At 51.2% G+C, this 72,089-nt stretch overlaps 1 protein-coding gene across 1 annotated transcript; it reads left to right on the top strand.

Annotated features, from left to right (window-relative positions):
- The first annotated feature begins 36,818 nt into the window (after nucleotides 1-36,818).
- Nucleotides 36,819-55,534, top strand: LOC119967029. The gene is made up of 4 exons (XM_038799031.1): nucleotides 36,819-37,038; nucleotides 45,812-45,941; nucleotides 53,562-53,736; nucleotides 54,717-55,534. Exons 1-4 carry the CDS (start codon nucleotides 36,907-36,909, stop codon nucleotides 54,880-54,882), a joined length of 603 nt encoding a protein of 200 aa, XP_038654959.1. The 5' UTR covers nucleotides 36,819-36,906; the 3' UTR covers nucleotides 54,883-55,534.
- The last annotated feature ends 16,555 nt before the right edge of the window (nucleotides 55,535-72,089 follow it).

Genomic DNA, 72,089 nt, shown 5'->3' with positions numbered 1-72,089 from the left:
CCTGTAACCCCACCTAACCTGCACACATTTGGATTGTGGAAGGAATCCTGAGCACCCAGAGGAAACTCAAACAAACACGGGAAGAAAGTACAAACTCCACACACACAATCACCCAAGGCCAGATTTTTACCCAGGTCTCTGGCGCTGTGCGGCGGCACTGCTAACCGTTATGCCACCGTGCCACCCACCGGTTGCCAGCCAAGCAATCGGACCAAATCCCTCCAAATCTGATTCCAATGATCCAGTCAGTGCTGAGGGGTTTGGCCAAAAACAAAACCTGGGAACACAGTGGCCTGACAAGCAGGCTGCTTCAACTTTGACCCTTCTGCTTAAAGGCACAGTCCGATTCTGGGTCCACAAACCAAAATAATAAAAATAAAGAATTGGGAAAAAGGAAATAAGCAAGAAGGACTCTTACATTAGCAGTCAGCCATTTCTATTTATAAGCTTCAGTTTGGACCTCCCACCTGGTACACATTTGGATTCATGTCAAGTTGGCAAGATGGTGAAATTTGAATTCACAATAAAAAAATCAGCAAATAAAATACTAATGATTGATACAAAAGCCTATCTTGTTCACCAATGTTATTGGAGGAAATCGGCCACCCTGACCTGGTCTGGCCTACGTGTGATTCCAGATCCACAGCAATGTGGTGGACTCTGAAATGACCGCGCTAACCGCTCCACTCAAGGGCAAATAGGCTAGGAAATAAATGCTACACCAGCCAGGGACATGCAACATCTCTTTTATTAATTTAAAAATGGACAGGTAACCAAAGATTAACTCAAGGCCAAAATTGAGATCTCAAGAAACAATACGACTGAAGCTGACTACAGAGATAGGGAGGATTTGAAAATGTTTGTGGGAATATTTAAACGGAAACATTGCTAGACAGGGAGGCAGTGTAGGTCACTGAGCACAGGAGTGACAGTTCATTGGAACATGATATGTGTTAGATCCCAGGCAGCAGAGATTCGGATAACCTCAAATTTATGTACTGTGGAAGATAAAAGAAAGCGGGCACTTCAGGAGTGTCAGGGGATGTGCTGTACTTGTCTGGATAGGTGCAGCTCCAACAACACTCAGGAAGCTCAAATGGCTCCATGACTTTAACATCCAGAAATAAGGCCTGATCTGACAGGTTCCTGGGTCATGAGTTTAAACAGCCATTTCCTACAACAGTGGTAGCTAGTGTGCACAGTTTACAGGACACACCGCAACAAATCACCAATCTGCTTCCTCAGTAGTTCCCAAACCCACAACTACCATTCTCTAGAAGGACAGAGCAATTGGTCCACAGGAGTAGTGCCCAGTGCTCAACAAAGATACAAAATTGGATTGGATTTGTTTATTGTCACGTGTATCGAGGTGCAGTGAAAAGTATTTTTCTGTGAGCAGCTCAACAGATCATTAAGTACATGGGAAGAAAAGGGAATAAAAGAAAATCATAATAGGGCAACACAAGGGATACAATGTAACTACATAAGCATTGGCATCGGATGAAGCATACAGGGTGTAGTGTTAATGAGGTCTGTTTGACCCATAAGAGGGTCATTTTGGAGTCTGGTAACAGCGGGGTAGAAGCTGTTTTTGAGACTGCTCGTGCGTGTTCTCAGACTTCTGTATCTCCTGCCCGATGGAAGAAGTTGGAAGAGTAAGTCAGCCGGGTGAAAGAGGTCTTTGATTATGCTGCCCGCTTTCCCCAGGCAGAGGGAGGTGTAGATGGAGTCAATGGATGGGAGGCAGGTTCGTGTGATGGACTGGGCTGTGTTCACGACTGTCTGAAGTTTCTTGCGGTCCTGGGCCGAAGAGTTGCCATACCAGGCTGTGATGCAGCCAGATAGGATGCTTTCTGTGGTGCCTCTGTAAAAGTTGGTCAGAGTTAATGTGGACATGCCGAATTTCCTCAGTTTCCTGAGGAAGTATATGCGCTGTTGTGCTTTCTTGGTGGTAGCGTCGATGTGGGTGGACCAGTACAGATTTTTGGAGATGTGCATCCCTAGGAATTTGAAACTGCTAACCATCTCCACCTCGGCCCCGTTGATGCTGACAGGGGTGTGTACAGTACTTTGCTTCCTGAAGTCAACGACCAGCTCTTTAGTTTTTCTGGCATTAAGGGAGAGATTGTTGTCGTTACACCACTCCACTAGGTTCCCTATCTCCCTCCTGTATTCTGATTCGTCGTTATTCGAGATCCGGCCCACTATGGTCGTATCGTCGGCAAACTTGTAGATGGAGTTGGAACCAAATGTTGCCATGCAGTCGTGTGTGTACAGGGAGTAGAGTAGGGGGCTAAGTACGCAGCCTTGCGGGGCACCGGTATTGAGGACTATTGTGGCGGAGGTGTTGTTCATTCTTACTGATTGTGGTCTGTTGGTCAGAAAGTCAAGAATCCAGTTGCAGAGTGGGGATCAAGTCCTAGGTTTTGGAGCTTTGACATTAGCTTGGCTGGGATCATGGTGTTGAAGGCGGAGCTGTTGTCAATGAATAAGAGGAGTCTGATGTAGGAGTCCTTGTTTTCGAGATGCTCTAGGGATGAGTGTAGGGCCAGGGAAATGGCGTTGCTGTGGACTGGTTGCGACGGTATGCGAATTGCAGTGGATCAAGGCGTTCTGGGAGTATGGAGGTGATGCGCTTCATGATCAATCTCTCGAAGCACTTCATTAAAACTGACGTCAGGGCCACCGGACGCTAGTCATTGAGGCACGTTGCCTGGTTCTTCTTTGGCACAGGTATGATGGTGGTCTTCTTGAAGTAGGTGGGGACCTCGGAGTGGAGTGGGGACAGGTGAAAGGGATCCCATCCGGGCCCGTCGCCTTCCGAGGGTTCACTTTCTGGAAGACCGATCTGACTTCGGAAACTGTGATGGTGGGTATGGGTGAATTATGGGCTGCTGGGGTACTCGACAACGGCTTGTTGGTTACCTGCTCGAACCGAGCATAGAATGCATTGAGTTCATCGGGGAGGGGTGCGCTGCTGCCAGAGATACTGCTCGGCTTCGCTTTGTAGCCCGTTATGTTGTTTAGCCCTTGCCACAACCGCCGAGAGTCTGTCTGTGATTCTAGCTTGGTTTGATATTGTCTCTTGGCATTTCGGATGGCTTTGCGGAGGTCTCACCTGGATTTCTTGTACAGGTCAGGTCATCTGACTTGAACGCCTCAGACCTGTCCTTCAGGAGGGAATCAACCTCGCGATTGAGCCATGGTTTCCGGTTGGGGAATGCACTTTCTTTGGCACGGAGTCGTCCACACATTTGCTGATGAAGTCTGTGACGGTGGTAGCATACTCATTTAAGTTGGTCACTGAGTTCTTAAATATGGACCAATCCACTGTGTCTAAGCAGTCACGTAAGAGCTCTTCAGTTTCCTTGGGCCAGCACTGCACAACCTTCTTCGCTGTATTTTCCCGCTTAAGTTTCTGCTTGTATGCCGGGAGAACGAGCACCGTCTTATGGTCTGATTTTCCGAAGTGCAGTGGAGGGATGGAATGGTAGGTGCCCTTTATTTTTGAGTAGCAGTGGTCAAGAGTGTTGTCGCCCCTGGTGGGACAGGAGATGTGCTGGTGGAATTTTGGCAGTACACTCTTGAGGTTGGCCTTGTTGAAGTCTCCGGCCACAATGAACAAGGCCTCCGGGTGTTCTGTTTCGTAGTTGTTTATAACTGTGTACAGTTCAGCCAGCGCCTTCTTCACTTCTGCCTGGGGTGGGCTGTGATAATGGCTGAAGTGAACTCACGTGGAAGGTAATATTGGCGGCACTTCATGGTCAGGTATTCCAGGTCTGGGGAGCAGTAGGTCGCCAGGGTCACCAAGTCCAAGCACCAGGAGGAGTTGATGAGGAGGCAAACCCCTCCACCCTTCGCTTTGCCTGATGATGCGGTGCGGTCTGCCCGGTGAATTGAGAAGCCTTCAGGTTGTATGGCACAGTCCGGTGAGGCGGGGGTGAGCCATGTATCTGTGAAACAGAGCACACAGCAGTCTCTTACTTCCCTCTGAGAGGTAAATCTGGCGTTAAGTTCATCCAGCTTCTTTTCAATCACTTGGACGTTTGCCAGGAGTCTGCTGGGGAGTCTCAGTCTCACCTGCAGACCGCCACGTTTCCCTCGCTTCCTCGGTCGGCGGCTGCTACTGGATGGTCCTGGGATTTGATGAGAGAAGTCAGTCCTTGTGGAAGGTTGCGTCTGGCAGGGTCCAGGGTGCAGGCGGGGACCAGGGCTCTGCTTGCGTTTCCGGGGTCATGTCTGGCAGGGTCCCGGGCGCTGGTTGAGTAGAGGGGTTGCTGGGAGGGCACTTTGTCATCCGGATGCGTCCCGGCCTTCTGTGGGCACGGGAATATCTTGCAGCGCATTCGGGTCCTCGCGCGGGGTCTCCGGCATTTTGGGGGTCCTGGGTCGTGGGCAAGGGCTTCCTGAGGCAGGTTGGGCTAGGTCCCGTGGTCTGTTCCTTCCTTGGCTGCTCCTGGGGTCGGGTCTTGAAGTAGGCCCGTTCGGGCCTCCACCTGGACTTTTCTTTCTTCCACCTCCAGGTAGGTCGGGTTGCTGGGCGGGCCTCTCGGGGTCGAGTTGGGCCAGGTCTCGTCGTCGGGGGTCGGGGGCTCCGGGAACTGGGCCGGGTGATCCGGAGGCTGCCGTCGGTTGTCAGGCTGGGTTGGGAGTACCGAGGTCCCGGTCAACGCCAAATCGAGGTCGGGACTTCACTTCTGGTTTGAGCCCGATCCGCTTCCAGGTCGGGTCAGGTCAAAAGGACTCCACGGGACTTGGAGGATGTTCAACCCTACAAGAAAAGATAAAAGAGAGAGGTTAGTAATAATGTTAGTCTTAGAATAACATTTTTAAAGATTAGAATGATTGTAAGTTAAGTAAAAAGTGGATCTGTTGGGGAGAGCTCGCAGAGTCACCTCGCTCTGATGCCATCTTCTGTTCATTTATTCATCTCCACTTTGTCAAATTTCTAGATATCTCCAACTCACTGAGAAGAAAGAACATTACAGTACAGGAACAGGCCCTTCGACCCTCAAAGCCTGCGCCGATCATGTGCCCTATCTAGACCAACCGCCTGTATCCTTCTGTACCCCATCTGTTCGTATGTCTGACCAGATAAGTCTTAAAGGTCATTGACGTATCTGCCTCAACCACCACACATAGCAGTGCTTTCCAGGCCACCGCCACCTTCTGTGTAAAAAATACTTCCCCCGCACATCTCCCGTTCCCCTCCCCCCCCCTCCCCACCCACCTTGAACTTGAGCCCCCTGGGAAAAAGCCTCCAACTATTCACACTATCTATACCCTTCATTATTTTATGAACTTCTATCAGGTCGCCCTTCAGCCTCCGTCTCTCTAGGGAGAACAATCCCAGTTTATTCAATCTCTCTTCATAGCTAATCTCCTCTGTACCAGGCAACATCCTGGTAAACCTTTTCTGTACTCTCTCCAAAGCGGCACGCAAGCTCAGTGCTTAGCACTGTTACTTCACAGCGCCAGAGTCGCAGGTTCGATTCCCGGCTTGGGTCACTGTTTGTGTGGAGTCTGCACATTCTCCCTGTGTCTGCGCGGTTTTCCTCCGAGTGCTCCGGTTTCCTCCCACTGTTCCCGAAAGACGTGCTGTTAGGTAATTTGGAAATTCTGAATTCTTCCTCCGTGACCCGAACAGGCGCCGGAATGTGGCGACCAGGGGATTTTTACAGTAACTTCATTGCAGTGTTAATGTAAGCCACTTGTGATATTAAAGATTATTAATTAATTAAACTTTCACGTTCTTTTGGTAGTGTGGTGACCAGAATTGGCCACAGTGGTCGGGATTCTCCGAAATCCCGGCCAAGTGTTGACACCGGCGTCAAAACCGGCGCGAGCGACGCTGGTGTCAACGGGCCTTCAGGCCCAGTCATTCTCCTCTTCCTCGGGGGGGGGGGGGGGGGGTGGCTAGAATGGCGCCAGAGTGCTGTGCGCTGCTCCGGGGCCGAAATCCGGTCCTACACGGCGGGCACGGGCCCGTGCATGCGCACCACGGCCATCTCCGTGCCGGCCCCCCGAGCAACATGGCGGAGGCCTACAGGGGCCCGGTGCGGAGGAACATAGCCCCCCCCCCCAGAATGAGCGCGCCCACAGATCGGTTGCCCCCTATCACGGGCCTGGCCAACGTGGAGGCCCCCCTGGAGTGCCCACCCCTCCAACCAAGACTGCCCCCACAGCCAGAACGGCGAGATCCCGCTGGGTCGGACCTTATGCGAAAGGCGCCGGCGGGACTCGGTGGAACCTGACCCGTCGAGCACAGAGAATCGCTGCGGGGGCCGCTTTCAACGGAGAATCGGCGGCTTGGTGTCGGAGTGGCGTCGTGGGATTTGCGCGCCCCTCCCCAGCGCGGGCTCGGAGAATCCCACCCAATATTCCAAATGTGGCTGAACCAACGTACTATATAACTAACATAATTTGCGAGCTTTTATACTCAATATCCCGTCCGATGAAGGCAAGCATGCCATCTGCTTTCTTTACCACCATTTGAAATGAATGAATGAAATGAAATGAAATGAAAATCGCTTATTGTCACAAGTAGGCTTCAATGAAGTTACTGTGAAAAGCCCCGAGTCGCCACATTCCGGCGCCTGTTCGGGGAGGCTGGTACGGGAATTGAACCGTGCTGCTGGTCTGCCTTGGGCTGCTTTCAAAACCAGCAATTTAGCCCTGTGCTAAACTGATACTGCCACTTTTAAGGATCTGTGGACCTGCACGCCCAGATCTCTCTGTGTCTCTATGCTCCTGATGGTTCTGCCATTTATTTTATAGCCCCCACCTGAATTGGATCTACCAGAATGCATCACCTCACATTTGTCCGGGTTAAATTCCATCTGCCATTTCTCTACCCAATTTTGCAGCCTATCTGTATCCTATTGTATTCTCTGACAATCTTCATCGCTATTTGCAACTCCTGCAATGTTAGTATCATCCACAAACTTGCTAATCAGACCCACTACGTTTTCTTCCAAGTTATTTATATATATTGCAAACAGCAGAGGTCCCAGTACTGATTCCAGTGGAACATCACTAGTTACAGACCTCCATTCAAAAAAACACCCTTCCACTGTTACCCTCCGTCTTCCATGGCCAAGCCAGTTCTGGATCCATCTAGCTAGTTCACCCCTGACCCCGGGTCATTTAATCTTTTGCACCAGCCTGCTATGAGGGACCTTGGCAAATGCTTTACGAAAGTCCATGTGGACAACATCCACAGCCCTTCCCTCATCAATCATTTTTGTCACCTCCTCAAAAAATTCAATCAAATTAGTGAGACATGGCCTCCCTCGCACAAAACCTTGCTGTCTGTCGCTAATAAGACCACTTCCAAATGTGCATAGATCCTACCCTTCTTAAATAACGGATAATATTGGCTATCCTCCAATACGCTGGGGTTGATGCAAGGTTAACAGAGGTTTATTGAATAGGTCTTCATTGTACAAGGTTTGGTACTAGGCTCCCCAAAGGCCTGCGGAGTAGCCAATGACCTCATGTAAGTCCCCTGACTCCTTTCACAAAGAGACCTTGCCCACAATGACAATAACCAATAACACCTTCATAGTCCAGACTGCAGCAGTTCAACAATGTGACTCACCACCAACTTCACAAGGGCACCGAGGGACGGTGAATTCTATCAATGATATTCACATCTCAAGAAGGAACAAACAAACAATGAGAATACAATCCGTAATAATCCAGCCAAATATGTTCCTGCTTAACATTTACCGCATATTTTGACAAGAAAAAATGATCAATGTAAAAGCCACTCCACCTGTTGCTCTGAAAAGTAGGCCCTGCAAATGTCCCGATGGACGATTGAAATTGTCAAATGGAAATTGTTGAAATGGGCAATTGAACTACCATGGGCAGCATGGTAGCAATGTGGTTAGCACTGTTGCTTCACAGCGCCAGGGTCCCAGGTTCGATTCCCGGCTTGGGTCACTATCGGTGCAGAGTCTGCACGTTCTCCCCAAATCTGTGTGGGTTTCTACCAGGTGCTCCGGTTTCCTCCCACAAGTCCCGAAAGACGTGCTGTTAGGTGAATTGGACATTCTGAATTCTCCCTCAGTGTACCAGAACATTCGCTGGAATGTGGCGACTAGGGGCTTTTCACAGTAACTTAATTGCAGTGTTAATATAAGCCTACTTTTGACAATAAAGCTTATTATTATTATTATGAGGTTTCAGGCCTGCCTTTGGAGGCAGCTTTGCTTCAGTGGCCATTGGGTGGTCCAGATCTCACCGACATTCCCAATGACGTTGTTTTTGAGTGAGGCACTCAGCTGATTTGATTACTTTGCATTGACAAAGCCCCAAGGCATCTCCTGGCCTGTCTTCACAGTGACATTTACATGGTGCTTTGCATCTTTTGATGCTGAACTTACGGGAGTTGAAGAAAAACATTGTCACAAGATCAAAGTGACTTCATCTGCACCTGGACAAACCAAGTTCCTGGGGCTTCTCCACTCCGACGGCAGTGTGTCAGCGGCCATTCCGGGACCCCATTCTGCGGCGTACAAGGGGGCCAGCAGGGGCATGGCAGGAATCACGGGGGCACGGCCTCGGAGCAGCGTCGGAGATGCGGCGCCACGCAATCGACGCAGCACCGCGTCGCACATAAGGCGACGTGAACGCACAGGCTGCCGATAGAGTAACATGACGCCACGCCGAGCAGCGCCCCAGTTCACCGACCATGACCTGGAGATGCTCCTGGACGCCCTCGAGGAGAGGAGAGGGTGTCTGTACCCTGGACCCGGCCAGAGGGTCCCACCCAACATGGCCCGGCATCTGTAGAGGGAGGTGGGCGCGGTCGTCAGTGCCACCGCGGTGACCCCCAGGACTGGCGAGCTGTGCCGCAAAAAGCTCCACGACCTACTGAGGACACCCAGGGTGAGTACCCCTACCCCCCTCATGTGTAACACCCACCCCCTCCCCAGGGGGACGGTAAAACCACAGCCATGACCCGTGTCATGTTAATCACCCTGGGGTAACACAGACTGCAACTGGATGCAGTTGTACTTGAAAGTAGAATCCAAACATTGATGTTAGTTCAATACGCTTTATTGAACTTGTTAAGCAGTGCACACAATTCGCTGTGGGTTTGACACTCTACTAACCTAAGCGTGCTTACTATAACTAACTACACCAGACTAGCTCTGAGCCAAGTGTAGAAGGTGCTAACTGATATATACACCCTGACTGTCACTACAGTTGTCACCAGCGGAAAGAGGCAGAGTGCTGATGCTCATCTGTTTTATAGTGGGAGACCACCCTCTAGTGTTCTGCCTGGTAATTGATTGTGTTCTGTCCTGTATGTTGATTGGCTGTACTGGGTGTCTGTCACTGCCTCATTATGTGCATGAGTGCATATCATGACATCCCCCTTTTTAAAAAAAAATGTTGGTTGCTTGGAGCATATGCGACTGTATTTACATGTATAACTATTTACATTAAATGGCGAGTGGATGAATATATACATGAGAGGTACAGTAAGAAGTCTTACAACACCAGGTTAAAGTCCAACAGGTTTGTTTCAAACACAAGCTTTCGGAGCACTGCTCCTTCCTCAGGTGAATGGAGAGGTATGTTCCAGAAACATTTATATAGGCAAAGTCAGAGACCCTGTTGGACTTTAACCTGGTGTTGTAAGACTTCTTACTGTGCTCACCCCAGTCCAAAGCTGGCATCTCCACGTACATGTCTAGCGTGCAGATACAGAACAAAATTTACAAGATAAATGTCGATAAGTCCAATCTTTGGGGCTTGCTTCGGATCCTTGTCGATCGCCTGAGAGGTGGGGGTGGGGACGACGGCGCCTTGACAGGCGGGATTGCTGCCAGATTGGTGGCCTCGTGGTGCGAGGTATCCGGAGGAGGCATAACAACATCTGGAAAAGTCGGATCTGGTGGTGGGCAGGCAACTTTGCGCAGTGCCCTTCTGTTGCTCCTGACAATGGAACCATCAGCCATACGAACTACAAACGATCTGGGAGCAGCCTGTCAAACAACAACAGCTGGAGCTGACCAGCCTCCATCAGGTAGCTGGATCCGAACAGCATCTTCCGGAGATAGCAGAGGCAAATCGGTAGCAGAGCATCGTACGTCAGCTTTTGCGTGTTCCTGAGTTGCTGCACCTTTTGCAGCACTGGGAGGTGATCCAGGTCTGGTAAGTGTATGGCTGGAACAGTCGTCCGCAGGTCTCTATTCATAAGGTGTTGTGCCGGAGACATACCGGTCGACAGAGGGGTCCTGTAGGCCAACAGCGCAAGGTTGAAGTCAGAATCAGAGTCCACAGTCTTGCAGAGCAGTTGCTTCACTATATGGACCCCTTTCTCGACCTTCCAATTGGACTGCGGGTAGTGTGGGCTTGAGGTAATGTGGTTGAACTGGTACGACGGTGAAATTGGACCACTCTTGGCTGTGGAAGCAGGGACCATTGTCATTCATGACAGTGAGTGGAATACCATGCCTGGCAAATGTCTCCTTGCAGGCCTTGATGTGGAGATGCCGGCGCTGGACTGGGGTGAGCACAGTAAGAAGTCTTACAACACCAGGTTAAAGTCCAACAGGTTTGTTTCAAACACGAGCTTTCGGAGCACTGCTCCTTCAGGCTTCACCTGAGGAAGGAGCAGTGCTCCGAAAGCTCGTGTTTGAAACAGAAGTGCAGGCAGGGCCGGCTCAAGGCACCGGCAACTCGGGCAGTCGCCCGGGGCGCCATGTGCTAGGGGGCGCCAGACTCGGGTCCCACGCATGCGCAGTTGGGCCGGTGCCAACCAGCGCATGCGTGGTGGCCGCCCTCCCCCAGGGCGGCCCCGCCCCCCCGCTCGGTCCGCTCCCCCCGCCCCCCCCCTCGGTCGCCCCCCGCACCCTCCTCGGGTCCGCCCCCCCCTCGGGTCCGCCCCCCGCCCCGCCCTCGGGTCCGCCCCCCCCTCGGGTCTGCACCCCCCGCCCCCCCCTCGGGTCCGCCCCCCCCCGCCCCCCCTCGGGTCCGCCCCCCCTCAGGTCCGCCCCCCCCGCCCCCCCCTCGGGTCCGCCCCCCCGCCCCCCCGGGTCCGCCCCCCGCCCCGCCCCCCCCTCGGCCCCCCCCGTCCCTCCTCGGCCCCGCCCCCCCCCTCGGCCCCCCCCGTCCCTCCTCGGCCCCTCCCCCCGCCCCCCCCTCGGCCCCGCCCCTCCTCGGCCCCCCCCCCCCCCTCGGCCCCCCCCCCAAGGGCGCCGAAGTTCAGCTTGCCCGGGGCGCCAGCAACCCTAGGGCCGGCGCTGAGTGCAGGCCTTGATGACTGTCCTTGATGTGAGATCTGACAGCTTCACAACTTCCGGGTAATTTGAGAAGTAATCTATGATGAGCACATAGTCACGCCCATTGGCGTGAAAAAGGTCGATTCCCACCTTGGACCATGGAGAGGTCACGATCTCGTGTTGCTGGAGTGTTTCTTTTGTTTGAGCAGACTGGAAACGCTGGCAGGTCGCACAATTAAGGACCATGTTGGATATGTCCTGGCTGATTCCAGGCCAATAGACAGCCTGCTGGGCCCTGCACCTACACTTTTCGACACCTAGGTGTCCCTCGTGAATTTTTTTGAGCACTAAGCTCTGCAGACTGTGAGGAATAACAATACGATCTAACTTGAGGAGAACCCCTCAACGACTGTCAGGTCGTCCTTCACATTAAAGAACTGAGGGCATTGCCCTTTTTGCCAGCCATTTGCGAGGTGGTGCATTACACGCTGCAGAAGAGTGTGTTTGGCAGTCTCTTCACGAATGCTGATCACTCATCTGAGTTGCTGGCACACAGCTGCACCTGTGCCTCAATCTGGCAGATGAAGTCAACCTGTTCGCAGGGCGAGGTGATGGAGCAGGACAGGGTATCCGCAATTATCAGCTCCTTGCCTGGTGTGTATACTAACTCAAAATCGTACCTTCGGAGTCGAAGCAGAATGAGCTGAAGCCTGGGCGTCATGTCATTCAAGTCCTCATGAATGATATGGACCATGGGTCTGTGGTTAGTCTCCACTGTGAAGGTTGGTAGACCGTAGACGTAGTCATGAAACTTTACAATGCTGGTTAGGAGGCCCTGGCACTCTTATTCTATTTGGGCTTACCTCTGTTCAGTAGGAGTCATGGACCTTGATGCATAAGCAACTGGAGCCCAGGACGAGGAGTCATCCCTCTGGAGGAGCACCGCACAAATGCCGTCCTGGCTGGCGTACGTGGAGATTATTGTTTCCCTGTCCGGGTCAAAAAACGCAAGTACCGGAGCAGTGGTGAGCTTTGCTTTGAGTTCGAGCCACTCTGCTTGATGTGTGGGCAGCCACTGGAATGCAGTGGACTTCTTCACCAGATGCCTGAGAGCCGTGGTGTACGAGGCCAAGTTGGGAATGAATTTTCTCCAGAAGTTCACCATTCCGACGATGCGTAGTACTGCCTTTTTGGCTTCCGGGGTCTTCATGACGTTAATGGCCTTGACCTTGTCTGAATCTGGTTGCATACCCTGCTGGGATATCTGGTCGCCCAGGAACCTGATGGATGACAGGCCAAAGGAGCACTTGGCCTTGTTCAGCTTGAGGCCGTTTGCATGGACACGTCGAAAGACTTGTTTGAGACGAGATATGTGTTCCTCGGGGGTCGTGGACCATATGATTACATCATCTACGTAGACATGCACACCCTCAATGCCCTCCATCATCTGCTCCATGATCCTGTGAAAGATTTCAGAGGCTGAGACGATGCCGAACGGCATACGGTTATAACAGTACCTGCCAAATGGTGTGTTGAACGTGCAGAGCTTCCTGCTGGACTCGTCCAGTTGTATCTGGCAGAAACCACACGATGCATCTAGCTTCGTGAAGAATTTGGCATGTGCCATCTCACTGGTCATTTCCTCCCTCTTCGGGATCGGGTAGTGTTCCCGCAATATGTTCTGGTTAAGATCTTTGGGATCTATGCATATCCACAACTCTCCTGAGGGCTTCTTCACACAGACCATCGAGCTGACCCAGTCAGTCGGTTCCATCACTTTGGAGATGATGCCCTGGTCTTGGAGCTCCTGTAGCTGTGCCTTTAAATGTTCCTTCAGAGGAGCCGGCATCTGGCATGGTGCATGGATTACAGGCATGGCATCAGGCCTGAGTAGGATCTTGTAGCAGTATGGCAGAGTACCCATTCCATCAAACACATCCGGATACTGAGCAAGGATGTCATCAATGTCAGCCTGAAGATCCACATTGGAAGAAGACATGGCATGGACTCTCTGTACGAGGTTGAGTAGCCTGCATGCATGGGCACTGAGCAGCGATGCCTTATCAGGCTTGACGATTTCGAATCACAGTGTTGCATTTATGGTCTTGTTGGAGACAAATAGATGACAAGATCCTCGTGCAGTTATGGCATTGCCATTATAATCGAGGAGCTCGCAGACTGGCGGAAGAATTTTGGGTTGCTTTTTAATGCGGTCAAAATCAGCTTGAGAGATGGGATTGGCAGAAGCACCAGTGTCCAGCTTGAACTGGATGCTGCATTGATTTATGTGTTTGACAGCACGGCATTCGTCCGCGGAATCCACATTGAGGATAGATAGGCGTCTTGCTGAATTTGAGGAGACATACTCACATGTAGTGATGATGCCCACACGATAGGGGGACCCCAGGCAGTCGTCCTCTGGATCCGTGGTGCTACCTGGATCAGAATCCAGCAAACCTTGCTGCACACATCGAACGCGCTTGCGTTGGAAGTGGGATCGCTGGCCCTTGACTGGTGGTGCAGACCTGCGCAAGGGGCATAATGTCCAGACTTCCCGCAATTTAAACATCGCCTGCCTTTTGCAGGGCATTACCGCTTTAAGTGGGCGGTGCCGCAGTTCGGGCACGTCATGACGTTGACGTTGTCACGCTCCGTGCGTCGTCGCACATACGCAGTGCGGTCAGCCAATGTTCGCACCTGCACAGTTTGGTTTTCGGCCACTTCGTTCTCCCATTCGTTTGGCGCATGCGTGGTGCCCCGGGAAAAGCGCGTGAAATGGCTGCTTTCATTGATACTGAGGCGCTGTATCCGGGTGATGGCCTGTACACTCTCTGCCTCGTAGGAGGCAAGTTTTTTGTATTCTGCCGATTTGAAATGGGAGTACCGATTTCTCGCATGCTCATGCTCTATACACGTCTCGATTGCGACTGGCAGGGTCATGTGCTTAATTTTGAGGAGTTGCTCCCGCAAGGAATCGGAGTGCACCTCAAACACGATCTGATCCCTGATCATGGAATCAGCGGTGTGACCATAATTGCAGGACTGCGCTAATATACGAAGATGAGTTAGAAAGGATTGGAAAGGTTCATCCTTTGCTGGATGATATAGCGCTCAAAGCTCTCGTTTGTTTCGACTTCACAGTGATTGTCGAACTTCTCCAAAACGGTCTTGAATTTGGTCTTGTCCTGGCCGTCGGTAAAATTGAGCGAGTTGAAAATCTGGATGGCTTGGTCCCCTGCAGTTGATAGGAGCAGCGCAATTTTTCTGGCATCGGACGCATCCTCGAGGCCTAAGGCCTCAATGTAGAGAAGGAACCTTTGCTTGAAGACCCGCCAGTTAGCGCCAAGATTGCCGAAGATCCGTAGCTGTGAAGGGGCCTGGATCTTCTCCATGCTGCTGGAAGGCATTTGCTGGTCGTCACAGAATCACTCGAGGTAAACCACTTCGAGAAAGTACGCTACTGGTACCATGTCGTGTTAATCACCCTGGGATAACACGGACTGCAACTGGATGCAGTTATACTTGAAAGTAGACTCCAAACTGTGATGTTAGTTCAATACATTTTATTGAAATATTAAGCAGCGCACACAGTTCGCTGTGGGTTTGACACTACTAATCTAAGCGTGCTTACTATGGAGCAGGGTCGGCGCAGAGGAAAGGAGGGCCCCAGCCCGAGAGGCCGGCCCGCTGATCAGTAGGCCCCGATCGTGGGCCAGGCCACAGCGGAGCCCCGTCCCCCAGGTTCGGACCCCCCTTCCCCCCACCAGGCCACCCCCAGATGCAGCCCCACCGAAAGTTCCGCCGGCTAAGAACAGGTGTGGATGGCGCCAGCGGGACTTGGCTTTTTTAGCGTGGCCGCTCGGCCCACCCTGGACCGAGAATTGCCAGGGGGGGGGCCTGTAGAGCGGCCACCGACCAGCGCTGCGCCGACTGTGCGGGCGTGAATGGCGGCGGCTCTCTACCCTCCGGAGAATGGGCGGTCCGGCATCGGGGCTTTGTGGCGCGATTCGTGCCGGTCCAGGCTATTCTTCAACCCAGCCCCGGGGTGAGAGAATCTTGCCCCATGTATTTGAGTAACAGCAGGAGTAACAGCAAAATGGACTATATTTAAATGATACAAAATTGCAGCACGCTGCTGTGCAGAGGGACCTGGGTGTCCTTGTGCATGGATTGGAAACGGTTGGTTTGTAGGTGCAGCAGGTTATTAAGAAGGCAAATGGAATGTTGTCCTGCATTGCTGGAAGGATGGAGTTTAAAAGTAGGGAGGTTATGTTGCAGCTGTATAGGGTGCTGGCGAGGCCACACCTGTAGTACTGTGTACAGTTTTGGTCTCCTTACTTAAGAAAGGATGTACTGGCGCTGGAGGGTGTGACGAGGTGATTCACGAGGTCAGTAGTTTTCATAACTTTTTTTCGCGGGACCCACTTTTACCAATCGGCGGACCTTTGCGACCCATGCTGGCCCCGTACCCATGCTGCACGACCTTAGTGACCCATGCGGGCTGACCTTCGCAACACACCATTATTGTTTACCTTTAATGTGGAAGATAAGCCTGCTTGGTCCTCACGATCTGACTTGTTTTGTCATTCAATGTTACATTTATGCAAAAGACTTCAGCTGCCAATTTAAATTCCCGCTGCATCCTTTGAAAAAAAATCAAGAAGTTCGTCCTCAAACTCGTCTTCAAATGCTTTTGAAGATTTGAGGGTTTTAAACTTTCATTTGCCAGTACATCCCTACATATCATAGATAACATAGAATTTACAGTGCAGAAGGAGGCCATTCGGCCCATCGAGTCTGCACCGGCTCCTGGAAAGAGCACCCTACCCAAGGTTAACACATCCACCCTATCCCCATAACCCAGCAACCCCACCCAACACTAAGGGCAATTTTGGACACTAAGGGCAATTTATCATGGCCAATCCACCTAACCTGCACATCTTTGGACTGTGGGAGGAAACCGGAGCACCCGGAGGAAACCCACGCACACACGGGGAGGATGTGCAGACTCCACACAGACAGTGACCCAAGCTGGAATCGAACCTGGGACCCTGGAGCTGTTAAGCGATTGTGCTATCCACAATGCTACTGTGCTGCCCTAACGCACACGGGCTTTGCATCCTGATTTGCATTGGCACAATTAAAACCATACCTCAAGAAATCATGTTTATACTGCTTTGTTCCCAATTTCAGTTTCTTCTTAATTGTTTGTTCACCAGAGGCCGTGGAGCTCTGGATCCAGCTCACACCAGCACTGCTTTGTCCTGCCATGGACTCTCCTGTGAAGCTCTCTCCAACAGGTTCAGGTCTGAGATCCTGGCCTCTTTGTGTTTCTGGCCCTCTCTTCCTTAGTCCAAAACGGTGCATCTTCAGTTCTTCACACAGTCCTGTTGCTTGCTTCCTGGCAGCTATAAAATGGCATCAGTGCACGTGCCGGGTGCGTGACCTCCTCTCTGCCGCTGCCTCTGGCGGAAAGACTCCATCGTTCATATTTAAAGGCCGGTCACAGCTAGCCTTCTTTTTTTTATTTGAAACTGTATTTCCAATACCTGTTTTTTCCACGTTTATGACTTTTCACTGCTAAAAATTTCTTCAGAAATTTAAACAAGTATAGAAAAAAGTACAATCTTGTTTTTACTTTAAAAGCTATAAACTTAGGGAAGATGAAATAACTTACCAAACACAGACAATGTCAAATATTTCTGACTGGTTCCACTGCATTTCCCTGTACAAACATCTAACTCATTCCTTCTCCATTCTCACCAAAAGCACGTACTTCCTGGTTTCCAGAAAGTGGCAACATAAAGGGATGACTGTAGATTTCTTCCAGAGTTGTCATGTGTCGGCCGTATTGACTGGCCTCGTTTGATCGGTATTCTTCACCAACAAACGTGTCTTGGCTGCCTCTCACTGTCCAGTAGCAGCATCCACCCCAATCACAGACTGCTGACCACTTCCCGATCAATACTTCATATCGTGGGAGTGTAAGTGGACATTGTAACGACCATTGAACTGCTTGACCACGGAGCCGCAGGTCGCATACTGCCGATCAGTGGTGGGGAGAGGCCGAGCAGCACGCAGACGACGAGCTCCAGAGCGGAGCTGCAAGCTGGGGCCACCACTGTGAGCATCGTACACCCACATGGACGCCCGTTGTTCCCTGTCCCCACCCCCGCGTTCACGCGGTGACCAGCACCCATCCCAGCCTCACGCCGCGCTCCCTCTCCAATGCTACTACCAATCGAGGACTTCCGGCGCTGGCACTCTTAAAAGACGGGCGCAGCTGTTGGTGACTTCATGCTGTTGCCGGCATGTAAAAAAGGCAATATTACAATAATCACGGGGGACTTCAATATGCAGGTGGACTGGGAAAATCAGGTTGGTAGTGGATCCCAAGAAAAGGAATTTGTCGAATGTTTAAGAGATGTTTTTTTGGAGCAGCTTGTGATAGAGACCAGGATGGAACAGTCAATTCTGGATTTGGTGATGTGTAATGAGGCAGACTTGATTAGGGAACTTAAGGTGAAGGAACCCTGAGGGAGCAGTGACCACAATATGATGGAATTTATCCTGCAGTTTGAGAGGGAGAAGCTGCAATCAGATGTAATGGTATTACAATGAAATAAGGGTAGCTACAAAGACATGAGGGAGGAGCAGGCCAGAGCAGGCCAGCAGAAGGCAGTAGATCAGAGCTACTGATTGGCTGTTCCGGGGAAATTTGCATATGTGCAGTGTGGTCAGCGTAATTTGAAGGTGGTTTGTGGAGGGGCTGTTGTCAAGTGACAGTTAAACCCAAAACACTTCCTCAGTGTTTCCCCCCCTACCCCCTCCTCTAACCAAAAAAAAACAACCGCAGTCGTTGGAAAGCAGGAGTGGCCTCCGGATTTCCGACGGGAGCTGGGGCTTGTCAGGAAGGTGAGTGAGTACCTTTAAATTTGCTTACCTTTCAGCGGGAGCAGCCTTCGGTTTTTCGGCGGGAACAGGGGCCTGTCAGGAAGGTGAGTGAGTGCCTTTAAATTTGCTTACCTTTCAGCGGGAGCCGCCTCCGGATTTTCGATGGGAGCAGGGGCCTATCGGGAAGGTGAGTGAGTGCCTTTACATTTGCTTACCTTTCAGCGGGAGCAGCCTCCGGATTTTCGGTGGGAGCAGGGGCCTGTCAGGAAGGTGAGTACCTATATACAAGTCGGGCGGTTGCTAAACCTGAGACACTACACTTGCAGTGTCCCCCACCCTTCCACCTCCTCTAACCTAAGGGGTTGAGGGAATATCAGGTAAGCTCTTCCTTCCTTTTCCTCGTTTTTTATCTAGAGGGGATGGCAGGGAAGGCAGTACAATGTTCCTCCTGCAGAATGTTTGAGGTGAGGGCCGCCATCAGTGTCCCTGCTGATTTAATCTGTGAGAAGTGCACCCAACTCCAGCTCCTCAAAAACCGTGTTAGGGAACTGGAGCTGGAGCTGGATGAACTTCGGATCATTCGGGAGGCAGAGGTGGTCATAGAAAGAAGCTTCAGGAAGGTAGTTACGCCAAAGAATAAAGATAGATGGGTGACGGTGAGAGGGGCTGGGGGGGAAGCAGTCAGCACAGGGATCCCCTGTGGTTGTTCCCCTTAGTGACAGGTATACCGCTTTGGATACTGTTGGGGGGGACGACTTACAAGGGGTCAGCCATGGGGTACAGGTCTCTGGAACAGAGTCTGTCCCTGTTGCTCAGAAGGGAAGGGGGGAGAGGAGAAGAACATTAGTCATTGGAGACTCCATAGTTAGGGGGATAGGTAGGAGATTCTGTGGGAACGAGAGAGACTCGCGGTTGGTGTGTTGCCTCCCAGGTGCCAGGGTCCGCGATGTCTCGGATTGTGTTTTCGGGATCCTTAAGGGGGAGCAACCCCAAGTCGTGGTCCACATAGGTACCAATGACATAGGTAGGAAAGGGGATAGGGATGTAAGGCAGGAATTCAGGGAGCTAGGGTGGAAACTTAGATCCAGGACAAACAGAGTTATTATCTCTGGGTTGTTACCAGTGCCATGTGCTAGCGAGTCGAGGAATAGGGAGAGAGAGCAGTTGAACACGTGGCTGCAGGGATGGTGCAGGAGGGAGGGTTTCAGATTCCTGGACAATTGGGGCTCATTCTGGGGTAGGTGGGACCTCTACAAATGGGATGGTCTACACCTGGACCAGAGGGGTACTAATATCCTGGGGGGGAGGTTTGCTAATGCTCATCGGCAGGGTTTAAACTAGTTCAGCAGGGGATTTGGAACCTGAATTGTAGCTCCAGTACACAAGAAGCTGAGAGTAGTGAGGTCATGAGTAAGGTTTCAAAGTTACAGGAGTGTACCAGCAGGAAGGAAGGTGGTTTAAAGTGTGTCTATTTCAATGCCAGGAGCATCCGGAATAAGGTGGGTGAGCTTGCGGTATGTTTTGGTACCTGGGACTTCGATGTTGTGGCCATTTCGTAGACATGGATAGAGCAGGGCGAGGAATGGTTGTTGCAGGTGCGGGATTTTGATATTTCAGTAAGCTCAGGGAAGGTGGTAAGAGAGGGGGAGGGGTGGCATTGTTAGTCAAAGACAGTATTACGGTGGCTGAGAGGACATTTGATGAGGACTCGAATACTGAGGTAGTATGGGCTGAGTTAAGAAACAGGAAAGGAGAGGTCACCCTGTTAGGGCTTTTCTATAGGCCTCCGAAAAGTTCCAGAGATGTAGAGGAAAGGATTGCAAAGATGATTCTGGATAGGAGCGAAAGAAACAGGGTAGTTGTTATGAGGGACATTAACTTTCCAAATATTGACTGGAAACACGATAGTTCAAGTACTTTAGGTAGGACCGTTTTTGTCCAATGTGTGCAGGAGGGTTTTCTGATGCAGTATGTAGATAAGCCAATGAGAGGCGAGGCCATATTGGATTTGGTACTGGGTAATGAACCAGGACAGGTGTCAAATTTGGAGGTAAGGTGAGGACTTTGGTGATAGTGACCACAATTCGATTACGTTTACTTTAGTGATGGAAAGGGATAGGTATATACCGCAAGGCAAGTGTCATATCTGGGGAAAAGCAATTATGATGCGATGAGGCAAGACGTAGGATGCATCGGCTGGAGAGGAAAACTGCAGGGGATGGACACAATGGAAATGTGGAGCATGTTCAAGGAACAGCTACTGCTTGTCCTTGATAAGTATGTACCTGTTAGGCAGGGAGGAAGTGGTCGAGCGAGGGAACCATGGTTTACTAAAGCAGTTGAAACACTTGTCAAGAGGAAGAAGGAGGCTTATGTAAAGAGAAGACGTGAAGGTTCACTTAGGGCGCTTGAGAGTTATAAGTTAGCAAGGAAGGCTCTAAAGAGAGAGCTAAGAAGAGCCAGGCGAGGACATGAGAAGTCTTTGGCAGGTAGGATCAAGGATAACCCTAAAGCTTTCTATAGATGTGTCAGGAATAAAAGAATGACGAAGGTAAGAGTAGGGCCAGTCAAGGGCAGTAGTGGGAACTTGTGCATGGAGTCCGAGGAGGTAGGAGAGGTGCTAAATAGTATTTTTCGTCTGTATTCACACAGGAAAAAGACAAAGTTGTCGAGGAGAATACTGAGATACAGGCTACTAGACTAGAAGGGCTTGAGGTTCATAAGGAGGAGGTGTTAGCGATTCTGGAAAGTGTGAAAATAGATAAGTCCCCTGGGCCGGATGGTATTTATCCTAGGATTCTCTGGGAAGCTAGGGAGGAGATTGCTGAGCCTTTGGCTTTGATCTTTAAGTCATCTTTGTCTCCAGGAATAGTGCCAGAAGACTGGAGGATAGCAAATGTTGTCCCCTTGTTCAAGAAGGGGAGTAGAGATAACCCCAGTTACTATAGACCAGGGAGCCTTACTTCTGTTGTGGGAAAAGTCTTAGAAATGTTTATAAGAGATAGGATGTATAATCATTTGGAAAGGAATAATTTGATTAGAGATAGTCAACATGGTTTTGTGAAGGGTAGGTCGTGCCTCACAAACCTCATTGAGTTCTTCAAGAAGGTGACCAAACAGGTGGATGAGGGTAAAGCAGTTGATGTGGTGTATATGGATTTCAATAAAGCGTTTGATAAGGTTCCCCACGGTAGCCTATTGCAGAAAATACAGAAGAATGGGATTCAGAGTGATTTAGCAGTTTGGATCAGAAATTGGCTAGCTGATAGAAGACAAAGGGTCTTGTTCTGAAATGTTCTGGGAAATGTTCTGACTGGTGTCCAGTTACAAGTGGTGGACCACAAGGATCTGTTTTGGGCCCGCTGCTGTTTGTCATTTTTATAAATGACCTGGAAGAGGGTGTAGAAGGATGGGTGTGTAAATTTGCAGATGACACTAAAGTCGGTGGAGTTGTGGACAGTGCAGAAGGATGTTACAAGTTACAGAGGGACACAGATAAGCTTCAGAGCTGGGCTGACAGGTGGCAAATGGAGTTTAATGCAGAAAAGTATGAGGTGATTCATTTTGGAAGGAATAACAGGAAGACAGAGTACTGGGCTAATTAAGATTCTTGGTAATGTGGACGACCAGAGAGATCTCGGTGCCCATGTCCATAGATCCCTGAAAGTTGCCACCCAGGTTGAGAGGGTTCTTAAGAAGGCGTACGGTGTGTTAGCTTTTATTGGTAGAAGAATTGAGTTTCGGAGCCATGAGGTCATGTTGCAGTTGTACAAAACTCTGGTGCGGCTGCATTTGGAGTATTGCGTGCAGTTCTGGTCGCCACATTATAGGAAGGATGTGGAAGCATTGGAAAGGGTACAGAGGAGATTTACAAGGATGTTGCGTGGTATGGAGGGAAGATCTTATGAGGAAAGGCTGAAGAACTTGAGGCCGTTTTCGTTCGAGAGAAGAAGGTTAAGCGGTGACTTAATTGAGGCATACAAGATGATCAGAGGATTAGATAGGGTGGACATTGAGAGCCTTTTTCCTTGGATGGTGATGTCCAGCACGAGGGACATAGCTTTAAATTGAGGGGAGATAGATATAGGACAGATGTCAGAGGTAGATTCTTTACTCAGAGAGTAGTAAGGGCGTGGAATGCCCTGCCTGCAACAGTAGTGGACTCGCCAACAATAAACGCATTGAAATGGTCATTGGATAGGCATATGGACGATAAGAGAATAGTGTAGAGGGACTTTAGAAGGGTTTCACAGGACGGCGCAACATCGAGGGCCAAAGGGCCTGTACTGCATTGTAATGTTCTATGTTCTCTGATTGGAAAAGGAGCCCAGCAGGGAAGACAGTTGAACAGCAATGGCAGGAGGTTTTGGTGGTTATTCAGGAGGCACAACAGAAATTCATCCCAAGGAGGAGGAAACATGCTAAGGGGAGAACAAGGCATCCATGGCTGACAAGGGAAGTCAAGGCTAAGGAAAAAGCATACAAAGTGACGAGGATTAGTGGGAAACTAGAGGATTGGGAAACCTTTAAAAGCGAGCAGAGGAGAACTAAAAATGCAATAAACGGGGGAGAAGATGAAGTATGAGTGCAAGCTAGCTAGTAATATAAAGGAAGATAGGAAGAGATTTTTTCAACATATAAAAGGTAAGAGAGAGGCAAAAATAGACATTGGACCACTGGCAAATGTGGCTGGAGAAGTAATAATAGGAAACAAAGAAATGGCAGACAAACTGATTAGTTACTTTGCATCAGTCTTCATAGTGGAAGACATCAGTGGGATGCCAGAGCTCCAGGGGAACCAGGGGGCAGAGGTGAGTGCAGTGGCCATTACTAAGGAGAAGATTCTGGGGAAACTGAAAGGTCTGAAGGTGGATACGTCACCTGGACTGGATGGACTGCACCTCAGGTTTCTAAAAGAGATAGCTGAGGAGATTGTGGAGACATTGGTGATGATCTTTCAGAAATCACTGGAGGCAGGAAGGGTCCCAGAGGACTGGAAAGTGGCTAGTGTAACACCCCTGTTTAAGAAGGGAGGGAGGCAGAAGATGGGAAATTATAGGCCGGTTAGCCTGACTTTGCTCATTGGTAAGATTTTAGAGTCCATTATTAAAGATGAGATTGCAGAGTACTTCGAAGTGCATGTTAAAGTAGGACTGAATCAGCACGGTTTCATCAAGGGGAGGTCATGTCTGACAAATCTGTTAGCGTTCTTTGAGGAAGTAACAAGGAAGTTAGACAAAGGAGAACCAGTGGATGTGATTTATTTTGATTTCCAGAAGGCCTTTGACAAGGTGCCACCTTGGAGACTGTTAAATACGTTAAGAGCCCATGGTGTTAAGGGTAAGATCCTGGCATGGATAGAGGATTGGCTGACTGGCAGAAGGCAGAGAGTGAGGATAAAGGGGTCTTTTTCAGGATGACAGCCGGTGACTAGTGGTGTGCCTCAGGGGTCTGTGCTGGGACCACAACTTTTCACAATATACATTGATGATCTGCAGGAATGAACTGAAAGCACTGTTGCTAAGTTTGCAGATGATACAAAGATCTGCAGAGGGACAGGTAGTATTGAGGAAGCAGGCGGGCTGCAGAAGGACTTGGACAGGCTCAGAGAGTGGCAAAGAAGTGGCAGATGGAATATAATGTGGAAAACTATGAGGTTATGCACTTTGGAAGGAGGAATTTAGGCATAGACTATTTTCTAAATGGGAAGATGCTTAGGAAATCAGAAGCACAAAGGAACTCGCGAGTCCTTCTTCAAGATTCTCTTAAGGTTAATGTGCAGGTTCAGTGGCAGTAAGGAAGGCAAATGCAATGTTAGCATTCATGTCGCGAGGGCTAGACCAGCGAGTTACAAGACCAGGAATTACTTCTGAGGCTGTATAAAACTCTGGTCAGACCCCATTTGGAGTATTGTGAGCAGTTTTGGGCCCCGTATGTAAGAAAGGATGTGCTGGCCTTGGAAAGAGTCCAGAAGAGGTTCACAAGAATGATCCCTGGAATGAAGGGCTTGTCGTATGAGGAATGGTTGAGGACTCTGGGTCTGTACTCGTTGGAGTTTAGAAGGATGAGGGGGGATCTTATTGAAACTAGAGGATACTACGTGGCCTGGATACAGTGGACGTGGGGAGGATGTTTCCACTTGTAGGAAAAACTAGACCCAGAGGACACCATCTCAGACTAAAGGGACGAACCTTTAAAACAGAGATGAGGAGGAATTTCTTCAGCCAGAGGGTGGTGAATCTGTGGAACTCTTTGCCGCAGAAGGTGTGGAGGCCAAATTACTGAGTGCCTTTAAGACAGAGAAAGATAGGTTTTTGATCAATAAGGGGATCAGGGGTTATGGGGGGAAGGCAGGAGAATGGGGATGAGAAAAATATCAGCCATGATTGAATGGCGGAGCTGACTCGATGGGCTGAATGGCCAAATTCTGCTCCCATGTCTTATGGCCTTATGATTTTCCCGTGATCGGGAACGCTGCAACCAATCACTCCGTGACCCTCCCGACCCGAGCCCGTGACCCACCCGCGGGTTGTGACCCTGAGTTTGAAAAACCCTTCTCTAGGTTCATTCCGGAGTTGAGAGGATTCGCTTCTGAGTTGAATGGAACTATACTCATTGGAATTTTAAGGATGAGGGGGGATCTTATAGAAACATATAAAATTCTGAAGGAAATAAATGAGGTAGAAGCACGGAGGTTATTTCAACGGTGGGTGGAACCCACGCGGAGGCTGGCAGACGCCCGCAGAGGTGAGGAACCACTGGGCTCCATCTGAGGACCTGTCAAAGATGAGTAGTGATTGCCTTACTGACTGACCCATCCCCCCCCACTGACCCCATGTCCATTCTCCTGCAGGATCTCCAGCCGACGGCACCGGCCCATCCCGGGCGACCCCTGATGTGTTGGGTAAGCTGGGTCTGCGAGGACTGCGTTTACCATAGCAGTGAGAGAGAGACAGGCTTCCAACACTTGAAGAAATGCAACTTGATTTTATTGAACTCTTAACTATCATACATACTTTAACTGTGGGTTGACACTGTGCTGAGTTGACTGGAGACTTGAGGCTAACCTGACCAGACTATCTCACTACCACATGGCGTATGTTCTAGTTGTTGCTCACGAGCTCTGACTGTCTCAGAGGCTGGATCCCAAGAGAGCGGGAAAACTAGTGCCCTCTGGCTTTATAGTGGGCGTGTCCTGTCTGGTGATTGGCTGCTGTGTTCTGTGTGTTCATTGGTCATCCTGTGTGTCAATCACTGCTTGTCTGTGCACCATCATATACCTGTATATATATTATGACAGCCTCCTCTTCTGACTCCGAGGAGAACCCCTTGGAGGAGAGCTCCGAGGATGCAACTGTTATAGTCGGGGCACAGCTGTCACCCCCACCCTCGGCCAGCGCAGATACACACACCTCAGTGGGAAATGTTAGTGGTCAGACATCTGGGGCACAATCTGGAGAGCACCACACAGCTGCTGATGTACATCTGGTGGAGGCAGGAACCCTCAGTTGTCGGAGGCCTGCTGGATCCCAGGACCCAGCCGGGTCCCTGCCTGATGCTGTGCCCTGGCATAGAGTTTCCCAGAGCTGATGTTCAGAGGGAGATGTCACCGTCACTCCCGCAGATCCATAGCCAATTGGAGGGGGTCCCACAGGCTACGCGTGCAGGAGATGGCGCCGGCAATGCGTGGCACCGAGGCCAACTGACCGCAGTGGCAAACCTGTTGCACAACGTCGGCACCATGAGTGAAGGTGTCCAAGGTGCCGCTCGGTCAGTGACGGCCATGGCTGAGGGTCTCGGCAGTATGTCTGCTGCACTGGGAGATGTCACCAGTACCAGGCCGACCTTGATGGGGTTCTGGGTAGTCAGAGGCTTTTTCCCAGGGTAGAGGGGTCAATTACCAGGGGGCATAGATTTAAGGTGCGAGGGGCAAGGTTTAGAGTCGATGTACGAGGTAAGTTTTTTACACAGAGAATAGTGGGTGCCTGGAACTCGCTGCCGGAGGAGGTGATGGAAGCAGGGACGATAGTGACGTTTAAGGGGCATCTTGACAAATACATGAATAGGATGGGAATAGAGGGATACGGACCCCGGAGGTGTGGACGATTTTAGTTTAGACGGGCAGCATGTTCCACACAGGCTTGGAGGGCCGAAAGGCCTGTTCCTGTGCTGTACTTTTCTTTGTTCTTTTGTTCTTTGTTTACAATACATGTCCCACTCTTAGGCACTGCGGAGCTTGTCCCAGTCGCAGGTGGGCATGGCTGAGGCACTGCAGAGCATGGCCCGGTCACTGGCAATGTGTTCCAGTCACTGAGGAGCATCGCCGACTGCGTCAGCACGATGGTGTGGACTATAGAGAACTGTCAGGGCTGGCAGAGCCAGATGATGCAGGGGCAGCCGGGGCTTGTACCAGCTGCTTCTTCATCCCAAGGTGATCCTCAGGGCCCTATGGGCACCAATTGGGAGGAGGTGGTGCTGAGTGCCAACCCGGGCCCATTCCATGGGGTGACAAGAATGGCCACCAGCACTCCCGAGTTCCACCCCTCTGATGAGGCCGTGTCTCGGAGTCAGCACATGGGACAGGGCGGCACGGCTGTGCATGTGCTGCCAACAAGTGAGCCGGGGTCCTCCGGGCCCAGCGCCCCGAGGGGACAGGAATGGGGTGTTGTACAGCACATTAAACAACTCTTTGCACAAACATTATGATGTCTCTGTCACTTTTTTCCATGATGTGGGATGCCCCCGGACCCTTTGCCTGTCTCTCCAGGCGACCCCCCCTCCCTGTGGCAACCACCCACCCTCGGGCTGTGGTCGTGCCCCGGGAGCTGTGCCCCATCCCCTGGGTGTTGCGGATGTTGGCTGCTGTGTGCGTGGTGCTGACTCCCACACAGTGTCCAGGCATCAATGTTTGATTGGAATGCTGGGCAATGACTCCCACAGGCTACGTAGCCAACCTACCCACGGGAACCCGCTTGACACGTGTCAAGTGCTCACTAAACCACAATTGCCAGTTCACTATTAGCGATAGCCTTCGGTCGCGCATCCAGAGGCCTCAGCAGTCGGTGTGGGTTATGGGTGATCGGTGGGGCGGACAGGCAGGGAATGGGGTTTCCCCCGGAATGGGGTTGGGATCCAAGGATTGGCACTGTGGTGCCGAGAGTGTTTGCCCCCACCACCCCAGTTTGCCCCCAAAGTGCCTCCCCCTCCACCCCCCCCCCCCCCCCCCCCCCCCCCCCAGGGTGGCCCATCCCAGCCAAGGGTCCCCCACCACCCAGCTGGCACTGGGGTGGCAAGACTAGCACAAAGATTGCTACTCCCCTCCTCGGCAGGTTCACGTTTTTCAAAAGTGTACCAATTGGCACCAGCGTGAGCACTTGCTAGGGAAGCCAGTGAATTACAGGCAGCCATTGGATGATGGGGGGGGGGCTCTCAATTGAATGGAAATGGGGATTAAGTGGTAATAATTGGTTTCTGGCCACTCTACAACGAGATCCCGAATTTGCCTACAGGAGCGGGCCGGTTTGGCACCTGGCGCAGTTCCCGTTTTTGGCCTCTCCTGCTATTCACCGGCCTCGTTATGCTTGAGCGCGAGTGGAATGAGGCCAGAAAGCGGCGCCTGAGGTTTCAGATCTGCCTTTGGAGGCAGCTTTACTTCAGTGGTCATTGGCTGGTCCAGATCTCACCGACATTTCCAATGACCTTGTTTTTGAGTGAGGCACTCAGCTGATTTGATTACTTTGCATTGACAGAGCCCCAAGTCATCTCCTGGCCTCTCTTCACAGTAACATTTACATGGTCCTTTGCATCTTTTGATGTTGAAGAAAAACATTGTCACAAGATCAAAGTGACTTCAGCTGCACCTGGACAAACCAAATTCCTAAATTTTACTAATTTGAGATTTTATTACATGATTCTCAAATGTACCTGTAATTCTCTCTGACTCTTTATTCCCGGGTCTTGTTCTCAGCTTGAAATCTAACTTCCACAAAATCCCATCACCTGAAAGTTATGTGTCAGCAGAGAAAAATTAATGGCTAATTTTAAGAGAATGAAAGTCAACACATCTCTTTGACCTGATGGGCTGCATCCCAGAATTCTCAGCAAAGGAGCCAATGAGATCATGAATACTAAATTCCAGAATCAACCCAATGGTTCGAAGTGAGCTCATTTTACACCATTATTGATCAGTTCAGAAGATATAGGAGCAGAGTTAGACCATTCGGTCCATCGAGTCCTCTCCGCCATTCAATCATGGCAGATATGTTCCTAACCTGTTACCTACACTGTTACAGACCAAGAGCTGGATTGCAAAATCAGCCAGAGCATCTCCTCCCGAGAACACATAATCTATGAGCGGGAGTAGGCAATTTAGCCTCCCGAGCCTAACACCCTCAATGTGACCATGGCTGATCCCATCCTGGCCTCAACTCCACCCTCCTGCCCATTCTCCATAACCCTTCAACGCATTACCAGTTAAAAATCTGTCTAACTCCTCCTTAAATTTACTCACTCTCCCTGCATGCACCACACTCTGGGGCAGCGAATTCCAAAGATTCACAACCCTTTGGAAGAAATAGTTACTCCTCAAATATGTTTTAAATTTGCTACCTTTTATCCTAAGATTATGACCTCTCATTTTAGAATGTCCCTGTAGAGGAAGCATCTTCTCCACGTCTAATTTATCCATACCTTTTAGCACCTTGTATACCTCAATTTGATCTCCCCTCATTCTTCTAAACTCTAGAGACTATAGGCATAAACTGTTCAATCTCTCCTCATACGACAAACCCCTCATCTCTGGAATCAATCTAGTGAACCTCCTCTGAACTTTTTCTGAACTGAACTGCCGCCAATTCCACTACATCTTTTTTTATTGAAGAAAGGAGGGAGAAAAGAAACAGACAAGTTAGCATGACATCAGTCATCAGGAAATGTTGGGATCTATTATAAAGGGAATATTGCTGAAAACAGACACATGCTGTCAAAGATTTTCATCTTAAACTCTTCAGAAGAGATGCCAAGAAACCAAATTTCAAAGAGAACAGCAATTTATACTGAATGAGAAAAGGGTGCTGATTGGTTGTCCGTTGTCAACTCTGATTGGTTGCGGAGTTACCATGTAGAATGGGCCATGGAGCTGTTCCCCGTTGTTTTGTTTAATTTTTAAGAAGATTAAATGCTGGGTCCTGCCTTTCTGCTTGCAGAGGATTGATCCCTGTGTATGAATATATGGAGCTCCGTGCAAGTGTAAAGTATATTCTGAGCATGACTGATAATCTTAAATTGTTTTTTAGTGACATGCCTGACACACTTAGGATTGTTCAGCCAGGGCTGCCCAACCATGGAATCACATCTAATGTTCAGCATTATGTTCTGAGTCTTTCAAGCACAGGCTGGTTGAGTGTAATCTGTACTCTGCCCATTGTGAACAGCCAAAGGGATGTGGTGTTTGATATTGTAAGGGTGAATGAAGAGATTTAGTGAAAGGATAGTTAGATCCAATACCCCTGCATTACAGTAAAAAGTGTAAGGGAGTCAAATGCTCTATCTCAATGACTAAAGGTACTTCAGAAGGCATTCGATAAGGTGCCACACAAAAGGCTGCTGCATAAGATAAAGGTGCATGGCGTTACGGGTAAATCGAAGGGGAAAGTATTAGCATGGGTAGAGGATTGGTTAACTAACAGAAAGCATAGAGTGGGGATAAATGGGAGTTTTCTGATTAAGTGACCGAGTTTTGGATGAAGGAAGTACAGTTGATGTAGTTTATATGGATTTTAGCAAAGCCTTTGACAAGGTCCCACATGGGAAATTGATTAAGAAGGTTGAAACACATGGAATTCAAGGAAACTTGTCAATGAAAAAAAATGAAAAATGAAAATGGCTTATTGTCACGAGTAGGCTTCAATGAAGTTACTGTGAAAAGCCCCTAGTCGCCACATTCCGGCGCCTGTCCGGGGAGGCTGGTACAGGAATCGAACCGTGCTGCTGGCCTGCTTGGTCTGCTTTAAAAGCCAGCGATTTAGCTCAGTGAGCTAAACCAGCCCCTGATGGATCTGAATAAGAACTAGACACAAAGGGTGGTGGTAGAAGGCTGTTTGAGCAACTGGAGGCTGGTGTCCAGAAATGTACCACAGACATCAGTGCTGGTTACCTTATTGTATGTTATCTGTATAAATGGTATTGTCATGAACATGGGGGGAATGGTAAGTAAGTTTGCAGATGAAAGCAAGATTGGTAGGGTGGTTAATAGTGAAGAATGATTCCTGTCTTGGGTCACTGTCTGTGCGGAGTCTGCACATTCTCCCCATATCTTCATCCGTTTCTTCCGGATGCTCCTGTTTCCTCCCACAAGTCCCAAAAGATGTGTTGCTAAGTAATTTGGACATCCTGAATTCTATTTCTGTGTACCCGAGTGTGGCGAAAAGGGGCTTTTCACAGTAACTTCATTGCAGTCTTAATATAAGCCTACTTGTGACAATAAGATTATTATTATTCAACATTTGCAACATTTTGATACTTTTCATCATCCGAAAAAAAAAGTTTCCAGGTTTAAATTGTTCTGCCTCCTGTCCTCTGAAATCTAATGGGAATGGGCTGTAGAACAGACTGTGCCGACTGTGTGCTGTGCATTATAAAAGCAGCTCTACATTCAGTGGCACAGTAGTTAGCACTGCTGCCTCACAGCGCCAGAGACCGGGTTCAATTCCAGCCTTGGGTGACTGTCAGTGTGGAGTTTGCACATTCTCCCTTTCTCTGCGTGGGTTTCCTCCAGGTGCTCCGGTTTCTCCCACAGTCCAAAGATGTGGGAGTTAGATCAGAGGCCAGATTCACAGTATAAAAGGGAACCAGCTACAGTGCAGGCTTTGTTTGCCCTGAGTGCTGAATTTGGTGCATTTGAGTGCTATAGTGAGAGTTTGTGACTGAGGGAGTTGGATGAGGAGGGAGCAAGGTGCTCCTTTTCATTTCATTTCCACAAAGAGTGAGATGGGAGGGCGGTGGTCCAGTTGTTCCACAGGGCAGCTATATTCTGTAAGGTAAGAGGGGATGGAGGCTAGGGCAGTTGCATGCTCCTCTTGTAGGATGTGGGTGGTGAGGGATATCACTGGTGTCCCTGCTGACTATACCTGCGGGAAGTGCACCCTACACCAGCTCCTCAGAGACCGTGTTAGGGAACTGGAGCTGGAGCTGGATGAACTTCGGATCATCCGGGAGACAGAGAGGGTTATAGAGAAGAGTTACAGGGAGGTAGCCACACCCAAGGTACAGGACAAGAGTAGCTGGGTTACAGTCAGGGGAAAGAAAAGTAACAGGCAGACAGTGCAGGGATCCCTCGTGGCTGTTCCCCTTCAAAACAAGTATACCGTTTTGGATGCTGTTGGGGGGGATGACCTACCGGGGGAAGGCCCTAGCGGCGAGGTCTCTGAACTGAGTCTGGCTCTGGGGTTCAAAAGGGAAGGGGGAAGAATAGAAAAACAATAGTAATAGGAGATTCATTGGTTAGGGGAATAGATAGGAGATTCTGTGGTTGCGAGCGAGACTCCCGGAAGGTATGTTGCCTCCCGGGTGCCAGGGCCAGGGATGTCTCGGATCGTGTCTTCAGGATCCTGAAGGGGGAGGGTGAGCAGCCAGAAGTCGTGGTCCACATTGGTACCAACAACGTAGGTAGGAAAAGGGGTGTGGAGGTAATAAAGGAGTTTAGGGAGTTAGGCTGGAAGTTAAAAGCCATAACAGACAAGAGTTGTCATCTCTGGTTTGTTGCCAGTGCCACGTGATAACGAGGCTAGGAATAGGGAGAGAGTGCAGTTGAACACATGGCTGCAGGAATGGTGTAGGAGGGAGGGCTTCAGGTATTTGGATAATTGGAGCGCATTCTGGGGAAGGTGGCACCTGTACAAGCAGGACGGGTTGCATCTGAACCAGAGGGGCACCAATATCCTGGGAGGGAGGTTTTCTAGTACTCTTCGGGAGGGTTTAAACTAATTTGGCAGGGGAATGGGAACCAAATTTGTAGTCCTGCAACTAAGGAAGCCGATAGTCAGGACGCCAAAGCACGTAGTGATACAGTGGGGAAGGTAACAATGACAAAGGAGAGTACTTGCAGGCAAGGAGATGGGTTGAAGTGTGTATACTTCAACACAAGAAGCATCAGGAATAAGGTGGGTGAACTTAAGGCATGGATCGGTACCTGGGACTACGAAATGGTGGCCATCGCGGAAACTTGGATAGAAGAGGGGCAGAAATGGTTGTTGGAGGTCCCTGGTTATAGATGTTTCAATAAGATTAGGGAGGATGGTCAAAGAGGTGGGGGCTGGGGGTGGCATTGTTAATTAGAGATAGTATAACAGCTGCAGAAAGGCAGTTTGAGGAGGATTTGCCCACTGAGGTAGGATGGGTTGAAGTCAGAAATAGGAAAGGAGCAGTCACTTTGTTGGGAGTTTTCTATAGGCCCCCCAATAGCAGCAGAGATGTAGAGGAATAGATTGGGAAACAGATTTTGGAAAGGTGCAGAAGTCACAGGGTAGTAGTCATGGGTGACTTCAAATTCCCAAACATTGAGTGGAAACTCTTCAGATCAAATAGTTTGGATGGGTGGTGTTTGTGCAGTGTGTCCAGGAAGCTTTTCTAACACATTGTCCGACCAGAGGGGAGGCCATATTGGATTTGGTACTTGGTAATGAACCAGGGCAAGTGATAGATTTGTTAGTGGGGGAGCATTTAGCTGATTTAGCTGGTTTAGGCTGGTTTAGCTCACTGGGCTAAATCGCTGGCTTTTCAAGCAGACCAAGCAGGCCAGCACATGGTTCGATTCCCATACCAGCCTCCCCGGACAGGCGCCGGTATGTGGCGACTAGGGGCTTTTCACAATAACTTCATTGAAGCCTACTCGTGACAATAAGCGATTTTCATTTCATTTTTTTCATTTCATTTTGTTGACAGTGACCACAATTCTGTGACTTTCACTTTAGTAATGGAGCGGGATAGGAGCGTGCAACATGGCAAGGTTTACAATTGGGGGAAGGGTAAATACAATGCTGTCAGACAAGAATTGACGTGCATAAGTTGGGAACATAGGCTGTCAGGGAAGGACACAAGTAAAATGTGGAACTTGTTCAAGGAACAGCTACAACGTGTCCTTGATATGTATGTCCCTGTCAGGCAGGGAAGAGATGGTCGAGTGAGGGAACCATGGTTGACAAGAGAGGTTGAATGTCTTGTTAAGAGGAAGAAGGAGACTTATGTAAGGCTGAGGAAACAAGGTTCAGACAGGGCGCTGGAGGAATACAAGATAGCCAGGAGGGAACTGAAGAAAGGGATTAGGAGAGCTAAGAGAGGGCATGAAAAATCTTTGGCGGGTAGGAAAAACCCAAGGCCTTTTACACATATGTGAGAAATATGAGAATGACTAAAGCGAGGGTAGGTCCGATCAAGGACAGTAGCGGGAGATTGTGTATTGAGTCTGAAGAGATAGGAGAGGTCTTGAATGAGTACTTTTCTTCAGCATTTACAAATGAGAGGGGCCATATTGTTGGAGAGGACAGTGTGAAACAGACTGGTAAGCTTGAGGAGATACTTGTTAGGAAGGAAGATGTGTTGGGCATTTTGAAAAACTTGAGGATAGACAAGCCCCCGGGCCTGACGGAATATATCCAAGGATTCTATGGGAAGCAAGAGATGAAATTGCAGAGCCGTTGGCAATGATCTTTTCATCCTCACTGTCAACAGGGGTGGTTCCAGGAGATTGGAGAATGGCGAATGTCGTGCCCCTGTTCAAAAAAGGGAATAGGGATAACCCTGGGAATTGCAGGCCAGTTAGTCTTACTTCTGTGGGAGGCAAAGCAATGAAAAGGGTACTGAGGGATAGGATTTCTGAGCATCTGGAAAGGCACTGCTTGATTAGGGATAGTCAGCACGGATTTGTGAGGGGTAGGTCTTGCCTTACAAGTATTATTGAATTCTTTGAGGAGGTGACCAATCACGTGGATGAAGGTAAAGCAGTGGATGTAGTGTACATGGATTTTAGTAAGGCATTTGATAAGATTCCCCATGGTAGGCTTATGCAGAAAGTAAGGAGGCATGGGATAGTGGGAAATTTGGCCAGTTGGATAACGAACTGGCTAACTGATAGAAGTCAGAGAGTGGTGGTGGATGGCAAATATTCAGCCTGGAGCCCAGTTACCAGTGGCATACCGCAGGGATCAGTTCTGGGTCCTCTGCTGTTTGTCATTTTCATTAATGACTTGGATGATGGAGTTGAAGGGTGGGTCAGTAGATTTGCAGACAATACGAAGATTCGTGGGGTTGTGGATAGTGAGGAGGGCTGTTGTCGGCTGCAAAGAGACATAGATAGGATGCAGAGCTCAGCTGAGAAGTGGCACATGGAGTTTAACCCTGAAAAGTGTGAGGTTGTCCATTTTGGAAGGACATATATGAATGCGGAATATAGGGTTAACGGTAGGGTTCTTGGCAATGTGGAGGAGCAGAGAGATCTTGGGGTCTATGTTCATAGATCTTTGAAAGTTGCCACTCAAGTGGATAGAGCTGTGAAGAAGGCCAATGGTGTGCTAGCGTTCATGAGCAGAGGGATTGAATTTAAGAGCCGTGAGGTGATGATGCAGCTGTACAAAACCTTGGTCAGGCCACATTTGGAGTACTGTGTGCAGTTCTGGTCGCCTCATTTTAGGAAAGATGTGGATGCTTTGGGAAAGGTGCAAAGGAGATTTACCAGGATGTGATATGGAATGGAGAGTAGGTCTTACGAGGAAAGGTTGAGGGTGCTAGGCCTTTTCTCATTAGAATGGAGAAGGATGAGGGTTGACTTGATAGAGATTTATAAGATGATCAGGGGAATAGAGTAGACAGTCAGAGATTTTTTTCCCGGGTGGAACAAACCATTACAAAGGGACAGAAATTTAAGGTGAATGGTGGAAGATATAGGGGGGATGTCAGAGGTAGGTTCTTTACCCAGAGAGTAGTGGGGGCATGGAATGCACTGCCTGTTGAAGTAGTTGAGTCAGAAACATTAGGGACCTTCAAGCAGCTATTGGATAGGTACATGGATTACGGTAGAATAATGGAGTGTAGATTAATTTGTTCTTAAGGGCAGCACAGTAGCATTGTGGATAGCACAATTGCTTCACAGCTCCAGGGTCCCAGGTTCGATTTCGGCTTGGGTCACTGTCTGTGCAGAGTCTGCACATCCTCCCCGTGTGTGCGTGGGTTTCCTCCGGGTGCTCCGGTTTCCTCCCACAGTCCAAAGATGTGCAGGTTAGGTGGATTGGCCATGATAAATTGCCCTTAGTGTCCAAAACTGCCCTTAGTGTTGGGTGGGGTTACTGGGTTATGGGGATAGGGTGGAGGTGTTGACCTTGGGTAGGGTGCTCTTTCCAAGAGCCGGTGCAGACTCGATGGGCCAAATGGCCTCCTTCTGCACTGTAAATTCTATGATAATCTATGATTAATCTAGGACAAAGATTCGGCACAACATCGTGGGCCGAAGGGCCTGTTCTGTGCTGTATTTTTCTATGCTCTATGTGCATTGGTCATGTTAAATTGCCAGCCTACTTGTGACAATAAAGATTATTAATATTAGTGTCCAAATGTGAGGTTACGGGGATAGGGTGGGGGATTGGGCCGAGGGCCTAGATAGGGGGCTCTTTCAGAGGGTCCGTGCAGACTCGATGGGCTGAATGGCCTCCTTCTGCACTGTAGGGATTCTATATATGATCACTGCTCCTATTAAGGCAGCCCATTAACAGGTTTATCTTCTGGAGTAAATTAAACAATGTCTTTGAGCCTTTGTCTGTCTTTTGCTTTTCAAATGGCTGGGAATGGATTCTCACTGTTAAAAAAAGAGGATGATGCATCTCAACATCTGGTGTCATGAAATAATAAGAGATGGGGAGGAGATGGCATAGTGATGTTGTCACTGGATGAGTGATCCAGAGACCCAGGATAATGCTCTGGGGTCCCAGGTTCAATTCCCACTCTGGCTGATGGTGAAATTTGAATTTTTTTAAAAAATCTGGAATTAACAGTCTAAAGGTGACCAGGAAATCATTGCTGATTGTCGTAATAACCCATCTGGTTCACTAATGTCCTGCAGGGAAGGAAATCTGCCGTCCTTACCCGGTCTGGCCTCCATGTGACTCCACACACAGCCGGCAAAGTGGTTTCCTATTAACTGCCCCCACTGTAATGGCCCAGCAAAAGTGGCCAAGCAAGCCACTCAGTTCAGAGGCAATTAGGGATGGGCAACAAATGCTGGCCAAACCAGCGACGCCCACATCCGAATAATGAATAAAAAGATTGGAGCTGGAATAGATCAATTGGCCCCTCGAACCTGCTCCATCATTCGATTAGATCAAGACTGATCTGATTGTGGCCTTAACTCCATTTTCCTGCCTGTCCCCATAACCCTTGACTCCCTTTCTCACCAAAAATCCATCTAACTCAGGCAGGGAGGTCAATCCTGAGTGTGTGAACTGGAATCAGTAGTGGAATAGCTGCCGCGGGCTGTTCAGATTGCCCAGAAACCAGCACTCACAGGGTTAATGATTTCTAAATTCAAGGCTGGGACCAAAAATCATTTCCATAGTTAATTAGCTGGGGCATTTCTTCAACATCTGATGTTCCTGTGGCTAAACTTTATTCAAAATCATCTCCCTAAAACAGTATAAAAATCTCTGAGCTCTCTGCTCGAACTGCAGATCGAGCTGAAGGTGCTGAGAGTCATTCAGTGGCTTCACCAGTGATCTGAGCCGACACCAAGATGCTGAGAATCTTCTTAACCGTGTCTGTCCTCTTCTGGAACCAACTCGCTGCACAGGATCCGGCAGAAGAAGCGCTCGACTTTTGTCAAGATGAAGATTGTCTTAAACCTGTAGAAGCCATTCTGGGCAGCGTGAGTACCATTACTGCATTGTGTAATGTTTGTACCAGCTGAAATTATTTAATGCCTGTATTTTTGGGTTGAAAACCCTTTACTCTCTTTACTGTCAAAAATCTGTCTAACTCAGACAGGGAGGGTTGTCAATCCTGAGTGTGTGAACTGGAATAAATAGTGAAATAGCTGCCCCGGGCTGTTCAGACATCCCGGGAACCGGCACTCACAGAGTTAATTATTTCCAAATTCAAGGTTGGGACCAAGAAAGAATTCTGAGGGACAGAATATATCTGCACTTTAGACACGGATTAATCAGGGATAGTCAGCATGGATTTGTTAAGGGAAGGTCTTTCTTGACAAATACAATTGAATGTTTTGAGACGGTAACCAGGAGTGTTGATGAGGATAATACATTTGAAGTGGTCTATATGGACTTTAGCAAGGCTTTTGATAAGGTCCCTCGTGGCAGACTGATCAAGAAAGTCAGGGGCCATGGGATCCAAGGCAAAGTGACACATTGGATCCAAAACTGGCTGAGAGGCAGGAGGCTGAGGGTGATGGGAGAGGGATGATTCTGTGACTGGAAGGGCTGGATTCTCCGTCCCGGGATGCCCGGACTGTGTTCTCCGATGGAACGCAGAGTCAGGCATCAGGGTGAGATCAGGACTGGGCAGGCGCCGACCCGAACGCGATGCTCCGACCACCGCTGCTGGCGGCGTGAGGGAGTTCCACGCTGCACGCCAGCGGGAGAAAGTAAATTAATGTAAATGGGTGGTGAAAACCTATTCAATGTATTTAATGGGCCTGACGCCCTGTTCTCTGCCCTCCCGTGATTTACTGGTCCCCACGACTGGGAATCACGTGGGCGCAGTTAATTTGTGGTGTCTACCATCGTGGCGCTGGCGTAGTGGAGCTCACCGTGGACCAATCAGGAAAAGTTGCCGCCTTGGCCAATGTCGATGTCCACCTCACCAAGGCCACAATGATAGAGACCATCAGGCCCCATCCGAGGTTCAACCCCCCCACACCACACATCGGCCCCCATCCCCTGAACCGCACAGCACACAGCAGCCCCCAAACCCCAGGTTGCCTGGGAACCACACCTCCACCCTCAAGATCAGGGGTGACCCAATCCGCCCCCCCTTAGGGCCACTGTAGTAAGAGACCCCCACAAGGACCCCTGTGATTAGGAGAACCCCCAGAGGCCCCTGTAAATGGTGGAGCCCCCAGAGACCTCTGTAATAGAGGGACACTCCAAAAGGACCCCTGTAATCGAGGGACCCCCACAAGCACCCCCTGACCCACACACACCTGTAAACCCCACCCAGAAGGGGACTGAACCACACTTGTTGGCAGTCTGCTTGCGCCCCACCGTGCACCACATGCCAATACCCATACCGCCTGCAATGGCCAGCTGTAGATGGTGTCTGAGGCACATGACAGGGCTGGTGTTACAGGCAGCTCAGCACCAGAGCCACCTGGACATTGCAGTGGCGTTTCCGAGCTTGGCCAAGTCACAACAGGTCAATGGCATTGCTCGGGCATTGACTGACCTGGGCACAGTCCCAGAGGGAGGTGGCCCAATCCCTGTTCTCCTCGGCTATGAGCATTGAGGCCAGGTTAGTTACGGATCCCCATGACATGTGCCAACCCCCCCAACACCACCCCCACCCTACACCACCCCCACCCTACACCACCCCCACACCCACACCACTCCCACCCCACACCACCCTCACCCTGCACCACACCCACACCACGCTCACCCTATACCCCCCCCCACATCCTGCACCACCTCCTCACCACCCCCACCCTACACCACCCCCTGACCCTGCACCACCCCCTCATCACCCACACCCTGCACCACCCTGTTATGAATGTGTAACCACTATAATTCACACTGTACATTACTGTGTCCCTGTGGGCTCCATCTGTGAGCCGTTGTGCGGCTCTGCCCACAGGGGAGATGAGGAGCCTGTACACGGCTCCGCCCCCTGCAGGAAGTAGAAGTGCTGCGGTCCTGCGAGTCCACCTCCATGTCAGCACAGTCGCAGGCAGGCTCAGTTGTAAGCTGATTAAAGCCGCAGCTTACTCCAATTCGTGTCTCTGAGTGAATTGATAGTTGCATCAATTTAATCGGCTTAAAGAACCACTATGGAAACAGCCCTCAAATCTAACCGACTGGAACTCGATCCACAGGCCGCGGAGGCAAAGGAATTTTTTTGCATTGGCTTCGGTGCTTCAAGGCCTGCCTGGCTCTCACCACCATCACCCTGCACCACCCCCACACCACATTCACCCTGCACCACCCCCACACCACCCTCACCCTGCACCACCCCCACACCACCCTCCACCCTGCACCACCCCCACACCACCCTCCACCCTGCACCACTCCCACCCCCACACCACTCTCCGCCCTGCACCACCCCCACACCACCCTCACCCTGCACCACCCCACACCACCCTCACCCTCCACACTACCCCCACAACCACACCACCCTCACCCTGCACCACCCCCACCTCCACACCACCCCCACCCCCACACCACCCTCACACCAACCCCACGCCCACACCGCCTCACCCCCCACACAACCCCCACCCCCACACCACCCTCACCCTGCACCACCCCCACACCACCTTCACCCTGCATCACCCCCACACCACCCTCACCCTGCACCACCCCCACCCCAACACCACCCCCACCCCCACACCACCCTCACCCTCACACCAACCCCACGCCCACACCGCCTCATCCCCCACACTACCCCCACCCCCACACCACCTTCACCCTGCATCACCCCCGCACCACCCTCACCCTGCACCACCCCCACCCCACACCACCCCCACACCACCCTCACACCACACCTCCCCCACACCACCCTCACCCCCCAAACCAACCCCACGCCCACACCACCTTCATCCCCCACACCGCCTCACACCCCACACCACCCCGACACCCACACCACCCTCACCCTCACACCACACCCACACCACCCCCACACTTCCCCCACACCACCCTCACCCCCAAACCAACCCCACGCCCACACCACCTTCATCCCCCACACCGCCTAACCCCCCACAGCACCCCCACCCCCACACCACCCTCACCCTCACACCACCCTCACCCTCACACCACCCCCACACCACCCTCACACCACCCACACACCCACACCACCTTCACCCTGCATCACCCCCACACCACCCCCACACCACCCCCACACCCACACCACCCTCACAGCACCCTCACACCCACATCACCCCCACATCACCCTCAACCCCACACAACCCCACACCTCCCTCAACCCCACACCACACCCACACCTCCCTCAACCCCACCCCACCCCACACCACCCTCACCCCCACACCACCCTCACCCCCACACTACCCCCACACCACCCTCAGCCCCACCCCACCCTTACACCCACAGCACCCTCACAGCACCCTGCGAGTCCACCTCTATGTCAGCACAGTCGCAGGCAGGCTCAGTTGTAAGCTGATTAAAGCCGCAGCTTACTCCAATTCGTGTCTCTGAGTGAATTGATGGTTGCATCAATTTAATCGGCTTAAAGAACCACAATGGAAACAGCCCTCAAACCTGACCGACTGGAACTCGATCCACAGGCCGCGGAGGCAAAGGAATTTTTTTGCATTGGCTTCGGTGCTTCAAGGCCTGCCTGGCTCTCACCACCATCACCCTGCACCACCCCCACACCACACTCACCCTGCATCACCCCCACACCACCCTCACCCTGCACCACCCCCACACCACCCTCCACCCTGCACCACCCCCACACCACCCTCCACCCTGCACCACTCCCACCCCCACACCACTCTCCGCCCTGCACCACCCCCACACCACCCTCACCCTGCACCACCCCCACACCCACACCACCCTCACCCTGCACCACCCCACACCACCCTTACCCTCCACACTACCCCCACAACCACACCACCCTCACCCTGCACCACCCCCACCTCCACACCACCCCCACCCCCACACCACCCTCACACCAACCCCACGCCCACACCGCCTCACCCCCCACACAACCCCCACCCCCACACCACCCTCACCCTGCACCACCCCCACACCACCTTCACCCTGCATCACCCCCACACCACCCTCACCCTGCATCACCCCCACCCCAACACCACCCCCACCCCCACACCACTCACACACCCACACCACCTTCACCCTGCATCACCCCCACACCACCCCCACACCACCCCCACACCCACACCACCCCCACAGCACCCTCACACCCACATCACCCCCACACCACCCTCAACCCCACACAACCCCACACCTCCCTCAACCCCACACCACACCCACACCTCCCTCAACCCCACCCCACCCCACACCACCCTCACCCCCACACCACCCTCACCCCCACACCACCCCCACACCACCCTCAGCCCCACCCCACCCTTACACCCACAGCACCCTCACAGCACCCTCACCCCCACAGCACCCTCACACCCACATCACCCCCACACCACCCTCAACCCCACACAACCCCACACCACCCTCAACCCCACACAACCCCACACCTCCCTCAACCCCACACCACCCCCACACCACCCTCAACCCCACACAACCCCACACCTCCCTCAACCCCACACCACCCCCACACCACCCTCACCCCCACACCACCCCCACACCACCCTCAGCCCCACCCCACCCTTACACCCACAGCACCCTCACAGCACCCTCACCCCCACACCACCCTCACTCCCACACCACCCTCACAGTACCCTCACCCCCACAGCACCCGCACACCACCCTCACCCCCACACCACCCCCACACCACCCCCACACCACCCTCACCCCCACACCACCCCCACACCCACACCACCCCCACACCACCCCTCACCCACACGCCCACGTGCGCCCCCCCTCCCCCCCACCAGCCCGCAGTCTAATCATGCATCTTGTCCTGTGTCTTGCAGGACCTGCTGGTGACCTGGTGTCCCCCACCCCCAGGCAGTGCCACAGCCAGAGCCCCCCCCCCCCCCTGCCGTGAGCTGGGCGGTGATGGGACAGCAGCTCGGATACCAGCCCTCTACCCGAGACCGAGGACACTCCGGAGCTCAGGTCGGAGACTTTCCGTCACAGCTGTCTCCAACACCCTCCACCCTCCCAGAGACATTCACCTCGGTTGGGCATTTTGGTAACGAGACTCCTGGGACACTTTGTGGTGAGCACCACACAGCTGATCTCGTACAGCAGGTGGAGGTAGGAACACCCGAGGGGGCGGACGGTCAGAGGGCAGGCCGATCCCAGGGACTAGCTGCCGTCCAGGCGGGTTTCGGGATTCTGGAATGGACAGTCCCATCTCCAGTGGAGATGCAGGCGCAGAGCCAGGGACTACGGGAGGGGCTGTCAGTGAGCATCCAGCACCTGTAGGTGCAGTTGGAGGAGTCCAAACATGTGCAGGAGCAGGAGGCGATGCCGCATATGTGTGCCACCCAGGCCAACACCACACAGTGGAGGCATTGGGGGCGACAGTTTTGGCCCAGGATCGGCATGTCCAAGGTCTGGGGCATTCTGTGCAGGCGCTGGGCGAGGCCCAGGACAGGGTTTCTGCCTCACAGGCAGCCATGTCCCAGAGCCACCTGGACATTGCAACAGCTCTTCTGAGCGTGGCCCAGTCATAGCAGGCTCTGGCTGGAAACATCGGCGGCATTGCCCAGGCGCTGGCTGACATGGCTCAGGCACAGAGGGAGATGGCACAGTCACAGGCTGATGTGGTACAGACCCAGAAGGTGGTGGCACGGTCGCAGTGTGATGTGGTGCAGTCCCAGATGGAGATGGTCCACTCCCTGTGCTCCATCGCCGCGAGCATGCAGACCCTGGGAGGCACAGGGGATAACTCCACTCGCATCTCCGTCCCATGGAGTAGCCCTTTGGCCATCTGGCACACTGAGGGAGGAGGAGATGATGGGGCCCGTGCCGGTTACTCCCACAGGGGAGGTGCTGGAACATCTCAGCACCCCGAGTTCCACCCCTCCTGTCCTTAGTCAATCTGGCAGTGGGCAGAACGGGACGGCAACATGCCACATTCCCCATCCAGGCCCAATTGCCCCAAAGGACACCCGCCAACGGGAACCCAAGCCGCAGGCTGCCTCCACTCCTACTGTACCGTCTGGGGAACCACCCAGACATAGCAGTAGGGCCCGGAAGGTCAGGAAGTTAGACATTAGTTAAGTTGGCACGGGTGCAGGACACAGTTTAACTATAGGGACTAGGGCACAAACCTGTATATATTCATTCACATTAAACACCTATCACCACTGCTACATCCTGCCTCGGTGCTCTGTCTGATGGGTGCGAGGGTTGGGCTGGACTGTGCTGGCCAGGGAGAAGGTGCGGAGGGGGGGGGGGGGGGGGGGGGGGGGCAGATGTTGTGGACGGGCTGTGCTTATTTTAAGCAGCTTAAGCAGCCTACGTCGTTTATGCCAGGATGAGGGAGTCGTGCACACCGCTCGAGTATCGGGAGTAGAGGTGAATGCTGCGTACCTGATGGTCACACATCTTTCGGTTGGTTTAGAGCGGCCTGTCATCCACAGGTACTCGTAGTGGGGGACATGCACCCCGTTGAACACATCCTGGACCTGGCGATGGCGGCGAACCCTGCTGCCCGGGCAGCCTGCTACTTGTCCACATTGAAGTGGATGCATTGTGCCGCCTGGGCATATAGGGCCTCCGTGATAGCGCAGATGCCCCTGTGCACCAAGGTCTGTACAAACCCGGCAGGTCCCCACTGGGCGACTGGAAGGACCCCGTCGCGTAAGGGTTCAGGGCGATCATCACCTTGACAGCAACCGGGCAGGTGTCCTCCCCCAAAACCCCACGGTGCCATCATCTGGCACCTGTGCCTCACTGTCTCTCTGCTCAGCTGGAGTATTCAACGGCATGTCCGGTCCGTCAGGCTACACGGCGCACTGGGTTAGCGCTGAAGACCCTGCCCCTGCATGCCCCCTTCCCCCTATCTCCTCACCCCTGGCGCCCATCCCTGCTGTCAGTTGTATGCTCTGTATGCTCTCCGGCCCCCATCTGGCACCCCCGTGTAGGAGCTACTGTGGCCGTTGCCCTTGGGTGGACACAGTGATGACCCACCGGCGGGTGGCGCCCGATCGCAGAGGGGTGTGGTATGGCGGATGGTGTGGTGTGGGGGGCGGTGGGGTGGAGGGTGGAGTGTGGAGGTGGTGCAGCACCGCACTCATACAGCCACTGTCACTCTGTAGAACCACAGGTCAAGGTGGTGGTCAGTAGGCAGCCTTACAGCTCACAGCAATGGCGGTCCGTGCCAGGGCACCACGGTTCCGTGGGAAGTCATTCCGATCCCACCGCCCTCCACACCCCGCCATCCTCGTAAACCAACACGGTCATGCCTCTTCATGTTCTACCTCCTCTCTCTCCCTCATAAGTAAACCTCGCTGTTGGGAATCCCCCCCCCCCCCCCCCCCCAGCGTAGGCAGAACTTCGTGGAGATCCCGAAGAAATTAAGTCACTAATGATATGCAAACGTCGTTTACTGTATGTGTGGAGTAGAGCGTATTGATGCAGCTGTCAAGGCAACGGAGAACGCTGTTGAGGCACTGGCCATAATGTTTGCGACAAGACCGATTCGCTGACCTATCGCCTTTCCCGATTTCAATGTCAATCGATGGAGAATCCCGCCCACAATGTCTGCAGTCAGCAGTCTTTCGGAGTTATGGAAACTTCTCCAACCCAACAACACAATGTAACAGCTGGGGATTGCGTAGGGCAAGTAGAGTTGGGGTTAAAGGTGAGGCATGATCTTGTTGATTGGTGGAGCAGGCTTGAGGAGCTGTCGGGCCTACTCCAGTTCCTATTTCTTATGGTCCAATGACATTTTTTCTTTTCATTTTGGATTAGTGCCTAGATTTGAGGATCAATTGGGTGGCATGGCAGCACCATGGTTACCACTGTTGCTTCAGGGGCTGGTTTAGCACAGGGCTAAAGAGCTGGCTTTTATAGCAGACCAAGGCAGGCCAGCAGCACGGTTCAATTCCCGTACCAGCCTCCCCCAACAAGCGCCGGAATGTGGCGACTAGGGGCTTTTCACAGTAACTTAATTTGAAGCCTACTTGTGACAATAAACGATTTTCATTTCATTTCACAGTGCCAGGGTCCCAGGTTCAATTCCCGGCTTGGGTCACTGTGCGGAGTTGCACGTTCTCCCAGTGTCTGCGTGGGTTTCCTCTAAGTGCTCCAGTTTCCTCCCATAAGTCCTGAAAGACGTGCTGTTAGGTGAATAGGATATTCTGAATTCTGCCTCTGTGTACCTGATCAGGCACCGGAATGTGGCGACTAGGGGATTTGCACAGTAACTTCATTGCAGTGTTAATGCAAGCCGACTTGTGACATTAATAAAGATTATTATTCTAACCCATTGAAACTTCTCTGATAAACAATGTGGTAAAACACCCAAAGGGAAACACAATTGCTGGGCATGATTCAGTGTAGATGGCCTTCAATAACATTCTCTATATTTGTTTTAATTGAAAACCCAAGGGGAAGGAATGAGGCCCATCGTGCAGGACATCTCTAAAGTTGAAAGGGTGCATGAGAGGGTAAGGAAAATGTATCCAGAAGTGGTGAAGCCTAGACTTCCATCAAAAACTCCAAACCCTTTTACAAGATCAGTCCATCCGGGACATGAATACTGCTCCCACACCTGGGAACCCAGGACAGTCCTCTCAACACTGAGGTGTTTTGGTGCTCGTTCAGTTGTGTCATTTGGTGATAGATTTTATTTTCTTGTTTTAGAATTATGATGTGTTGGAATTTGACTTTCGCCAGTTGGTTACAACAGATTGTTCTGGAACGAATGCGAGACTTGTAGTGGATGACGGATTGATAAAAATTGCCAATTATTCACTTGGTGAAAATGCTGCAGGTATGTCAGATGTTCCTTCAAAGTAACACAGAATATACAACAACCATTCACTCTTTAACCTGTCACGTTTGAAACTTTCTGTACAGACTGACGCACTGACCAAAGAATTCCACCATTGTCAATCCCAGAGCGTTCCTCGTTCACATGTGACTAGTGGGTTGAAGGGCCATTTGGGCTACTTCTGTGATACCTGCAGGATTTATGTTCCCAGAATCTGGGAAGGTTTCCCACGTGTGCTGGGAGTGAGATTCCAAACTCATGTTCTAAACTCCAGCTGTGGTTGCTGAATTTTCCGAGTATAATAAAGGCTCTTTGCCAGGCATGAATCCCACTATTGGAGTCGACATGAACCCGTGTGGAAGCTGATAAACTGCATCTCTCTCAGTTTACTGGATGCTGCGGGAATGCTGGTTCCTAACTGAGACTCAGTGGCAGGAAATTCTGTTCAGGAGAAATCGTTTTTGACTAACTTTATTCAGATAGTAGCACAGTTGTTAGCACTGTTGCTTCACGAGCCAGGGTCCCAGGTTCGATTCCCAGCTTGGGTCATTGTCTGTGTGGAGTCTGCACATTCTCCCCCTGTCTGCCTGGGTTTCCTGCGGGTCATCCAATTTCCTCCCATAAGTCCCGAAGACGTACTGTTCGGTGAATTGGGCATTCTGAATTCTCCTTCCATGTACCTGAACAGGCGCTGGAATGTGGTGACTCGGAGTTTTCACAGTAACCTCATTGCAGTGTTAATGTAAGCCTACTTGTGACAATAATAAAGATTGTTATTATAATGGTTAATGGTGGTTGAGGGTGTACAGTTGATGTTATGTCTGTGCACTTTCAAAAGGTGTTTCACAACTTACTATATTTATAACAGACTGTTGGCAATATTGAAACTCATGCGATGGAAGGGATTGGCAGCATGGAGACAGAATGGATCCAGTGACAGAAAGCAGTGAATAGCAGAGAACAGTTGTTTTTCAGACCGGGGGAAGTAGACAGTGATGTTCCCCAGAGTCCGGTACTAGGACTATTGCACATTTGGTGAATATTATTCATCTAGATTTGGGCCAGCAAGGTATAATGTCAACATTTGCAGATGAAAGGGCAGCACGGTGGTGCAGTAGGTTAGCCCGGCTGCCTCACGGCGCCGAGGTCCCAGGTTCGATCCCGGCTCTGGGTCACTGTCCGTGTGGAGTTTCCAATTCTCCCCGTTTTCACGTGGGTTCCGCCCCCACAACCCAAAGATGTGCAGGGTAGGTGGATTGGCCACACTAAATTGCCCCTTAATTGGAAATAATTAATTGGGTACTCTAAAGTTTAAAAAAAAACTTTTGCAGATAATGAAAAATTGGGAAATGCAGCAATCGTTAAGGAGGTTCCGAACAGGAAAACCAATATTATGATCCGACAGACCTGACGTAATATAGCCGGAGTGCTGGTGGGAGAGGGAGGCGGTGGCGTAGTGGTATTGTCGCTGTACTAGCAATCTAGAGACCCTGGGTAAAGGTACGGGGGTCCTGGGTTCGAATCCCACCACTGCAGATGGTGAAATTGAAACTCAATGAGCCAACGAGACTGCAGAGTACAGACAGGGAAGGGGCATGAGAATGGTTGGCCCGGCATTCCTGGCACTGTACACATTTGTCCTCCAGCTCCAAGTTCTGGTTAAGTGTGCTCTGTGCATCACTTTTAGCTGCATTAGGCTTAGCCTTGCGCAAGTGGGAGTGGAGGATGACCCTGTGCAGTGCTTCACTCCAGAGTTCCCACCCAATTTCAAACCACAGGTCTTCCTTTCTTCCCTTGTCGCATCCAATGGGGAGCATGCCTTTTCCAGGAGCCACCCATACAGGTTCCCCACATTTTCTCCTCCCTCAGATGTCCACATCCAATTGGTCCTGAATAGCGATTGATGGGGTCAGTGTATCGGGCCTCCGAGACATCACTGAGGCCCTATATGCCTGGTCTCCACAATATATCAAATTCAACATGGAGAGAGCCCACCAGGATGCCCAGGAATCGGGGATCGCCACAATCGGCGAGATGCCCCAGGTCCAGGAGGTGTCTGAGGGGATGCGTGTTGCCCTCCGAGCACCTGCAGATGACAGGCCGGCCTTCACAAACTGAAAGAGGTTCCACTCAATGAACGTGCAGCGGGTGTGTGACTATGGGATATGCATCATGTACATCTTTGTATGTCGCCTTAATGCTGGCACTCTTGATGGTTCCTGACGTCTGTAGTCCCTCCGCCACATCAGTGCCTAGATGTGACGATCAATTGGGTGGCACGGCAGCACAATGGTTACCACTGTTGCTTCAGGGGCTGGTTTAGCACAGGGCTAAAGAGCTGGCTTTTATAGCAGACCAAGGCAGGCCAGCAGCACGGTTCAATTCCCGTACCAGCCTCCCCGAACAGGCATCGGAATGTGGCAACTAGGGGACTTTCACAGTAACTTCATTGCAGTGTTAATGTAGCCGCCGCTAAGAGGTTGGCTCTTGGGTGACAGGGGTTATCTGATATGGTCTTGGCTGGTATTGGGAATCCGGATACTACAGACAGATGCGGAGATGCGCGACAATGACGCCAATACAGCGACAAGGGGCATTATCGAGCGGGTCTTCATTGCTTTAACCACTCTGGAGGGGGCCTCCAGTATAGCACTAGGAGTGTCTCCCACAATGTGGCAGCAATGGCGGCGAACCATGCTTCCCGGACATCCCGATGGCATACTGAGTCTCAGTGACGTCCCAAAGCAGAGGAGCGATGTAGTGGGGAAGGGGCATGAACACCACGCCTTGTCCGACGAGGAGGAAGCTGGGCAGGGCGAGGATGAGCAGGATATGGGGCCCCAGACAGGCATGGGAGGCCGTTCAACATGTGCACCAGGGCCACCACACACGGAACACTCTAATCGCCTCCAGGTTCACCGGCGCGGGCGAATACCCAGTGGCATGGATGTCCCACCCCACCCACCACACTATGGCCACCACCCATCCTATGAACCACCTCCTGCACAGGCCCTGCCCACCCTTGCAACCCCCTCTGTGGTACATACTTTCCTCACTATGGGGTGTGGGCCCTGGGTTGGCAGTAACACCGGGTCTGGCCCAATGGATGGAGAATGATGACAACTCGCTCTGGGATGAGCTCTGGTGCTCTCCATCGTTTGACAATGCCTGACTCCAGTCCACGGCAGCACATCCCACCGTCCACCAGGGTGATCCCTGCATGCGGGCTGGCCATTCCTTGGTGGCAGGCTTCTGCGGCTGTGGTCAGTTTGTTCATTCTCCCTGCAGTCCCCGTTCTCATCCACACAGGGAGCAAGAATCTCAAACCTGTTGGACAGGACAAGGGCTGAGGCTCCTGCAACCCTACCTCCTGGATCCCTCTACCAGCCTCACTCGCAGCCACACTCTCCTGCCCCTGACCACGGGTCAAATTTAAGTCAGTTAGTCTAAGTGGTGTGACTGCCTGCTCGAACACAGTGTCCAGATACCTCTCCCTGGTTCCTGGTGTGTTACAGTGTCCGTAGCTCAGACTACAGCTCATGGACTCTGAGCCGGAGTTCCTCACTCAACCAACACTTACCTGGGAACCACAATGGTGTCCAACAGCTCCCACATCATGCAGGAACAACACATCACTTGCCCCTCCATCTCTATTTTATTTAATGTGTTTTTAATTTGGTTTTTAAAGTTTTTAATTTAAAAAAATGTTTTTTTATATCTCTCCTTATTACCTCGGCTTGAAACCCCGGGGGAAATGTTCTCCCCCTGACTGCGGGGTTTCCTCCGGGTGATACGGTTTCCTCCCACAAGTCCCGAAAGATGTGCATGTTGGGCGAATTGGACATTCTGAATTCGCCTTCAGTGTACCCGAACAGGCACCGGAATGTGGCGACTCGGGGATTTTCACAGTAACTTCATTGCAATGTTAATGTAAGCCTATTGCGACACTAATAAATTATTGGGTGGCATGGAGGCACAGTGGTTAGTACTGGTGCTTCACAGCTCCAGGGTCCCAGGTTTGATTCCCGGCTTGGGTCACTGTCTATGTGGAGTCTGCACTTTCTCTCCGTGGCTGTGTGGGTTTCCTCCGGGTGCTCCGGTTTCCTCCCACAGTCCAAAGATGTGCAGTTCAGGTGGATTGGCCATGATAAATTGCCCTTAGTGTCCATAAAGGTGAGGTGGGATTACTGGGTTACGGGGAAATGGTGGAGCTGTGGGCTTAAGTAGGGTGTTTTTTTTAAGGCCCGGTGCAGACCTGACGGGCTGAATGGCCTCCTTCTGCGCTGTAAATTCTATGATTCTATTATTATTATCAATTATCCACTAGCATTTATGATTGGATGTCGCAAGACTGCAGAGCTTCGATCTGATCTGTTGGTTGTGGGATTGTTTAGTTCTGCCTGTCACTTGCTGCTTATGTTGTTTGGCTCACAAGTAGCTCTGTGTTGTAGCTTCACCAGGTAGGCACATCATTTTTCACTATACCTGGTGTTGCTCCTGGCACACTCTGCTGCACTCTTAATTGAACCAATGTTGATCTGCTGGCTTTGTTATAGCTGTCATAGAATGCCTACAGTGCAGAAGGAGACCATTTGGCCCATCGAGTCTGCACCGACCCTCTGAAAGACCATCACACCCAGGCCCACTCTCCTGCCCTACCCCAGTAACCCCACCTAACCTGCACATCTCTGGACTAAGGAGCAATTTCAGCAGGGCTAATCCACCGAATGTGCACACATTTGGTCTGTGGGAGGAAACCGGAGCACTCGGAGGAAACCATGCGGACACGGGGAGAACGAGCGAACTCCACACAGTTACATAAGACCGGAATTGAACCCGGGTCACTGACACTGTGAGGCAGCAGTGCTAACCAATGTGCCACCGTGCAGCCTGGTGGTTATGGTAGAGGGGGGAATATGCCGACCCCCAGTCTTGAGTTGCTCGGTCAGTTCAAAGTTTACCCATTTAGCACAAAGGTAACAAAAACAGAAAATACTGGACAATCTCAGCAGGTCTGACAGCATCTGTGGAGAGAAAAGGGAGCTAACATTTCGAGTCTGGATGACTCTTTGGCAAAGCGCAGAGGTAAATAGTGCCACACAACACAATGGAGGGTAACCTCAATGTGAAGATGGGACTTCATCTCCACAAGGACTGTGCGGTGGTCACTCACACTGATACTGTCGTGAACAGATGCATCTGCGGCAGGCAGGTTGGTGAGGAAGGAGGTCAATATGTTTTTCCCTCTGTTGATTCCCTCACCGCCTCCCACTGTCCCAGTCTAGCAGTTATGTCCTTTCTGACCCAGGCAGCTCGGTCTGTGGTGGTACTACCGAGGCACTCCTGGTGATGGACAGTGAAGCCTCCCCCCCAGAGTATATTCTGCACCCTTGCCACCCTCAGTGGTTCCTCCAAGTGCTGAAGGGTTAATAGGGAGGAGTAATAAATGCTGGTCTAGCCAACGACGCCCACATTCAGTGAATAAAACAGCAAATTAGCATAACCCTGGCACAATGCAGGAGGGCAAGTTCGTGATTTCAATTGCTTTGTTGGATAGTTCGCAGCTCAGAAGCACTTCTGACAATTGCAAATGCTCATTTGGGAAGTTCCGAGAGTCATTCCCCAGCATATCTTAGGAGTACCCTCCCCAAATCCGAATCTGGGGGCCCGGAAGTCACGGCAACCATCTAGAATGTTCTGCTTGAACTGGAGGCAAATGCAAGACTAAATTTCAAAAGAGAAATGTTTAACTAATGGGGAAAGTGTGTCGGTCTGTGGGAAAAGGGTGGGTCAGTGCAATTAAATGGATAAATCCAATCGAGGAATGAGACCAACCTCACACACAGCTCTGTTAAACTAGGGACACAATTCTCCCAATTCTCTTAGTGTCGGGCGGATGTGGTGAATCTGGTGGGAGGCAAAAGGTCAAATACCTGTAAAATTATGTTGTAATTCTCCCAATGGTGGATTAATGGCAGCTCAGTCAACCAGCAGGCAGGTGGCGTAAATATCAGATACATTCATTTGCGCCCATGAATGTTCATTAAAACAGCTGCCTGCCGGTATCCCATCAGGCTTTCCAATCATGCGTCACATCAGTGGCAAATCATATTGGTGTCAAACCCAAATGATGAAGGTTGGCGTGAACATATGGCCCTCGGTTCACTGGAGATTTTGAGGCGAATGGAACACTGCCATAGTGCTGCGCTGCTCCTGATGCGCTGATCACCACTCTGCCGGGGCAGACCAGTTCCTGCCCTCCATCTCCATGCCGAGCTGGTCTCCATGGACAGCACCGTGCTGCTGGTCTCCATGGACAGCACCGTGCTGCTGGACCCATGGACACTGCTGTGGCACTGTTTCCGGGTCAGTACTGCGGCTGGCCTTGGCAAGTGCAGGGGTCTCCTTCTGTCCTCGCGCCCCCTTCCACCGGTGCCACACACCAGTGTCTACCTAGACAGCTCTTTGCCGTGGGACTCATACAGCCAATGCAGCAAAGGTACAATGTTTGCCCAGGGGTGGGTGAGGTGAGTTGTGGGGTCAGGGGGGTGTTGCGATGGCTTGACGAAGACAAGACGGGCAATGTGAAAGGAGCATTGTGCGAGGGGTGAGGGGGTAGCATGAGGGCTAATGATATTGGGCAGAGGGGCAAGGAGGTGGATGAAGAAAATTAATAATAGAAGGCGGAGGCAAGACCAAGGTGAGGGAACCTGGAGCCCAATAAGGCCGCATGGGAAGCTCACAAATAATGGGGTTAAAGCGATACCACACAATGTACAGTAAGAAGTCTTACATCACCAGGTTAACGTCCAACAGGTTTGTTTCAAACCACTAGCTTTCGGAGCACTGCTCCTTCCTCAGGTCATTCACCGAAGGAAGGAGCAGCGCTCCGAAAGCTAGTGATTTGAAACAAACCTGTTGGACTTTAACCTGGTGTTGTAAGACTTCTTACTGTGCTCACCCCAGTCCAACGCTGGCATCTCCACATCACACAATCTTCAGGGGCTGGTTTAGCACAGTGGGCTAAACAGCTGGCTTGAAATGCAGAACGATACCAGCAGCGTGGGTTCAATTCCCGTACCAGCCTCCCCGAACAGGCGCTGGAACGTGGGAACTAGGGGCTTTTCACAGTAACTTCATTGAAGTCTATTTGTGACAATAAGCGATTATTATTATATTATTACTGGACGATGGTGCACAAAGATGCCAGAAGCTGTGGGTGGAGATCCATGTGGGGCATAGTCACCTCGCAGGTGATGGGCTCGGGGGGAGGATGGTTGAATTGAGGAACAGACTTTCTCTCGAGGCTGCTAGACTTTTCCAACTGTGTTATGAATATGCTGCACAGTCTGGTGAAGGGAGGTGGGCTGCAGAGAGTGATCTGAGTCTGCTGGACTGATATTGAAATATGGTGTCGGGACACACTCTGCGAGTGTGACCGTGCTGGTCACATGCTGCTCTACATCCTGGCTACTTGGTCATTTGCATATTCCCTTAAAGTGATGTCACAACATTTTCCACATCTCAGCAAAGTCATCCTGACCCCTCACCTGGAACCTTTGACTCCCCATCAGTTGATCACCTAGTTAAATGCTGTAACGGATGTTTCTCTGCCTACAGGTACCGTTGTTCCTGTCTTTCCACCTTGGGGAGCTCTTGGATACTTGGAAAATGGTGAAGTACAACAGAAATTTAATGTGTTTATCCCGATAGTTCCCCAAGTCATCAATCCACCTGACCCAACAGATCCAACAATTGAAATAGTAATAAGACCTCCTACTTTGTACTTTGTAAGGTAAGTTTAGTGACTGATATATTGTGATTAATGTTTCTTTCTGTCAGCTCTTGGATCAACATCACTCAACCTGGGCCGGAATTCTCCCATTTTGAGACTAAGTGCTGCGGTGTGGACGGGATCGTGGAGTGTTTTCTGCTGTGGCGGCTTGCCGGAAAACACTCCGAATCTTCCCACTCATCCTCATTAATTATTCACTTTGGTGTTTGACGCTGTTTTCAGTAGTGGGTCAGGCCTGGATGATGTGTAGTCTGCCATCATGTCAGGTTTTATATTAAAAAGATATCCAACAACACTGACCCACCATTGAAAAAAGAAGGTGGACCTCCTTAAAGTGAAGATCGATCTCCAGGAACATTGTGAGGCCGGAGGATGGACTCCCTCCAGGACACCAAATCTGGAAGGTCCAAGTTCATATGTTCCCCGAACCCATTGCTGGGGTGTTCCAGGGTCCAGGGTTGTGGGTGGTCTTCATCCTGAACTCTGTAGGCAGCGTCACGCACCCCGACCTTGGCACACTACATTGTGAAATATGTTTCTCACACTGGTGTATTTTCCCTCCGGAACGGCAGAGAATCTATCCTGGTAGGGGGACAGTTCTCCCTCTATATCCATTACCGGATGTAAATGATGTTCACACCGGCCCCTTGTTTCCTTCCAGTCATGTTGGGGACCCCGAGGTCCCTCTGCTATCGCACACTCTCTGGAAATCTGTCATTAAGTCTGTATCTCTCAATACTTTCTGCAAAATACATCACCTCACATTTCTCTGTATTAAACTCTTTCTGTCACTTGTCTGTCCATTTGGCGAGCTTCTCTCTGATGTCACTACAGCTGTGGATTAACTGAATGGTGGAGGCGGCTCAATGGGCTGAATGGTCAATTCCTCTTCCTGTTGTCCTGACAACCGACTTGGTTTCCAAACAGGTTTTGTCAGGATGAATAAAATTTTAATCCCTCTGTTCTTAATTCTGTTCCAGGGGTTTTGACAATAAAGTTGATGATGAACAAATTAAAGTACGTGTGACTCAATTCATGAAGGACTTGGAACAAGACAACCAACCCTTCAACAGGACAACTTTTACTATGGCTATTTTTAGCACACAGGGGCTAATGGAAATAGGTTTTGAAAAGATAGGAGAATGAAGGCTTTCTGGAAGGTTCTGTTACCTTTCTAGACATCGAACAGTGAGATGTGCTTAACTCTATTCTAAAACTGTTTAACTTTCCATTTGGTTTAACCTGGAATACTGGGCATAGTTTTAATCTCCTTACCCCATGAAGGATATATTTACCTTTGAGGGAACGCAATGTCTGTTCATCGGACAGATTACGTATATGTGTCAATATTGGGATTTCGGACAATCCCACCAATGTCGCATCTCCAAATCCCTGTGACCCTGTTTATAAATATTGCCCTCAATTGGCATTTGGTAATTTTGACTCCCACACACACTGCAGTATTTATTCCAGATTCAAAATTATGCAGAACATTAATATCAACAGTGAACATTTCTTTCTTCATTTACATTGATTGTTCAGCTCTATGATTCTAAACAATGGGCGGGATTCTCCGATCCTACGACAGAGTCCCCTCGCCGTTGTGAGTGCCGTCGAGTTTCACGACGGCGCGAAACGGCCCCGATCGCGATCGATTCAAGCCCCGAAAATGGGTTATGTGCGGGGCCGCGAGGAACACGGGAGGGGGGGGGTGGTGCGAAAGCAGCGTCATCAGCATGCGACGCCCGAATGACGCCACGCAGCGTTGTAAAGGGCGCGATTCGTGCACGGAAGGACCCAGGAGGAGGAGAGATGGCTGAGCCCCGAAGAGCCGCCCCGAGATTCCGGGACACGGACCTGGACACCCTCCTCGATGAGGTGGAACTATGAAGGGCTATCCTCTGCCCAAGACATGGGCATCGCCAGCCGCCCAGCATAGTGAGGCACGGCTGGCATGAGGTTGGGACAGCAGTGAGTGCTGTGGGGCAGACCCCCTGGTCCGGGGAGCAGTGCAGAAAGAAGCTACACAACCTCACTAGGGCTGCCAGGGTAAGTGCCACGCGGATGCCCCCGGGTCACAACTAACCCCCCCCCCCCCCCTCCCCTGCCATGTCCCTCATCAACCCCCCCCCCCCCTCGGGCACGAGGGGGAGGGGGACTAGGGGGAGGGGAGGGGGTGAATAACGTTGTACTCGACCCACATGAGCACTGCTACCCCCTGGAGAGATGCCATTGTGTGGCTCCAACTTTCCTCCCGCCCTGCATTACTGTAGCCTATATCTGAACGCCCTGATGATACCTGCCTAATTGTGATGCTCTATCCATCCCAATCCCCCCCCCCCCCCCCACCCCCAACAGGACAAGACAGCTCACAACCACTGAGAGCATCTGAGAACCAGAGGGCGTTCGCCTGTGCTGCACCCCCTAACCATATACGAGCAGAGGGCACTGGACCTCACTGGGGGATCCGCCAACCAGGAGGTCACGCAATGCGAGTTTGGAGGCGCAGATGCAAGTGAGACAACCCTGCATGCCCCCACCCCCCAGCCCGTCATCGCCCCCCTCACACTCTGACCACTGCACCCCCCAGCCCTTCATCGCCCCCCTCACACTCTGGCCACTGCACCGCCAATCCCCTCCCCCCTCACTGCCTGGTCACTGCACCCCCATCCCCTCCCCCTCACACTCTGGCCACTGCACCCCCCATCCCCTCCCCCCTCACACTCAGGCCACTGCAACCCCCATCCCCTCCCCCCTCACACCCTGGCCACTGCACCACCCCACCCCAGCCCCCCCTCACACCCTGGCCACTGTATCCCCTTTCCCCTCACACTCTGGCCACTGCACCCCCCCATCCCCTCCCCCCTCACACTCAGGCCACTGCAACCCCCATCCCATCCCCCCTCACACCCTGGCCACTGCACAACCCCACCCCAGCCCCCCCTCACACCCTGGCCACTGTATCCCCTCTCCCCTCACACTCTGGCCACTGCACCCCCAATCCCCTCCCCCCTCACACTCTGCCCCCACCATCACCATACACCCGGTCGCACAGTCTCTGGCAGGAATGTCGCACTCCCTGGGCTCCGTCTCTGCAAACATTCGGACCAGCGGCAGGTGTCGGTGGTGCGACGGGGCATGTCTCCGCTCGCACCTCCGTCCCACAGTGAGGCCAGGGGGCCACCGGGCACCCCGAGGGGGGAGGAGGTTCTGGGGCCCGTCCCAGTAACTCCAGCAAGGGGGGTCCCTGAACATTCAGCCTCCCCCCGTTCCATCCCTGGCGCATCTGGTAGGCAGCAGGCAGGACAGGGTGGCACTACGTCATCCAGCACGCCCGCCGAGCAGCCTGGCCCATCGAAGCCGGGTCGCCCCAGGAAATGAGTGCCGATGGGGAGTCATGTCGCAGGGCGTGATTCTCAGCAGTCCGCCTCCACTCACGCTGTACCATCTGGGGAGACACCTAGACGTAGTGGTAGGGCCTGGAAGGCAAAGAAGTTAGACACATAGTAAATTGGCACGGGTGCAGGGCACAGTTTAGTTGTGGGGGTTAGGGCATCTGTACATAATATTCACCATTAAACTCACTGTTGCTGCACCTAACTTGTAAGACTCTGTGCTATGTCCGGTGCCAGGGGGCTCGTGAGGGTGACCGAGTGTCGCTGGGGTTGACGGGCGGTTCAACATCGGTGCCGGGTGTGCTGTTCTGAGCTAACGATTCTGAGCTCACAGCTCATCGCAGATTGGGCTGTCATCATTCAACATGGCACTGATCACACCCACTGACACAATCAGCAATGTAGTGCAATCCCGTAGTGCCGCAGTGGTAAAGTGATGTTGAATTGGAGCAGTGTACGTGGAGCGGGGGGGGGGGGGGGGGGGGGGTGTTGTGTACCGTCCGTGTGCACGACTGACGATGCAAGTGGTAGTGTTCAGCGAATCCCTCCCACACGATGCGTGAACCTTGCGGCCACCAACGCGTCGCGTGCCCGCTGTCCTCAACGGTGCCGTCGTGCAGCCTCCTGGACATAACCAGCACCCGGGTCATGTCTGTGTCCTGCGCACCTCGCCCCACCCTGCTGCACACCAACCTCCTCCACCTCCTCCTTCTCATCCTCCTCCTCTTTGTTTGCGTTAGCTCCGCTGCCATCGGGTTCTCCCTCCGACTCCTCCACCAGGGCATCTCCCCTCTGCATCACGATGTTGTGCAGCGCACAGCAGACCACAACTATGCGACCGACCCTGTCGGGCCGGTACTGCAGGGCCCCTCCGGAGCGGTCCAGGCATCTGAATCGCATCTTCAGCAGGCTGAAGCACTGCTCCACCACACCCCTGGTTGCTGCATGGGCCTCGTTGTATAGGGTCTCCGTGTTGGTCTGAGGCCTCCATATTGACATCATCAGCCATGACCTCAACGGATAGCCCCTGTCGCCCAGCAACCAGCCCCTCAGCCGGGGAGGGCATCCCTCGAACATTGCGGGGATGAAGGACTGTGCCAGAATGTATGCGTCATGCACACTCCCGGGGAACCTTGCGCACAGGTGCATGATCCTCATGTGGGGGTCGCAGACCACCTGAATGTTCATGGACTATGCGTCCTTCCTGTTCATGAACACGTCCCTGTTGCCTGCAGTTGGGCGTATGGGGACGTGCACGCCATCGATCACTCCCTGGACCATCGGTATCCCGGCCACCTTGGCAAATCCACGTGCCCGTGCTTCCTGCTGTGCTCGGTCCTCGGGGAATTTAATGTAGCTGTCCGGGATGGCGAACAAGGTGTCGGTCACGGCCCGGATGCACCTGTGGACCGATGCCTGTGAGATCCCAGATATGTCCCCGCTCGGCGTCTGGAAGGAAACGGTAGTGTAAAAATTTAGGGCCACCATCACCTTGACGGTCACTGGGATAGCGTGTACTCCTCCCGTTCCACGTCGTGGTAGGTGCGCCACGAGGTGGCAGATATGTGAGACCGTCTCCCTGCTGAACCATAGTCTCCTCCTGCATGTGATGTCCGGTATGGCCTCGAACGACATTCAGTCACGGTACACCCTAGGCGTTGCTGGCCGCCTGTGGCGCCCTGGCACCACCATCAGTGGCTCCTCCTTCTCCCTCCCTCCCCTCCCACCTCAATTCCCTCTCCCCTTCCCACCCCCACCTCCCCCACACCCTGTTGGCCGCAGTGTTCTCGGCCAAGCTTTCCCCAGTCTGCAGGAACTCCGGGACAGTCCGCTCACCTCCTCAGTGCTCAGCGTCAGCCAACACGAATGGCTGACAACTGTATTTACCAGGTGCGAACGGCTACGACGTGAACTGGGGTCACGCCGTCGGGACTTCGGCCCGTCTGGGCCGGCGAATATCACTACACCATATTCTACCTGTTATGTTTTAACCACTCACTTAACCAACTAAATATGGAGCAAACACATGATCGTCCACCTACACGTTAATCATCCATGTGACTCCAGCCCTGACATATTTGAATGTCCCTGAGTCCTGGCTGCTCTTTTTCCTTTAATATTGTTTGTAATGAGGTTTCCCTTCAACATCTCAAATTCATTGCTGAACACGTCTCCACACTGCACATATACAGGGCAAAACTCAATTGTACAGGGTGGTGGGCCGTCTATTGGGGAACGGGGATTAATCACTGCAGTAATTCGCTTTTTCTGTAATCTTGCTTTAAATGAATTGTGCACAGACTGAGACTGAGATGGTCCGAGTGACAGATATAGTTCCGGAATTTTCTATCTTCACACAGCGATAGATTATATTCACGTTTATCCATCATACTGACCAGACTGTTTAAAGTTGATGTGAAGAGTTGAAATTGGGATTTGTTACAGTGCACACAGCATTGAAGCTGTTAAATGTGAAATGTTCAGATGTGTGATTGTTCCTGGGCTCTCTCACTCGGAGTTAGTTCCAGATGTAATTATTTAATTACAAGGGAATATTTAAACTGTAAAGATACAGTGTGTTCACCATTTGTAAAATACTGAGATTTTCATCACATCATCTGGAAGAATTTCCTTCAATGTTTGAATAGTTCTGTCTCCTGTGCTCTGAAATATGATGGGAATGGTCCATATAACAGACTGTGTGGAATAGACACTGTACACTGAAGGAAGAACACAACACTCACTGGAGAAACCTGCTAATGGGGACTCCCTGTGTGGGGAGTAAAGTATTCCCTGTTCCTGTCATTCCTGATAATCAAACACTGGACATTGTGATGGGGATGATTCAAAAGGTTGTTCCTCAATCCAGTTTGGTCTGACTCAGACCAGTCCAGGTTCAGGAAACAGATAGGCCCAGGTCAGGAAAGTGAAGTGGGAGTTTTGTGACTCAGGTGTGAAGCAGCTTAAAACTGGTCCTTAAACTGGAGAAAGAATCTAAAATTAGAATCCAGAGACTGAAGATGGAATAAAGTTTCAATTCAGTTCTCCTCAAACCCACACTGGGAGCTAACATTGGGAATATCGACAGACTGAATCTGTAATTGAGAAAATGATCGATTCAGATCTGACTCTTGTTAACAGGTGACCCAATCACAGGTTTCTCTTGTGGAGTAAATAAGCCATCGTCTTCTAGTCTTTGTTCGTCTTTTGTTTTTCAAACTGCTGGGAATGTATTCTCACTGTGAAATAAAGAGGGTGATGCATTTACACATTTGGTCTCGTGTTAGATTCTTCCTCAGAAATAAATCATTTGAAATGATTCTGTTAAATATCGAGGTGTAAAATTAAAGAATGAGTAAGAATGAAGAGATGGAGGGTAATTTATTGAGAGATGTGACACTTGGAGAGTGAGCTCCATATTGGTCAGGTGACAGCTCACATCCCCATGCAGCCCGACACTTCAATCTGTCAAACTCCACTCTGAACAGTCTTTCTAACTCTGTCAATGGGATATCAATGAGACAAAAGCAGGATAATGTCATTGATTGGGATTGCTGTCAGTCTTTTCAGGAGAGATCAAGGAAACTGAAACCAGGGAACAATCTCAGATTGGCCATTCATGGCCATTGAATACAGAGATACGGAGGCATTTCTTCACTCAGAGTGCGGTGATGTTTGGGATTCTCTTGAAGAAAGTCTCCACTGGGAAACTGTGAGGCACATGACTGCCCTCAACCACTGCTGCTTATAGACTGAAATGAAGTCATGGGTCTTACACATCATATCCTGTTGTGGTCATAATGATTAACGGTAATTTAAGATTCGTACCCAGAAGGGTGCATGTACAGCATATCATAAGGAACATGAAAATGCCATAGTCCCAGATGACCATAGGCTGCTTTCCCCTTTGAGGGGGAGAGCTGACTTGTGGTGATTTAACCTGAGAGTAACCTGAGGCGGGGCCTCAATGAATAACCTCAGCCGCTATGGGAATTGAACCCACGCTGTTGGCCTTGCTGTGTATCATGAATCACCTGTCCAGCCACCCGGTCCCCAACATATCACAGCATTAGTGCCACCATCTCGCATGTCTCGGTGTTTTAATCACAGAAACAGCTTTTCGAACAACGCTCTGACATGACAATTTCATTTGTCTAGACTATAACAGGTTATTCACCCAATCACGCAGCATTTATTGAGAAACTCTGACCCAAATATTAGGTTTTCCGCAGATTGGGGCACCCTTTAAAGGTGGTGCCCTGATCTCTGTGTAGCTGGGTTTGCTGGCTCTATCAGGCCACGCCTCACCAGAGTAACAACGCAAACCGTGCCCCCGATTTTATGTGTCAGACAATCTGGTCACAAAACCTGGCTGTGTTTCTGGAGAGGAACAAGTTGGTTCTCAGTCTGCTCTGACACCCTGGGCCAGCGCAAGGACTATTGCAGCCCCACAGGCCCCCGAGTCCAAACACAAGTAAATTAATCAATAATTAATTTAAAGTTTCTGAGATCTTTGGCCCGTGACTACTCCAATGACTTACAGGCACCAAGTTTGTAAGTCAAACACAACAACCATTTAGAGATAAGGCAGCAATAATTATACTTGAATATTGGCCAGCTAATATACTACTCCCACCCCTCCCAACCCTTTTTACCTTCCCACCCTCTACCTAAACACACACAAGACATACAAGTGGACAGGGAGGGTAAAGAGAAAAATAAAAGAAGATTCAAATGAGATGGAAAATGAGTGCCCAGCTGTTGAAATATGTTTTTCAGCTGACTGTTCTTCCACGTAGTGTGATTGAGAACCACCGGTTGGATGGCCAACAAGGATCTTCTGGCTGTAACATTCAGTCCGAATCCCCAGATTGTGGGTTTTCCTCTGGGGAGTCAGTTTCCCTTTTACTGGCCGGAATCATGAAACATGATGAGGCGGAGAATTGGTCTTGGTGCCAAAATCATGGCGGGCACTGGGTTCAAGCCTCTTTGCAATTCTTCGATGCCTCAACAGCAGCATCAATGCGTACCACTCCGCATGTTCAGTAAACACTTTTGCCATATCATTAGCCGGTCTGACCAGGATTTTCTGCGGCCTCCGGGATACTCCGCCTCCAACGGGGGGCATTCCCAATGGCAAAGTTACTTAAGCTTTTAAAAATCGGGAAGCAGGTGCCACGGCTGCTGAGAAAGACAGAGATAGGAGGTAGGGGATTAAAGGTATGACTGTGGCCTGCTGGTCCTGACACTGGCCAGGCTGGCTGGGGGCAGTGGGGGTGACAGGGGTGACCACAGGAAGGGTTGAAAGGCCAGGGTGACCACCCCACTTGGGACGGGTGCCACAGTCTGCAAGGTAGCCATCTTGCTGCGCACCACATTGACCACCGACTGTGACCCCTGGTTGTGCAGAGTGACACCGGTCATATGGGTGAGCCCTCCCCAACACACCTGCATGCAGCCCCTGCCATACCACTCCCCTCCCAAGCATCCCCATTACCTACCCAAAGGTAACGGCCACATTAGCTCCGACAGTGGGTGAGAGTGGGCCGTCGAGCGAACAGCTGGCATGGGTAGACCCAGCCAGCGGTACCCCTGGCAACAAGGATGTCTGCCAGAGCCAGAGGACCCCCTCGGTGCTGGGCACCAACGGGGACAGGGGTGCGGAGATGGGGAGGAAGGTTGAGGAGGGGGACATGTGGGGCAGAGCCCGGAGTGCCAACTGGGGCCACCGTGTTACCCATTGGACCTGGTTGGGCACACGGGTATGCACCATGCTTACATGTCAGCATTTCACTCGCTGCTGATAATGGATATTGGAAGACAAGCAGCAATGGTGGCCTTTCTCTGAGTCACCGCAGCCCTGGGGGATGCACTGAGGCTGTACAAGCTGGAGCTGCTTGAGGAGGAGGACTATACGGCAGCAGAGCCTGCCCCAGAGGGACAGGAGGCAGCCTGGACCACTCTGGAGGGCCTTCCAGATTAATGCTGGGAGGGTCTCCCACATTGTGGTGGTCTGCTGCATCCTCCAAACATCAAGCAGCAGAGGGGTGACATGCTGGAGAAGGAGGAGGCTGAAAGTCAGGCCTCATCCGTTAGGGTGGATGCTGGAGAGGGCGAGGAGGGGCAGGACATGGGATCCGGTCAGGCACGGGAAGCTGCACAACGTGTGCGCCCGTGCCAACGCGGACAGGATGCTCAGATCGCCTTCACATTCACCGACTAGGGGGATTGGCCAGGAGTACAGACATCACATCCTCCTCCACACCACCCACCCCCGGCCACACTCTCCCATGACACCACACCAGCCACCCCCGGCCACACTCTCCCATGACACCACACCAGCCACCCCCGGCCACACTCTCCCATGAACACCCTCCACCCCCACCGCCTTTGCAACCAACCTACCTGCCTCACTATGGGGTGCGTGTCCTGGGTTGGCAGTAACTCCGGGTCTGGCCCATTGGACGGAGGATGATGACAACCCACCAGGGATGAGCTCTGGTGCTCTGCATCAGTCGGCAACGTCTGACTCCTGCCCACGGTAGCACTTTCCACCATCCAGCGGGGTGATCCATCACACGGTGCCATCGAATCACTGGGGTGGCGGAGGTGGGGACAGAACCGGAGTGGTAAGTGCTGGGTGAACTGCTGTCCCTGAGCCAAGTACACCCAGTCACCCTCTCTGCTGCCAGCCCAGACTATTGCATCCCTCACACCCTTCTGACAGAGCTCCGAGGCAGGTTGTAGAGTTGTGCACAGGTTTTTTAACTGTGAAAAAATATATACAGGTTTGTGCCCTGCACGAATGTCAACTTAACTTAACCTTTTTGGTCTTACGGTCTCTAAAGTTACATCTTGGTGGATCCCTCGATGGTACTTCAGCAGTGGAGGTGACATGCTGTGATTCCCGCCCTGTGACCTGGGTCCCCATTGGCGACGTGTTCTGGGGCGATCGGGCCTGGATGGGTGCTTGGGTGTTCCAGGTGGCATGGTGCCACCATGTTTTGCCCACTGCCCCATTGTGTGCGAGGGACAGGAGGGGGTGGAGTCCGAGGTGCTGTGGTGTTCCGACACCACTCCTGTCGGAGGCCCCATCAATTCCTCCTCCGTTGGGGTGCCCGAAGGCTCACGAGCTACTCCATGGGATGGGGGTGCGAGCAGAGCCATTCTCTGTGCCCCCCGCCACATGGCACTGCCAGTCCTGAAGACACTCTCTCATCTCCACCAGGGTCTGCATGCTCACAGCCATGGGGCACGGAGAGTGGACCATCTCCGTCTGGGTCTGCACCACATTACCCCGTGACTGTGCCACTGCCTTCTGGGTCTGTGCCATACTAGCCAGTGACTGCGCCATACCCTTCTCGGATTGGGCTGCCTCCCTCTGTGTCTGTGCCATGTCAGCCAGCGCCTGGGCAATGCCGACAATTTTCTCAGCCATGGCCCTCTGTGACTGAACCACGCTTAGGAGAGCCGCTGCCATGTTCAGGTGGCTCTGGTACATGGCTGCCTGTGATAGGGCAGCCCTGTCCTGTCCCTTGGCCACTGCCTGCACAGATTGGCCCAGACCTTGGACATGCTGATCCATAGCTGCAACCTTCACCTCAAGGCCTCCACTGTTGACGCCACCCGTGAGATGTTGGCCTGGGTGGCACGCTTCAACGGCACTGTGGTGTTCTTTGTGATTCTGTTATCAGGATGGATGTTGCAGTGTTCACAAAGACCAAAGAAACTAAGTACATTAACAAAGCCAACTTTTATTTACTCTACTTATTAAAACTCAATCACTTCCTCCTAGCGTAAATAATAATCTAATAAGCTAAAGTCTGCACTTTATTAACACTAGTCTCAACATTCTGTCTATAACTGTACTCTACACTCTCTCACTGCCCCTCTCCAGCCTTCTCCAACCTTCTCCCAGAGGCCTGTGAGTCAGTGCTTTATTTGCATCTATCTCCATCCAGTTAATTATGATATGACATTAACCCTTTTGTATTCTGAACATTTCACATAATGTCACAGGCAGCACCTCCTGCCCTGCACACGGTTGAACTTCTCCAGCTGTCCCTGCAGGTGCTGGATGCTCGCTGACAGCCCCTCATGTAGTTGCTGGCTCTGTGACTGAATCTCCACTGGAGATGGGACCGGCCCCTCCAGAAGTCCGACTCCCATCTGGATGGCAGCTGGTCCCTGGGGTCAGCCCTACCTCCGACCATCTGCCCCCTCAGGAGTTCCTACCTCCACCCAATGTACTGCAGCATGTATGTGGTGCGCACCAGATAGTGTCCCAGGAGCCTCTTCACTGAAGTGCCCAACCGAGGTGAGTGTCTCTGGGTAGTGGAGGGTGTTGGAAACAGCTGTGTCGGGATGTTGGTATCTTCCCCGGACTCGGTCTCCGGGCTGTCGCGGGATGTGGGTCGATCGCTCCTGTCCATCTCGTTCTCATCGTTGACGGCGGTCGACTCCTGGGATGTGGTTGTGGTTAGAATCGGGGGGCAGGGTCACAAGAAGGCCAGTCTCATCTCCAGCTGTTCAAGACAAGATGTATGGTTGCATCGTGGGCCGGGAAGAAGTGGCGTGGTAGGGGTGTGTGGGGGAGGGGGATATTGGTGGTGTGGGGGTGGTAGGGTGGAGCATGAGAGTGGGGGCGGTGCTGGTGTGCTGGTGCTGGGTATGGCGATGGTGGAATGGTGGTGAATTTGGGGGTTGTTTGATGCGAGGGTGGTGGTGGGGGTGGGATGGTGGTGGGGGTGGGATGGCGCTGGGTGCGGGGGTGGTTGGCGCTGGGTGTCGGGGTGGGATGGTGGTGAATGTGGGGGTGGTTTGGGTGTGAGGGTGGTGGTGGTGGGGGTGGCTGGTGCTGGGTGGGGTGGTGGAGGTGCGATGGTCATGCATGTGGGGGCAGTTTGGTTATGAGGGTGGGGGGTGACACACATGCCGTGCAGAACCGCAACTGAGGGGGGGACTCACATCCTCACCCAATGCCAACTTGAGCCCCGGCGAATGCTCTTTCTTCGGGCCCTGTGGCCACATCCTGTGCCCTCTGTTGAGGGGCAGCAGGTCTGGCGGTCCCCCTCCAGTCTTCTCCCTCTCTCAGCGGTTGTGGGCGGCCTTCTCCTGGTGATGGTGAGAGAGAACAGAAAAACACACAGTGTTGGACAGTCTGACACGGGCTACCCAGGGAGTGGTTAGCTGATGGATTCAGTAGCCAGCTATGGCGGCCGGTATGGGTGCCGCCATGTGGTGTAGGGTGGCATTTCACCCGCCAGGGGGTGGGGTGGGGTTACGGGTGCTAGTGGCACAGTGCTGGCTACTCACTCAGTCCGCCCTGAGGAGGTTGTACAATTTCTTTAGGTACTGCTGGCCGGTCCTCGCAGTGTTGCCCACGGCGCTGATGACCTCGGCCACCTGCGACCAGGTTCTGCGAACAGCAGTGGCTGGCAGCCGGCTTCCTACCCCGGGGTACAGGATCGCTCGCCTTTCCTTCACGGTATCCAGCAGGGCCTCCAATTCGGCATCTCTAAACCTTTGTGCCGGTCATCTTATCGGTTTGGTGCCCAGCGTGGTTCTTGTTTTTCGCCTCTCTCACTACTCACCGGCCTCGTCATGTTCTCGTTTGAACGCAACGAGGCCACTGAATCGTGCCCCAGGTCATTGATATCGATTAAAATGAGCCGTGGACAACATACCGTGAGAGGAGGCGGCGGTGCAGTGTAGCACAGTGGGCTAAACAGCTGGCTTGTAATGCAGAACAAGGCCAGCAGCGCAGGTTCAATTCCCGTACCGGCCTTGCCGAACAGGCGTCGGAATGTGGCGACTAGGGGGCTTTTCACAATAAGTTCATTGAAGCCTACTTGTGGCAATAAGCGATTATTATCATTACCATCAGCAAATCTAGTTCACATTTCTTTATCGAAGTAAGTAATATAGTTCTAAATAGCTGAGGCCCCAACACTGATCCTTGTGCTTCTATTATTCTTCACAAAATTATAAACCTCTTCTTTTAAACTGATACTATCCTCAATGTTTTTGTGAAGACAAGATAGTTCATATTTTTTCATGGAGACTTTGTTTCCCAACGGAACGTGTTTTCATTGAGAATTTTGAATTATTGCTTTAAGTATTTGCCACTGTTTATCAGCACCCACACTGTTGATCTATCTCTGTACCATTTCCTCTCCAATAACCAATCCACCATCCATGTTTTATATTCCTGCAAGAAGCTTTGAGTGTAAAGTCTCACACCCGAACAATGCCTGCTTTATGACATTGTTATATTGATATGACAAAACAGGGATCTGGGTGGGTGAAGCCCTAAAACAGGCATCAGTCCTGTTATATATAACGTCACCATCTGCAATCAGCTCCCATTCGCGAATTGGCTTCGGCTGATGAAGACAGGAGAAGGTGGAGCACTGGCCAAACCCACAGTCCTTGCAAACACCCCACCAACACCCTCCCTGTTACCCCACCAACATCCTCCCTGTTACCCCATAAACATCCTCCCTATTACCCCATAAACACCCTCCCTGTTATCCCATAAACACCCTCCCTGTTACCCCATCTACACGCTCCCTGTTACCCCATCAACATCCTTCCTGTTACCTCATCAATACCCTCCCTGTTACCCCACCAACATCCTCCCTGTTACCCCACCAACATCCTCCCTGTTACCCCACCAACATCCTCCCTGTTACCCCATCTACACGCTCCCTGTTACCCCATCAACATCCTCCCTGTTACCTCATCAATACCCTCCCTGTTACCCCATCAACACCCTCCCTGTTACTCCATAAACACCCTCCCTGTTACCCCATCAACACCCTCCCTGTTACCCCATCAACACCCTCCCTGTTACCCCATCAACACCCTCCCTGTTACTCCATCAACACCCTCCCTGTTACCCCATCAACACCCTCCCTGTTACCCCATCAACATTCTCCCTGTTCCGGACTATTCCGCGGTACTTATTCACCTCCCTATGTAAAGTAAACCTCCTAATAGACGGGAGGTATGTGATTAGAATAGGGATGACCATTGGCACGGCCATAATGTTGCTATGGGCAACGGTTATGTGTTGTCAACTACAAAAAGTGGGAAAGACTCTGACTGCCCCTTGGCACATCCCAGTGGCATCCCTCCACACACGGGAAAGGGAGAAGGTAGCGGCTGATACTTCCAGCAGGGTGGTTTAGGGCACTTTCCGTGATCTGGAGTGCTAGAAGGATCTGGTACCGTGTCCTCAACACTAACCAAAAGGCAGGAGAGCGTCCATGGGAACCGATAAATGATATCCACAAGGTAGAGCCCTAATTAGTATAATGAGCACACGGACACCAACTGATGCCTGTTAGTGGCCACCTTGGGTTTGAGCAAGAGCCATCGGTGGGGGGAGGTTTGATGTGGGGCGAACCCAGGGAGTGTGGGCTGCAGCAGGAGAGGAATGAATGGAAAGGGTTAAACAGACAGCCTGACTGTAGTATTCACCCTCACTGTGGACAGACAGGATAAATTACCACATCCCAGACAGCAATACACAGGAGCAACCCAGGTGAGATCTTTCCGACGCTACAGCTACAGTAGGAGAATCGATACCCCTTAACGAAGCCTCTGGAAACTAATCAAGTATCAGGGAAATGGGGACAATTAACACACTATCAAAATTGGCTTGGCAAACACGTCACTGATATCGTAAACAGGTCGACAGGATAGGTCCAGAAAATGATTAAAGTTAAAGCTCACAGGACAATGGATCTGCAAAATGTGATCAGAACAGAACTGTAACAAATTCAAAGTAACAATAGGATAACCTAATGTAAATGTAATGCGTTGTAACACAAAGGGTATTAGAATGTGAAAGAACTTTTGAGGGACAGAGAATCTCAGAAGTAAGCTGGAAATACAGCTCCGAGTCCTGCTCTCCCTCATGCAGGTTGACTAAAAGCCACTTTTGTTGAAGTTTGATACAGTCTCAAAAGACGTGTAGGTCGCTGAGCACATGAGTGACAACTCATTGGAATATGGTGTGTGTTAGATCCCAGGCAGCAGAGATTCAGATGACCTCAAATTTATGTACTGTGGAAGATAAAAGATAGTGAACACTTCAGAAGTGTCATGGTATATGCTGTACTTGTCTGGATAGGTGCAGCTCCAACAACACTCAGGAAGCTCAAATGACTCCATGACTCTAATATCCAGAAACAAGGCCTGATCTGACAGGTTCCCTGGTCATAAGTTTAAACAGCCATTTCCTACAACAGTGGCAGCTAGTGTACACAGTTTAAAGGACACATCACAACAAATCACCAATCTGCTTCCTCAGTAGCTCCCAAACCCACAACTACCATTCTCTAGAAGGACAGAGCAATTAGTGCCCAGGAGTAGCGCCCAGTGCTCAACAAAGATACAAAATCGACATTTATTCATCTCCACTTGGTCATGTTCTGGGATATTCCCAGTAAACGGTTGTGTCCTTCGGCTCACAAAAGAAATAGATCGCCAAAGCACATGGGGTTAATGCACGGTTAACAGAGGTTTATTGAATACTTCTTTGTGGTAGTCACCACTGTTGTATATATGTCACAAATGAGGTGTAATACGGTAAGGCTCCTGTACTACAGGTACGGGGTAAATCCCTGCAGCAGCTGTGGGAGGCTACACATCTCTGCTTCATGAAGCCTCGATTACACTCTACTCTCGTCTCATCGCAATTGATAGTGCATCACTCTTCACTGTACAAGGTTTGGTACTAGGCTCCCCAAAGGCATGCGGAGTAGCCAATGACCTCATGTAAGTCCCCTGACTCCTTTCACAAAGAGACATTCCCACAATGACAATAACCAATAACACCTTCATAGTCCAGACTGCAGCAGTTCAACAATGTGACTCACCGCCAACTTCACAAGGGCACCGAGGGACGGGCAATTCTATCAATGATGTTCACATCTCAAGAAGGAACAAACAAAGCACACTGGGCTAAATCGCTGGCTTTGAAAGCAGGCCAAGGCAGGCCAGCAGCACGGTTCAATTCCCGTACCAGCCTCCCCAAACAAGCGCCGGAATGTGGCGACCAGGGGCTTTTCACAGTAACTTCATTTGAAAAGCGATTTTCATTTCATTTCAAACAAATAATGAGAACACAATGCCTAGTAATCCAGCCAAATATGTTTTTGTTAACATTTACCGCATAACTTGACAAGAAAAAATGATCAATATAAAAATCAGCTCCACCTATTGCTTTGAAATGGAGGCCCTGTAAATGTCCCGATGGACAATTGAAATGAGGTTTCAGGCCTGCCTTTGGAGACAGCTTTACTTCAGTGGTCATTGGGTGGTCCAGATCTCACCGACATTTCCAATGACCTTGTTTTTGAGTGAGGCACTCAGCTGATTTGATTACTTTGCATTGACAGAGCCCCAAGTCATCTCCTGGCCTCTCTTCACAGTGACATTTACATGGTGCTTTGCATCTTTTGATGTTGAACTCATGGAAGATGAAGAAAAACATTGTCACAAGATCCAGTGACTTCATCTGCACCTGGACAAACCAAATTCCTAAATTTTACTAACTTGAGATTTTCTAACCTGATATTCAAAATGTACTTTTAAAAAAAATTTTCATGGGCTGGCTTGATCGGCATTTATTGCCCATCCTTAAGGGCATTTAAGACTCAACCACGTTGCTGCGGATCTGGAGTCACATGTAGGCCAGACCAGGTAAGGATGGCAGATTTCCTTCCCTGAAGGACATTAGTGAACCAGATGTGTGTTTACGACAATCGACAATGGTTTATGGTCACCTTTAGACTTTTAATTCCAGATTTTTATTGAATACAAATTTCACCAACTTCCCTGGTGGGATTCGAACCCATCACCCCAGAGCATTTCCCTGGGTCTCTGGATTACTAGTCCAGTGACAATATCTGTAATTCTCTCTGACTCTTTCCCGTACCAGCCTCCCCGAACAGGCGCCGGAATGTGGCGACTAGGGGCTTTTCACAGTAACTTCATTGAAGCCTACTCGTGACAATAAGCGATTTTCATTTTCATTTATTCCATGATCTTGTTTTCAGTTTCAAATGTAACTTCCACTAAATCCCATTAGTTTAAAGTTATGTGTCAGCAGAGAATAAATATTGGTGAGTTTTAAATGAATGAAAGTCAACACATCCCTTCGACCTGATGGGCTGCATCCCAGGATTCTCAGCGAGGGAATTACTGAGATCGTGAATACACTGGTTATGATTTGTCAAAACTTCCATAAATTCTAGAATCACCCCAATGGTTTGAAGTGAGCTAACTTTACATTGCTGTTGAAGAAAGGAGGGGGATAAAAAACAGCCAAGTTAGCGTGACATCAGCCTGCAGGGAATGTTGGGATCTATTATGAAGAGAATATTGCTGAAAACACAGACATGCTGTCAAAGCTTTTCATTTTATTATTTTTTCTTTGCCGCGGGTTTGATCCTGGCCCCGGGTCACTGTCCGTGTGGAGTTTGCACATTCTCCCCGTGTCTGCGTGGGTTTCACCCCCACAGCCCAAATATGTGCAGGGTAGGTGGATTGGCCACGCTAAATTGCCCCTTAAATGAAAAGAATAAATAAATAACTGGGTACTCTAAATTAGGGTGACACTGTTGCCAGTGGTTACACTGTTGCTTCCCAGCGCCAGGAACCTGGGTTCGATTCCCGGCTTGGGTCACTATATGTGCGGAGTCTGCACGTTCTCCCATGCCTGCGTGGGATTCCTATGGGCAATCCGGTTTCCTCCCACAGTCCAAAGATTTTTTGGGTTAGGTGGATTGGTCACGCTAAAGTGCCCAGTAGTGTCCAAACGTTAGGTGGGGTTGCTGGGTTATGGGGATAGGGTGGAGGTATGGCCTTGGGTCAGGTGCTCTTTCAGGGACCGGTGTAGACTGGATGGGCCGATTGGCCTCGCTCTACACTGTAAATTCTATGATT

The sequence above is a fragment of the Scyliorhinus canicula genome, chromosome 6, assembly GCF_902713615.1.
Source record: "Scyliorhinus canicula chromosome 6, sScyCan1.1, whole genome shotgun sequence".
Lineage (NCBI taxonomy): Eukaryota > Metazoa > Chordata > Chondrichthyes > Carcharhiniformes > Scyliorhinidae > Scyliorhinus > Scyliorhinus canicula.
Note: the sequence above shows the minus strand (reverse complement) of the source record. Positions and strands in the feature narration are given on the sequence as shown.

Coding starts and splice junctions, on each gene's coding strand:
- LOC119967029 (XM_038799031.1), top strand. CDS start 36,907: ATGCTGAGAATCTTCTTAACCGTGTCTGTCCTCTTCTGGAACCAACTC. Junction 37,039..45,811: donor TAGAAGCCATTCTGGGCAGC/GTGAGTACCATT, acceptor TTCTTGTTTTAG/AATTATGATGTGTTGGAATT. Junction 53,737..54,716: donor CCTACTTTGTACTTTGTAAG/GTAAGTTTAGTG, acceptor ATTCTGTTCCAG/GGGTTTTGACAATAAAGTTG.